The 72,089-nt window shown below is 41.6% G+C and overlaps 1 long non-coding RNA gene across 1 annotated transcript; it reads right to left on the bottom strand.

Moving 5' to 3' along the window:
• Positions 1 to 29,540: 29,540 nt before the first annotated feature.
• Positions 29,541 to 59,252, bottom strand: LOC148110294 (uncharacterized). Its single transcript, XR_015724266.1, has 4 exons — positions 55,307 to 59,252; positions 46,321 to 46,394; positions 45,502 to 45,690; positions 29,541 to 30,081 (listed from the first exon to the last, which is right to left on the bottom strand). It is a non-coding gene; the product is annotated as an uncharacterized LOC148110294 (long non-coding RNA).
• Between the last annotated feature and the right edge of the window lie 12,837 nt (positions 59,253 to 72,089).

The following is a 72,089-nucleotide window of genomic DNA, read 5'->3' as shown; positions in this document are numbered from 1 at the left end:
TGTATTTAAGTGATGAATCACTGAATTCTACTCCAGAAATCAATATTGCACTATATGTTAACTACCTAAAATTAAAAAAAAAAAAAAAAACCACAACAACAAACCAGCAACTATCAAATCAGTTATTTGGCACAATGTAAAAAGAAACAGCTGGTTGACCCCAATTTTCCATATCCAACCAGTTGTTTTTGTATGGTATTTATATAACTTCAGGATGCACATTTTTACTGTTGATTGTTTTTAAGGAGTAAAGTTTATTGAATAGTCCTATGCTCTCTGAGGTTTTCAAGTATTTATTCTTGGATGGAAATATTATGCAGCTCAGTGAATGGCATGAGTTAATTAAGATAATCCACAAACAATTGAGTTCTTATGTGATGAGCTTTGTGCTAGGCATGAGAGATATAAAGATGAATAGAACACTCAGCTTGGGGAAGGCAGACAAAGAGTTCAACCAATACCTAACAGGTGAAGGGTGCTCCTATAGAGGCATGCACAGGGAGCTCAAGGCCAGAGAGGGGGACCGAAATCAGCCTGAGGACATCAGGACACATTCCCAAAGGAAGAGGTTACTGAGCTGAGCAGAAGTTAGGCAGGCAGAGAAAATGGTGAATAGATGGGAAGAGAAGGATTCTCCGGCCAGAGAAGATAGCATATGTCAAGGCACAGCATAAAGCACATTTGGGCAGAGCTCTGTGTACCTGTTGGGGGCAGTGGGATAAAGGATGGCAGGATGAAGGAACCCAATTCATGAGGGATTTGGAATTTATCCTGATGTGCTCATACACCTTTGGAAAGTATTAATCAGAGAAGCAAAATCACTAGCTATCATTGACAGTCCATTCCCCTGGCAGTGCATGGAGGATGAATTGGAAGGAAATAAGACTGGAAACCGGGATATGAAGTAAAAACATGGTTAAGTGTATCAACCAAGACTGTGGCTATGGAAGGAGAGGAGGGTGAGATACTTAAGTGGAAGAGGCAGAACCTGGTGACTAGTGAGGAGAGGGAGAGTCTGGGATTATGTATCATTTCTGTCTTAGGCACTAAGTTACGTGACTTAGATTTAGATGTGTTGGACTCGAGGAGATTTTGGTTCCCCAGAAGGGAATCTAGCTATGATTCCGAAACTCAGACAGGAAGTTTTTGTCTCAAGATACAGTTTTGGGAGTCATAAGCATATCAGTGGTAGCTAAACTTACGTACATGAAAGGCTTGCCCGGGAAGAGCATGCAATAGAGTCAACCAGAGGACCAATGAGGCAACTCCCCACAAATTAAACACCGTGGACTGATGCCTAGTGAGACCTTCACCGAGAGACTTGCTTGGACCCAAAGTCTGCAAAAACACTCACCTCCTTTGTGAGGCCATCTTGCTCACAATCCCCAGGAAGAGTTCATCACGCCTTCCTTACTGTTTTGCTGGACTGGTATAACATACCTTGGTGAGTCATGCCTCATTGTCAAGTCAGATGGCTGTCACTTTACAGGCTAGGTGGTGAGTGTCTTAAAGACAGGAACTGTATTTTATTTACCCTGTATCCCCAACACAGTTCCCTGTATCAGGCCTCAGGGCATTTATGGTTTACTGAGTGAAGGAAGGATTCCATTCTCATTCGTTTGTTTATCAATATCAATATCAAGATCAATATCAATGCTGGCTATGCTGTTGAGCTGTTTTACTGTTCATTTCTTTGCAAAGTTTTTACATAAAGTTTGCCTTTTCTGAACTAAAAAGAAAACTCTGGAATTTGGGGGAATGTGTTTTTCCTGTTCCTACCCTTTCTGCCTGCCCTTCTCATTTCACATCATTCTGGGCTTGTTCTGAGACTTGCTGTCTCTTTCTGTTTTGTTTTGTTTTTTATAATAATTTTTTAATATGTTATGTTAGTCACCATACAGTATATCCTTAGTTTTTGATGTAAAGTTCGATGATTCATTAGTTGCATATAACACCCAGTGCTCCATGCAATACGTGCCCTCCTTAATACCCATCACTGGCCTATCCCATTCCCCCAACCCCCTCCCCTCTGAGGCCCTCAGTTTGTTTCCCAGAGTCCACAGTCTCTCATGGTTCATTCCCACTTCTGTTGTCTCTTTCTAAAGTCATTGCTAATCTCTCCTTATCAACTGGGGATCTTGGTTCCAGTAGAATTTGTGGCTTTGGAAGTTCTTTTTCTTTTACTTATGATTATTGATAATATTGCTTTTGAATCAATATCATGTGGAAGAGGAAAAATTAAATTTAATGAAAATACAGAATTTTTTTCTAGTTGTCATTTAAAAATGGTTAAAAAAAAAAAAAAGCACCCCCCCCCCGCCCAAATCCCAAGAATTGATTTGAGGGTAACAATGAAAAACCTCTGTTTTGTCTGTGGCTTAGTAGCTGATTTTATTTCTATCATGAAGTGTTGGCCATATCTCATTTTTGCTTTAGCATATTCTTACATTTAGGTATTTATGCATGCTACCTTAAAGAGAGATTTACCACTCAATATTTTAAAAAATTGAATGATAAATGAATAATCTTTTTTGTTAACCTGGCATTTGTTTTGAAATTACATATTAAAAGGTCCTTTCAAAGAGTTCAAATCTAAGGATGGTGAGCTTTCTTCTATTTTGAGAATAATTTGCCTTTTAGTGTCTCTTGAGGCAGCAGAAGGTATAATACGTGAATATTTGTGCATATTTTTGAGACATGCTGAAGTGAATGCAGCATATCAATTAAATTATGTTCTTAATTTGTCTGAATAAGAAAAGTCAGAGTCTTTAGTTCATTCATCTCTAGGTTACAGAGTTTCTCAAGGCAGTTCATATAACTGCTTTAGAACCACTCATGTGGGTTTTTCAAATATGGCATAGACCTTTCCCAGCATAGACCTACTGAACGAGAATTTCTGGGTGAAGCCAGGTGTCTGATTTTTAGTCCCCAAGTTATCTTTATACTCACCTGCAGGCTAAGAGCTTAGTAGAGTGGTTCCAGGGTATAGGCAAGGACTCCATGCTGAGGCAACAGGGCTGTGCATGGAACTGAGACAGGCATTTACAACACCACTCAATGTGAGGACAAGAGTCATAACCCTTTTCATTTCAACACTAGATCCTGCAACTGTAGATGAGAAGAGAAAGCACTGTATGGCAGCTGTGTAGGCATCAGTCTTAAACTTGCAACTATACTTGAGTCTAGTCATTATTTGTTTAATTTCTCTATGGCCATGTAGACTGTAAGCTCCTGGAGGGCAGGGACTGGTTCTTCATTGTTTGCATCCATGTCCTCATCTTGGAGCTTGATTCACAACAAATACTCAATGTGCCCTTATTTACTGACACACAGGAAAGCTATCTACTTAACCTGAGGCAAGAATTACACACACTTGTCCTCATTCACATGCAAGCATATATCCCTCACACATAGCTTGGAATGCTACAGGACTAGGTTCAAAAGACAATGATGACCATTCTTGCCTTGCTATGTCAGAATAATTCCAGTAGGATCACATGATGAACCTCAATCTGTTCAGAAGCAAGAGAAAAATGAACATGACATGAGTTCTCATGGACAAGGTTCTCATTTCAAGATAGAAAAATTTAGGGTATATCTATTCTATTTCAAGTATGACCCCAGAAGGGGTGAATTTATAATGAATGATATTGGCTTCCTTTGGGAAACTCCTTGAAGCTCACATTCAACTGAGTGTGAGCTCTCCTGTTCTTGACTCCCCCAGCACCTTGCACCTTTCTTTGGTGTTTTCCAGTCCACTGTATTTTGGTTTAACTGTCTTGATTATCTTATTAAATTATGAGTTCTTTGAGTGCAAGACCTTCTTTAGGTTAAATAACCATAGCCATGTCTTGAACTCTGGTTGTTTAATTCCAAGTCCTTCTTTGCACTAAAATCATAACCAGAGATGATTATGAACTAAAGTTTATTATTATTCAAAGGGAATGGTATCAGATTTAGGACAGATAGGTGGTTGATATCAGGTGTCTTGAGAATAAGAAGCAGTAAGGATATTTTTATTTGCAAAGACAGGGGAAGAGAGTTTTGGAAAGCAGGGCTTAGTTAGTGAGGATGGTCTTGGGAAGAGGCCACCTTGTAAGAGGGGCCCCATAGGCAGTAGAGGCCAACATGCAGACACAGAATATCTTGATGGGGAGTTATCACTGTGTAGTGTGGGCATCATGAAGTCATTGGAAATTCCGAGTAGGGGACGAGAAGGATGATTCCACTATTTCAGATTTTGACCTCTCTTAATATTCTTGTTGCAATGAAGGTATCTGGTCTGATTAAAGACTGTAGAGGTACTAGAGTAATTTTCTAAGACTGGACTTGGGAGGCAGAATTAACAGATGCTGCACAAAAATATCGACAAACTACTTTATTTTTTAATATTTTTTTTCATTTGTTTGTTTATCAGTCATAGAGAGAGTGAGAGAGAGAGAGAGAGAGAGAGCACAAGCAGGGGGAGCAGCAGGCAGAGGGAGAAGCAGGCTCCCCGCTGAGTAAGGAGCCCAATGTGGGACTTGATCCCAGGATTCTGGGATCATGACTTTAGCTGAAGGCAGATGCTTAACCAACTGAGCCACCCAGGTTCCCTAGACAAGCTACTTTAAAAAGTACTTCTCTGTGCTGGTGTTCATGGCCAACCTTGCTCATATGTGCTGAAAATGCTTTTTATTGAAAATATGAATAATCGGACAAGTGAGGATAACGTGAAATCTTTTGTGAGGGCCATCTATTTATGTCAAGATGGTGGAATGAAATGTAAAGCAAATTAATATTTTAATATTAAATGTAATTTAATATTTAAATTTAAAGGGTAATATTAAATTTTAATATTGTAGTATCTTGGTATTCTGGTATTCTATAGTACTGCTAACTTGCATTCATTTATAATCCTTCAAAATTTAGAGGAAATGAGCAAACACAGTTAAACACAAAATTCTTGATAGTTGAATTGGAGTGTGTGTGCCAATTGATTGCTAAATTAGGCTTTAAGTGGATGATAGTACTAAGTTTCTCTGGTTGAGGTTTAACCTGTGACATAGGTGATTTTGTGAACTGGAAAAAGTATTGTTTAATGTGGCGATTCTCATATGTTATCATGCTTAAAAATCACCTGGGTGTTATATATAAGTGAAAAATCACTAAATTCTACACCGGAAGCCAATTTTATCATATATGTTAACTAGAACTTAAATAAAACATTATATTAAGAAAAAGATGAAAAAGGAAAAAAGGATCACCTGGAGAGCTTCTTAAAATGCAAATCCCCAGGCCCCATCCCCACATATTCTGATTTAATAGTTCTGGGGTGGGAATCAGGACATACATTTTAACCAAATGTCCAAGGAATTCTAATCCTGCTGGTCTGTGGAACCCTCCTACAGAAGCAAGGATCTAAAATAATTGAAAAATGCAGTTTCTTAGTCACAATTCTCAGCACTAAACCAACCAGTATGGTGATCATTAAATTAATCCTACTCTTAATATAGTTTTCCTAACAAAGAGAAGAAAGAGCATGAAGCCCAATTAAATTTTTTTTTTTTACAGGACAACTTGGCATTGATTCTGACTTCCTCAAATTATAATTTTATTGATTCTTCTTTTTATTAAATAAATGTTCCTCAAGCTTGCTTTAGCTGAGTGGGGGGGGGTCAGTTTTCAATGCAGTTTTACTCCCATCTATTGTCTGCTTGTTGAAGTGCAAAAGAAATATTTTTTTATTTTTATTTTTTATTTATAATAATTTTTTATTATGTTATGTTAGTCACCATATAGTACATCCCTAATTTTTGATGTAATGTTCCATGATTCATTACTTGTGTATAACACCCAGTGCACCATACAATACGTGCCCTCCTTAAAACCCATCACCAGCCTAACTCAGTCCCTCACCCCTCTCCCCTCTGAAGCCCTCAGTTTGTTTCCCAGAGTCCATAGTCTCTCATGGTTCATTCCCCTTCTGTTTACCCCCCCCCTTCATTCTTCCCTTTATTCTCCTACCGATCTTCCTATTTCTTATGTACCATAAATGAGTGGAACCATATGATAATTGTCCTTGTCTACTTGACTTATTTCACTTAGCACAATCTCCTCCAGTCCCGTCCATGTTGCTGCAAATGTTGAGTAATCGTTCTTTCTGATAGCTGAGTAATATTCCATTGTATATATGGACCACATCTTCTTAATCCAGTCATCTGGTGAAGGGCATCTCAGCTCCTTCCACAATTTAGATATTGTGGACAATGCTGCTATGAACATTGGGGTGCATATGGCCCTTCTCTTCACTATGTCTGTATCTTTGGGGTAACTACCCAGTAGTGCAATTGCTGGATCATAGGGTAGCTCTATTTCTAACTTTTTAAGGGACCTCCACACTGTTTTCCAAAGTGCCTGTACCAACTTGCATTCCCACCAACAGTGTAAGAGGGATCCCCTTTCTCCACATCCTTTCCAACGTTTGTTGTTTCCTGCCTTGTCAATTTTTGCCATTCTAACTGGCATAAGGTGGTATCTCAATGTGGTTTTGATTTGAATTTCCCTGATGGCTAATGATTTTGAACATTTTTTCATGTGTCTGTTAGCCATTTGTATGACATCATTGGAAAAGTGTCTGTTCATATCTTCTGCCCATTTTTTGATTTGATTATTTGTTTCCTGTGTATTGAGTTTGAGAAGTTCTTTGTAGATCTTGGATACTAATCTTTATCTGTAGTGTCATTTGCAAATATCTTCTCCCATTCTGTGGGCTGCCTCTTAGTTTTCTTTGACTATTTCCTTGGCTGTGCAGAAGCTTTTTATCTTGATGAAGTCCCGCAAGACTGAAATTATTCCCTGCATATTCTCAGACCACAATTCTTTGAAATTGGAACTCAATCACAAGGAAAAATTAGGAAGAAACTCAAACACTTGGAAACTAAGAACCATCCTGCTCAAGAATGATTGGGTAAACCAGGAAATTAAAAATCAATTTAAACAACTTATGGAGACCAACGAGAATGAAAACACAATGGTCCAAAACCTATGGGACACTGCAAAGGCGCTCCTAAGGGGAAAATACATAGCCATCCAAGCCTCACTCAAAAGAATACAAAAATCTAAAATGCAGTTTTTATATTCTCACCTCAAGAAGCTGGAGCTGGAACAGAAGAACAGGCCTAACCCACGCACCAGAAAGCAGTTGATCAAGATAAGAGTAGAGATCAATGAATTAGAAACCAGGAGCACAGTAGAGCAGATCAACAGAACTAGAAGCTGGTTCTTTGAAAGAATAAATAAGATTGATAAGCCACTGGCCAGACTTATTCAAAAGAATAGAGAAAGGACCCAAATTAATAAAATTATGAATGAAAAGGGAGAGGTTACAACCAACACCAATGAAATAGGAAGGATCATTAGAAACTTTTATCAACAGCTTTATGCCAATAAATTAAACAACCTGGAAGAAATGGATGCCTTCCTGGAAACCTATAAACTACCAAGACTGAAACAGGAAGAAATTGATTATTTAAACAGACCAATTAATTATGAAGAGATTGAAGCAGTGATCAAAAACCTCCCCAAAAACAAGAGTCCAGGGCCTGACAAATTCCCTGGGGAATTCTACCAAACATTCAAAGAAGAAATAATACCCGTTCTCCTGAAGCTGTTTCAAAAAATAGAAACAGAAGGAAAACTACCAAACTCATTCTATGAGGCCAGTATTGCCTTGATCCCCAAACCAGGCAAAGACCTCATCAAAAAGGAGAATTACAGACTGATATCCCTGATGAATATGGATTCTCAACAAGATCCCTGCTAATAGGATCCAACAGTACATTAAAAGGATTATCCATCATGACCAAGTGAGATTCATCCCTGGGATGCAAGGGTGGTTCAACATTCGCAAATCGATCGGTGTGATAGATCATATCAACAATCAAAGAGTCAAGAACCATATGATCCTCTCAATTGATGCAGAAAAAGCATTTGACAAAATACAGCATCCTTTCCTGATTAAAACACTTCAGAGTGTAGGGATAGTGGGTACATTCCTCAATTTCATAAAAACCATCTATGAAAAGCCTACAGCAAATATCATTCTCAGTGGGGAAAACGTGAAAGCCTTTCCCTTAAGATCAGGAACACGACAAGGATACCCACTCTCGCCATTATTATGCCAAAGAAATATTTAAACAAAATGGACAAAAAGAATCATCACAAAAAAGGGATGAACAGAAAGTTACATTATCATTTGTATTAAGACAAACAGAAGAAAACGTGTATTTGCTTAATATTTGACAAAGTTACTATGACAGTTAATTTTATGTAAATTTGGGTCATGAGGTTCCCAGATATTTGGTCAAACATTATTCTGGGTGTTTCCCTGAAGGTGAAGTTAACACTTCAATTGGTAGACTAAGTAAAGCAGATTGCTGTCCCTAATGTGGGTGGACCTCATCCAATCAGTTGAAGGCTTTAATAGAACAAAAAGACTGGACCTCTCTGAGTAATAGAGAACTCCTCCTTCCTAAATGGCTTTGACCTGGGACACTGGATTTTTCCTGTCTTTAAAATTGAACTGAAACATTGGCTCTTCATGGACCTCAATATAAATAAATATATATATTTACATCTCCCATCAGTTCTGTTTCTCTGGTGAACCCTGGCTAATAGAGTTATACTTTTCTCTCTTATTTTGTCTTTTTATTAAAAAATGCTATAATTTTCATAGTATTAGGAAACACAGAATGTTCGAACCCCTGTTTACATCATATTGTGTGCCTCAGCACTTTTTGTCTTTGACGGACTACACACAGAGGATAGGAATGAGGTACGTCTCACATATATCACAGCAGCACAGCCCAGTGCAAACTGGAGCCTGGTGTGTAGCCTGGAGCATCATACTAGCTAGTCTGTCATCTCCCTTGAGAGCATGTCAACCCAGGATATCATATGATAGACCTTTCATCAAGGTGTAGACGAGACAGGGAAGGACAACGGAGGAATAAACACTTGACAGGTGCACCTGCCACAATGTTCATAGCTACATCATGGGCTGTCTGTCCATTGTGGTGTCTTATGACTCCACAGTCATCATTTGAGAACCCTTCATCAGAACAAAGATGGACAGTTTCTGCATCCCACTGCAATCTTGGAGAGCTATTCTGCTCCACTCTATGTATGTATGTATGTATGTATGTATGTATGTATGTATGTATGTATGTCTTTACTTACTTTATTGAAGTAGAATTAACATACAATATTATATTAGTTTCAGGTGTAGAATATATTAACAATTCCATACATTACTCAGTGCTCACCACGATAAAGTAATAGTGCCCTAGAGTGACTATAACTTCAGTCTTCTTAAAAAGAGAATTGCCTTTAAGGTTGTGGTCTCATTACCAACATGGCTTAAAAACATGTACACATACACTTACATAGAATCCTGTATGAAGGACTCATGGGAAAAATCATTTTCCTCCTTTTCTTAAAAATACTGACTTCATTAGTAAAATGGAGATGTTTACTTAGTTGCAAGAAAAAGATCTGTTCAGCTGAAAATGGGAAAGAATTTACTAAGATTGAAAAACTAAAAATAATTCCTGGCTGGTCTTATTCCTGTCCTCTGTATTTAGAGGAATTTACTCCTGATACTGTTATTACAGGAAATTCCAAAAGCATGAACATTTTCTGGTATTTTCATAAAAACAAGTGTTTATGTTTTGTTTAATTTAGGCATGGAGGAAAGCAGGTTTGCTTTGTGTGCATTGAAGTGTCTAGTGGACGCCGTGACAATGTGATTTTGTGTAAAATGTAGATAATGAAAGCATTTAAAAATTCATGGGAGGCTTGTAGAGTATCACACTTACATAAAATGTCTTTTAAACTCTATTGAAGTCCATTACAAACAATGGTTCTTAACACTAACACTGTCAACATTACTATTTTGGGCAAGTGATGTTGTTTTCTTTCTCCACGATCAGCTTTTAGGTTATTATGAAAATGATCAGTGCTTAATAATCATGAACAGATCTGATTACTGTGAGATGTCCAGTTATTGTTGGCAGCTAAGTAAGTATAGGGATTGAAGAGTGATAAAATATCAGATGTTTAAGAAAAAAAACCATGCGGGCCGGTCTTTGGTTAATAGCATCTCATGCTGGTCTCAGCTCCTCTTTCATCTTATCTATTAATTTTGGAGCATGGAAGCACCATCCTCAGGTGTGTCAATATTGTACATGTGTAGGACAAAGATAAAGATACCGAAATGTTGCCCTCCAGTTTAAAATGTCTTCAGACCACAACTCTGAATTTCCAAGTTCACTGTGCCCTTTCAAGGTCCTATAAAAATTCCATCTTGATTTATAGTTAGCATTTTTTTTATGCCTGTAAGTGGGTTTCAGGAAAGGAGAGCTACACAGTGAAGAAAACTCTTTACATGCCCATGAGTTCAGTTCTTGTGAGTTTTATACAATCACCACCATGGGTCATGTCAATAATTCACTGAAGAAAGCTGAAAGAAGTTCTGTTCATCGAATACACCGGTGACATTTGCCTGAATATGTTCCTTAACTCTTTTAGCAGTCAGCTGAACATGTGCTTTTATTAGAGTCATTGATGCCACAGGTAACTGTATAAAAATCTCATCTAAGAACTTTGACTTAAATGTGCGTCGGACAATACCTTTGTACCAGCAGGCCGCATTAATTTTTTTGCATCAAACAAAATCATTATTGAGAAATTTGGTATTGCTTTGCTAAAGTGGGTATCTACTGAATATCCCCAATCCAATTCTTTCCTCTAATATGGTAATCTGTTATCTGTATTCAATTATCTGGAAGGTGAAAGTTGCCGGGCTGCCCAATGGAAAATTTTAAGCCCTTTCACTCTGGGTCTGTTGTCTTTTCAGATCAATCTTTCTGCTAATGACAACCAATACTTTCATATGTGATTACAGGCCTGCTCCATCTTTTCATGAGCCGAGACTCTTTGGAATCATATGTATTGATCTTTTTAATAGAAGTCAGGAAAAATAAAATTACTCTGGCTTCTTGCGGCAAAACGATGATAAATGAGAACTTAGAAACTTATGGGAGAAATTTTTTCTGCCTTGGATTATTTTAATCACTAAAAATGATTGTCTTTTTAATAATATTTGCTTTCCATTATGCACATTTGCAGCAAAGCCAAAAATTGTTTCTGTATTGCTTTATGTAACCACATTGAGGCAGGGGACTGTTGGTATTCCCGTACCTGCTGGTGACTCAGGTACAGCGGCCCCTAACAGGAGGCAAAGAGCCAAGCTCCGGTTGAGTTTCTGCAGAGCACTTCTGATGAAAGAGAACTTGCTGAACTAGGCATTTTTAAAAAGGACTTTTGTTTAGAAGCTCATTGTTAATACTATTTTCTTAGAAGCAAGCTTATATATTTTTTTAGACTAAATATATTTATTTTTTATAATAATTTTTTATTATGTTATTTTTTTAAAAAGATTTTATTTATTTATTTGACAGGGATAGAGACAGCCAGCGAGAGAGGGAACACAAGCAGAGGGAGTGGGAGAGGAAGAAGCAGGCTCATAGCGGAGGAGCCTGATGTGGGGCTCGATCCCATAACGCCAGGATCACGCCCTGAGCCGAAGGCAGACGCTTAACGACTGCGCCACCCACGCGCGCCTATTATGTTATGTTAGTTACATCAAAAACTTGGGATGTACTGTATAGTGACTAAGCTTATATTTTATCACTCCTCCTTTTTGATTTCTCCTTGGCTAAGACTGATTATTTCCCAATCAGTCTTTGCTTTTTTTTAAAGAGGAAGTATATACAATTCCTCGCCTGTGGTTTTGGTTGCTTTCTCTGTGTGTCCAGTAGCTGCTGCTGGTGCCATTTGTGATAATTAGGAGTCAAACATGTGGGGTCACTGTTATATCACCTTTTCTCTGAAACCTAAAACTATAGGACTCACTTTGGCCCTCATTTTAGAATCTAAGCTCTATGTTTTGTATTTGAATCAAGTTCCCAGTTCTCAGCCGAAGACAGGATTGTTTTCCTGGCTTCAGGGGAACATGTGGCCAACATAGATGATCAAAGAGAGTCGATGCCACTACACACAGAGATCAGATCTCTGTTGGTATGAAGACATGGATGAGGATCAAAATTTTGCAGATGTCAGGCCAAACTACAGCCTTACTTTGCTTTGTTTGGCCCTTGGAGACCTATCTGTAAGAAGGAAAACTTGTCCCACTGGGACGCCACATAAATAGCTTCCATAGTTCAATGGGATTGTTTCACCATGATGCAGCGATGAATCCCACTCCACCCACCCACCCCCCTCAATTTCTGTTTCCCTACTACCTAAACATGACAAAAAGAAAGATCTCATTCAGATACAAATAATGTTCAATGAACTTGTCATTTAACTTGGTTTAATCCAGTCCCATGAAGACTTGTCTGGAGTATACTATGTATGTGGCAGGCATTGGGAATGTAGGACCGAACAGGGGAGGCAGGTTTCTGGATTGCGTGTATAGGATTGATGGTCATTCAAGGAAGATAGCCAGCAAACCTCATTATGAGCCTGAGGCATGTTGCCAAGCCTCAGGTGTCCAATGACACTGAGGATAGATAGAGTCTGATATGGGGGTACAGGGAAAGCTACATTTAAGTTGAGAACTGAACAATAGGAATAAGCCAGAGGAAAATTAGAGAAGATTAGTGGAGAAAGAATATTCTAGGCTGAGGAAACTGCCGTGTGGAAGTGGGAATTTGAGGGCAATGGTCTTTGTGAGAAACGGGTATTATTCCAGTATGGCTTCAATACAGAAAGTGCCCAGAGATTGGAGTAATTGTTTCTAATGTCATCTGGTAGTACAGGTGATCTCTGAGTCTAAATTTACTCACACATGGATGTAATGATGATTCTAAGGCAGCTGCTGAATGAGCTGTGTGTGTGGTGTTGCCTTTGTCTAGACTGTTCAACTTTGGCCCTTTGCTATCTTTGACTGAAAGGCAGTGTTTGTAAAATTGAATATTTCTAAAATTTTGGCCTTAATTTATAAAAATGAGTGGAAAATTTTAGAACCCAAATGCTGATATCTGTGATAAGAAACATAGGCTTTAAAAAATTTATAAAATTGGAAGAAAATTTGAAAGTTTTGTGGTATATTAACCTGAGGCATGCATTACTTTTAAGCCCATCAATCGTGTATTCAGATGTGAACCTTTAAGCCTGTCAGTTGTGTATGCACACGTAAAAAACAAACTAAATATTAAGAGGCGTGCTTGAAATACTAGAAATACACTAGTGAAGAGTACAAGTATGTCTAAAGATGAGGTATAATTAAGGACTTTTAATGTGTATCTCTAGTCCCCTCATCATGAAGAAAATATTATTTAAGTTGGATTCCACTTCCTTTCTGCAGTCCACTCCCCCACACAGATTTTTATTTTATTTGAAAATAGAGGACTGTCTTAATTTTTTTTTCTCTTGGTAGTTTGTTAAAGATGGTTAGAAATTACAGATTCAAAATTTAGTAGCTTACATGATATCAGTTCTTAGTTCTGTGCATTAAACAGTGGAATAATGTGAAATGAAAAGAAACCATAAACATCTGTTCGTACCTACTTTGCTGAGAACTTCTGCAGATGCCATTAACTCTTCAGATTTCCAAAATCTAGATCTTGCTATTAGAAAGTGACAACAGCTCTTGGTAATGGTCAATATTACAGAAATTGATAACAATTTGGATAAATGAAAATAGATAGCAATGTATGACTATAGAGACAAAAAGGAGAAAGAGAACTTGTAATTATACTGAATTAGGAATTCTCAAGTTTTATTGAGGTGAATTCTGTAAACAAATTTTGTCATGTAGTTACTTAAAGAGTACTAGAGGAATATTGTACTTTGGTTGCATGCTTGCCTCACCACGGGGGGTTTAAATACTTTTAAATACAAGAGCGCCCACTGACACCAAGAGATTTCAGCTACTGATAATTTTGAAAACCCACCTTACATCACACCTTCTCGAGGTTGTTTCAGTTCAAGCCAATCTCTGACTTGATCCTCTATAGGCTTTGGTGGTTGCATTAGGAAGAGTCTAGTATCTTGGATAATTTAAAAGTCTTTTTGTAGACTGAAGAATCAGCAGGTAGAATATAGACTCTAAGTTATCAAACTTTTAAGTTCGTAATTAACAAACTAAAATATGCAAGAGGAAAAGTACCTTCTCTCTTTGCCATCTAATATGCGTTAGAGAATCTTCTACTTCCCCACCCACTAGTAAGGTCTGCTGGTATTTTATTTACAGTTGGGGATTCTCTTCTCTTTATCTATTGAAAACATTGAGGCCTCTGTTGTCATTTTGGTTGCAATTCCATCAATACCCAGTGTACCTTAAAATGGCCTTTAATTTTTTATGACTCAAGCCTGCAGAAAAACATTGTGGGTCATTTTTCTAAGCTGGTTTTATCCATCACCTCTTTCTTGATACTCTGCCTCACAACCACCTGTCAGTCTTTTGATATCCCAGAGGGTTGGGGAGGTTAAGATATTGATCACAACCTTGTGGGTGATTACTCAAAGCTCTTTCTCAGGAAGATTCTAAAAGCTGGTATGTGCTGAGCCATCCATCTGGACAACTCTTTAAAGTCTGCAGGTGAGACATTGCCATCAGCATAAGCATATGATGTGGATATTGTATGGCCTGCTTGTGAGAATGTGTTGGCCCTTGACTATGCACCCGTCTTTGCATTTCTCTCCTGTTTGCTGTTTAGATGTTACACATACTTTAATTGGTAACTTTGCTCCTTCCTTCAGGTCCAGAGTTGTTCCTGCTCTGTAAACTACATAGTCCCTCTAGCAATACTTGTTAATTACCTGGGGATAGCACTTTAAAAAGTCTGTCAGTTGAGACATTGCAGCATGTCTTAGGCTCTAGTCCATTGCTGAGTCATCTGAGGTGAGCAGATGAGCACCTCAGGTCTAAGAGGTCTGTCAATGCTGACCTCCGAAATCAGAGAGTTCAGTTTATTTAGAGCAACCAAACTAAAATTACCCCATATTGACACTAGGAGATAAAGGGGACCTGATAACTGAAAGTGTTTCTGAATCATCCATAGGGGGCAATCTAGGCAGTATCTACAATAAGCTTTTAAGAATTCAAAATGCTGATTTATGTATTATTTAACTAAAATACAATATTAGTTTCAGGTGTACATCATAGTGATTTGATATTTTTACATATTACAAAATGGTCCCCACAATAAGTCTAGTTACCATTTTTCACCATACAAAGTTAGTACAATATTATTGATTATATTTCCTTTCAAAATCATTAATTCTTTCATTTGTTCACTCATTCATAAGTGCTTACTTAGTACCAATGAGATGCCAGGTACTGACAGAGGCACTGGACCTCCAAAGATTGATTAAGCACTCCCTCCTCAGGGAGCACAAGGTCCAGTGGAGGATCTAGACTCTCAAGAATGATGACAGTAATTGGTCCTGAGGCTATGAAGGAGGAACATTTAGGTGCCAGGAGAGGAAGGAAGTACCCTAATTCTGCCCCAGCGCTCATGGAATGGTGTGGACATTTTTTTCCCTTACGGATTACAGAGCAGGGAAAGCTAGGTATGCAGAGATGGTGGTATTTGGGTTAACATTTAGAATTGAGTAGGAGTTTTTCAGATAGATACAGTTTTTTTGTTTTGTTTTTGTTTTTGTTTGTTTTGGGGAGATTTTTTGGTTTTATTCGTTAGTTTTTGGTTTTGTTTTTTGCAAATTAAACAACAATTCTGAAGACCCAGGGAATGGTGGAGATTTGAACATCCACTCAAAACAGTTTATTTTCATATGTGTTATTTATAGTAAGAACACAACTTTCCCTTAAAGATCTATGTTTTTTCAATATTTTCTATTTGTATTCTTGGTTTCCACATTTTAAAACTGGGAGCCATATTTTATATGTCTTAAAATGTAGGTCAGTGGGAAAGAAGATTCAATGACCAGTTTTTATTTAACATCACTTCTTAGGGATCTATTTAATTTGTAAGTTTAGAATGGTTTTTGTCACATCTATTTAAGCATATAAAAATAGATTATTTTCTGTGTTTCATTCTGGCTATTCTTTTTTTTTTTTTTTAAGATTTTATTTATTTATGTGACAGAGAGACAGCCAGCGAGAGAGGGAACACAAGCAGGGGGAGTGGGAGAGGAAGAAGCAGGGTCCCAGCGGAGGAGCCCGATGTGGGACTTGATCCCGGAACGCCGGGATCACGCCCTGAGCCGAAGGCAGATGCTTAAGGACTGCGCTACCCAGGCGCCCCATTCTGGCTATTCTTAATATGAAAATATTTGAAGTTGATATGTTGATATGTTTTTTCTACCTCAGTGGCAGTTGGTCACCTGTACATGTTTGGATTTGCTATGGATGGACATGGATGTGCTAAGGAGTTACCAGTACTCTCATTCCTGAATCTAGTAAAACACACAGAATTTGAAAGTGCAAATTGGATGCTTGACAGCTGGCAAGAGAGAAACAGAGAGAATTTGTTTCCCTTTGGGATTTGATAACTGTTAATTCTTCATGAACTTGGCTTCTGCCAAACATATATTATCCTTTCCTCTGAATGGAAATTCATATTGTTAAACTCTATGTGAACTCAAGGTATTAATGTAGAGTGCTTACTAGCAAAAATGACTTGCAAATGTCAGATAAAATTAAATAACATGGCTTAATAAAATAAGCTTGTTTCCGAAAATCTGTTTTTCATATTTGTGAAAGAATTATCTGTCCTGTTATTTAAACCAAGATATTGCCAGGACAGGGAAAAGAGACACTCTCTTATCAATTATCAAGGGAACCATTGATTTCACAAAGCCAATTAAAGTATTTCTGGAGGAACAAGTAAATATTAGTTTTAGAAGCATTTCTTTTTAAAAGAGACCAGGTGACTAGGATAAAAGTACTAAATAAAAATAAGACATACTATTCATTACTTAAGGCACAGTGAGCAGCTGGGCATGCTTGGAGACCATTGGTTCTCCAATTTAATTGATTTAAACAATATGGATGGTTAGCTTTCACTAAGCCAAAGACATAAAATAGATAGACTTCATGGCCATTTGGAATGAATTTTGACTTGAGCAAATGTCCCATGGTTTGACTAGATATTTTGTGAACAATGAAGAGTTATCATTAAAAAGCAAGTCTGAATATAAGGTATTCTCTTGGGATGCTGGGGAGACCCATTTGTTCTTTGTGGTCCTTGTTGAAATTAGGTGTGAATCACCATTTGTCCAGCATAAGTGATGTGATACAGAACAGAAACAGGGGCTGCTTCCAGAGCATGTTGGCTCATGCTCGGAAGACACTTTAGGGAAATCATGTTAGATTGGTTTATGGTGGAAGTGAGTAGGGGTTGTTTCTTGGAATAATGTTCTTAGGTGATGCTCATTTGATCTGTAGTGCTTGAGAAATATTTCTTCTGGTAAAATTGATCTAAGATGACTTTTTAATTCTGGTGGATCTACATCAAGGAGTCCATCCAGAATCTACTGGATCTCTGTTTAGTACCAGCTCTTTTTGAATAAGATAGAATTATTGCTGTGGGTGAAGGTCAAAGTCTGTCTTCTTAGAGGATATGCTATCAATCTCAGGACAATTACTGTCTCTTTCAATAATCCTTTATGATTCTGTCAGTTGTGAATGGTCTCATACCTTTCATCCACCCTGGGAATAATCAATTCCCTGAACCTACTCACTACATGCACAAAATAGTCTGATTTTATTTATTTTAATTTTCAAATGGCCTATTTCATGTTTCTCTAATTTAAGGAGATAACTACCAAGTTAGAGTCCACTGGAATTTGGTAAAGAACCAATAATAGTTGGGAATCGAAGAGCAAATGTCTATGTAATTCAAGAATTTTCCAGTTATTTTCTCCTCTGTAGACATTAGCTATCCATTAATCTTTTCATACCGTAATAATAGAATCAAGAAAAATGTGAGCATCACCCATGAACATAGGAATTCTTTTCTCCTTTGACTTTTAATTGATATTTGGTTCTTGTCTTAGTCCATTTGAGTTGCTATAACAGATACAATAGACTGGATGGTTTATCGACAACAGAAATTTGTTTCCCATAGTTCTGGAGGCTGAAAGTCTAAGATCAAGGTGCCAGCAAATTCTGTCTGGTGAGGAGCAGCTTCATGGTTCATAGATGGCCATCTTCTCACTGTGTCCTCACATGCAGGAGAGGTGGGGTAGCCCAGTGGGGTCTCTTTTATAAGAGCACTAATTCTGTTCATGAGGGCCCCACCCTCATACCTAATTACCTCCCAAAGGCCCCACCTCCAAATACTATCACACTAGGCTTTGGGATTTAACATATGAATTTTGGGGGACCACAAACATTTAGCCTATAGCAGTCCTTTTTTTAAAATTTAAGTTTTTATTTTAATTCCAGTTAACATATAGCATTCTTTTAGTTTCAGGTATACAGAATAGTAATTCAGCAGTTCCACATATCACCCTGTGCTCATCACATGTGCAGTCCTTAATCCCTGTCACCTATTTCACCCATCTCCCCCCCCCCTCCGGTAACCATCAGATTGTTCTCTATAATTAAGAGTCTGTTCCTTGCTTTCTCTTTATTATTTTTTCCCTTTGCTTGTTTGTTTTATTACTTAAATTCCATATATGAATGAAATCATATGGTATTTGTCTTTCTCTGCCTGATTTATTTTGCTTATACTCTCTAGCTCCATCCATGTTGTTGCAAATGGCAAGATTTCATTATAGTATTCAATTGTGTATATATACCACGTTTTCTTTATCCTTTCATCAATCAATGGACACTTGGGCTGCTTCCATATCTTGGCTATTATGAATAATGCTGCTATGAACATAGTGGTGCATGTATCCTTTGAATTAGTGTTCTTGTATTCTATAGGTAGATTCCCAATAGTACAATTGCTGGATCATACGGTAGTTCTATTAAATTTTTGAGGAATTTCTATACTGTTTTCCACAGTGGCTGCCCCAGTTTGCATTTCCGCTAACAGTGTATGAGTGTTTCTTGTGTTGTTGATTTTAGCTATTCTGACAGGTGTGAGGTAATATCTCAGTGTGGTTTTGATTTGCATTTCCCTGATGCTAAGTGATGATGAGCATCTTTTCATGTGTTTGTTGGCCATTTGGTTGTCTTCTTTGGAGAAATGTCTGTTCATGTCGTTTGCCCATTTTTTATTTGGATTATTTGATTTTTGGATGTTGAGTTTTATAAGTTCTCTATGTATTTTGTATACTAGCCCTTTATTGGATTTGTCATTTGCAAATATCTTCTCCCATTCTGTAGGTTGCTTTTAGTTTTGTTGGTTGTTCCTTCACCATGCAGAAGCTTTTTATTTTGAAGTAGTCCCAAGAGTTTATTTTTGCTTTTGTTTCCCTTGCCTAAGGAGACATATCTTGAAAGAAGATATTGGCTATGGCCAATGTCAAAGAAATTACTACCTGTATTCTCTTCTAGGATTTTGACAGTTTCAGGCCTTACATTTAGGTCTTTAATCCATTTTGAGTTTATTTTTATGTATGGTGTAAGAAAGTTGTCCAGTTTCATTATTTTGCATGTTGCTGTCCAGTTTTCCCAACACCATTTGTTGAAGGAACTGTCTTCTTTCCATTGGATATTCTTTTCTGCTTTGTCAAAGATTAATTGACCATATAATTGTGGGTTTATTTCTGGGTTTTCTGTTCTATTGATCTATGTGTTTATTTTGTGCCAGTATCATACTGTTTTGCTTACTACAGCTTTCAATTAGAACTCGAAGTCGGAATTGTGATGCCTCCAGCTTTTCTTTTCTTTTTCAGGATTGCTTTGGCTATTTGGGGTTTTTTGTGGTTCCATACAAATTTTAGGATTTTTTATTCTAGTTCTATGAAAAAGTGCTGTTGGTTTTTTTTTTTTTTTAGATTTAAATTTAAGTTAGTTAACATATAGTATAGTATTGGTTTCAGAAGCAAAATTTAGTGATTCATCGCTTACATATAACACCCAGTGTTCATCCAATAAGTGCCTTCCTAATGCTCATCACCCGTTTACTGCAGCCCCCACACTGGACCCTTCCAGCAACCCTCAGTTTGTTCTCTGTAGTTAAACGTCTCTTACGGTTTGCCTCCCTCTCTGTTTTTATCTTACTGTATGTTTCCTTCCCTTCCCCTATGTTCATCTGTTTTGTTTCTTAAATTCCACATATGAGTGAAAGCATATGATATTTGTCTTTCTCTGACTTCTTTTGATTAGAATAATACACTCTAGTTCCATCAATGTTGTTGCAAATGACAAGATTTCATTCTTTTTGATGGCCGAGTAATATTCCATTGTGTGTGTGTGTGTGTGTGTGTGTGTGTGTGTGTGTGTGTGTGTATACATACATACTACATCTTCTTTATCCATTCATCAGTCAATGGACATTTGGGCTGTTTCCATAATTTGGCTATTGTTGATAGTGCTTCTATAAACATTGGGGTGCATATGCCCCTAAGAAACAGCATTTTTGTATCCTTTGGATAAATACCTAGTAGTGTAATTGTTGGGCTGTAGGGTTTCTATTTTTAACTTTTTGAGGAACCTCCATCTTGTTTCCCAGAGTGGCCGCACCATTTTGCATTCCCACCAAGAGTGCAAAGGGTTAACCTTTCTCTACATCCTCACCAATATCTGTTGTTTCCTGAGTTGTTAATTTTAGCCATTCTGACCAGTGTCAGGTGGTGTCTCATTGTGGTTTTGATTTGTATTTCCCTGATGATGAGTGATGTTGAGCACCTTTTCATGTGTCTGTAAGCCATTTGTATGTCTTTTTTGGAGGAATGTCAGTTCATGTCTTCTGCCCATTTCTTATTTAGTTTTGAGGCATTGATATTTTGATGAGTTCTTTATAGATTCTGGATACTAGCCCTTTATCTGATATGTCATTTCAAATATTTTCTCCCATTCCATTGGTTGCCTCTTAGTTTTGTTGATGATTTACTTCTTTGTGCAGAAGTTTCTTATCTTGGTGAGGTCCCGATAGTTCATTTTTGCTTTTGTTTCCCTTGCCTCCAGAGATGTAAGATGTTGCTTACTAGATGTAAGAAGTTGCTGTGGCTCAGGTCAAAGAGGTTGCTGCCTCTTTTCTCCTCTGTGATTTCGATGGTTTCCTATCTTACATTTAGGTCTTTCATCCATTTTGAATTTATTTTTGTGTATGGTGTAAGAAAACAGTTCAGTTCTGTTTTTCTGCATGTTGCTGTCCAGTTTTCCCAACACCATTTGTTGAAGAGATTATCTTTTTTTTTTTCTTAAAGATTTTACTTATTTGAGAAAAAGAGAGGAAGAGAGCACGAGTGGGGGGAAGGGCAGAGGGAGAGTGGGGAGCAGAATCCCCGTGGAGCAGGGAGACTGACATGGGGCTTGATCCCAGAACCCTAAGATCATGACCTGAGCTAAAGGTAGACATTTAATCAACTGAGACACCCAGGTCCCCTATCTTTTTTTGATAGGGATTGCATTAAATGCGTAGATTGCTTTAGTTAGTATAGACATTTTAACAATATTCTTTTAATCCATGAGCATGGGATGTCTTTCCATTTCTTCGTGTCTTCTTGAATTTCATTCATCCATGTTTTATAGTTTTCTGAATACAGGTCTTTCACTTTGTTGGTTATGTTTATTCCTAGGTATCTTTGTGTGTGTGTGTGTGTGTGTGTGTGTGTGTGTGTGTGTGTGTGTGTGCAGTTGTAAATGGGACTGTTTTCTTAATTTCTCTTTCTGCTGCTTCATTATTGGTTTAGAGAATTGGAACAAATCTCTGTATGTTGATTTTATATCCTGTGACTTTACTGAATTCGTTTATCAGTAATAGCAGTTTTTATTGTTGTTGCTTTTGGTGGAGTTCTTAAGGCTTTCTGTATTTAGTATCATGTAATCTGCAAATACTGAATATTACTTCTTTACTGATTCAGATTCCTTTTATGTTTGTTGTTGTTGTTGTTGTTGTTGTCTGATTGCTATAGCTTGGACTTACAGTACTATGTTGAATAAAAGTGGTGAGAGTGGACATCCTTGTGTTTTTCCTGATCTTAGGGGAAAAGCTCTCAGTTTTTCCACATTAAGGATAAGGTTACCTGTGGGTTTTTCATAAATGGCCTTTATTATGTTGAGGTATGTTCCCTCTAAATCTATTTTGTTGAGGGTTTTTAAAAAAAATCATGAATAGAAGTTGTACTTTGTTGAGTGCTTTTTCTGTGTCTATTGAAATGATTGTATAGTTCTTATCCCTTCTCTAATTGTGATATATCATATTGATTGATTTGTGTACATTGAACCACCCTGGCAACCTAAGAATAAATCCCACTTGATTGTGTTGAATGATTTTTTAAAATGTATTGTTGAATTTGGTTTGCTAGTATTTTATTGAGAATTTTTGCATCTGTATTCATTAGGGATATTGGCCTGTGGTTCTCTTTATAGTGGTGCCTTTATCTGGTTTCAGTATCAGGCTAATGCTGGCCTCATAGAATGAATTTGGAAGTTTTCCTCCCTTTTCTATATTTTGGAATGTTTTTTAAATGTTCTCCTATGAAGCTGTCTGGTCCTGGACTTTTGTCTGTTGGGAGTTTTTTGATTACTGACTGAATTTCTTTGCCGGTTATTGGTCTGTTCAAATTTTCTATTTCCTCCTGTTGCAGTTTTGGTAGGTTATATGTTTCTAGGAATTTATCCATTTCTTCTAAGTTGGCCAATTTTTTTGCATATACCTTTTCATAATATTCTCTAATGATTGTATTTCTGTGGTGTTGGTTGTTATTTCTCCTCTCTTATTTGTGATTTTATTTATTTGAGTCCTTTCTCTTTTTTCTTTATAAGTCTGGCTAGAGGTTTGTTAATTTAATGATTTTTTTTTTCAAAGAACCAGCTCTTGGTTTCATTGGCCTGTTTTATTGTTTTTTTTTGGGGGGGGGAGGGGTTGTTTTGTTTTTAGTTTCTGTATCATTTATTTCTGCTCTATCTTTATTATTTCCTTCCATCTGCTGATTTTAGGTTTTGATTGTTGTTCTTTTTCTAGGTCCTTTAGGTGCAAGGTTAGGTTGTTTATTTGAGATTTTTCTTGCTTCTTGAGATAGGCCTGTATTGCTATAAACTTTCCTCTTAGAACTGCATCCCAGAGATTTTGGACTGTTGTGTTTTGATTTTCATTTGTTTCCATGTACTTTTAAATTTTTTCTTTGATTTCCTTATTGACCTATTCATTATTTAGTAGCGTGTTATTTAACCTCCTCCATGTATTTGTGGTCTTTCCAGATTTTTTCTTCTGGTTGACTTCTAGTTTCCTAGTATTGTGGTCAGAAAACATACATGGTGTGATTTCAGTCTTCTTGAATTTGTTGAGGTTTGTTTTGTGTGTTAATATGTGATCTATTCTGGAGAATGTTTTATGTGCACTTGAGAAGAATGTGTATTCTACTCTTTTAGGATGGAATGTTCTGAATATATCTGTTAAATCCATCTGTTCCAGTGTGCCATTCAAAGCCATTTTTTAAAAATTATTCATTTATTTTAGGGGAGGGTAGAGAGAGAGAGAGAGACAGAGTGAGCAGAGGGAGGGACAGAGGGAGAGAGGGAATCTCAAGCAGACTTCCTGTTGAGCATGGAGCCCAATGCAGGGCTTGATCTCATGACTCAGAGGTCTGATCTGAGCTGAAATTAGAAGTTGGATGTGTAACCGACTGAGTCACCCAGGTGCCCCAAAGCCATTGTTTTTTTGTTGATGTTCTGTTTAGATGATCTGTCCATTGGTGTAAGCGGAGTGTTAAAGTCCCCTATTATTATTGTATTATTATCGATTCATTCCTTTATTTTTGTTATTAACTGTTTAATGTATTTAGGTGCTCCTATGTTGGGTGCACAAATATTTACACTTGTGATATCTTCTTGTTGGATTGTTCCCTTTATTATTATATAGTGTCCTTCTTTGTATCTTGTTACAGTCTTTGTTTTAAACCATTTTTCCCCCAATATAAGTATTGCTACTCAGCTTTCCTTTGACATCCCTTTGCATGATAAATATTTCTCCATGTTCTAACTTTCAAACTGCAGCTGTCTTTAGGTCTAAAATGGGTCTTTCATAGGCAGCATATAGATTGGTCTTGCTTTTTATACATTCTGTTACCCTATGTCTTTTGACTGGAGCATTGAGCTCATTTACATTCAAAGTAATTATTGATAGATATGTATCTATTGCCATTTTATTATCTGTTTTGTGGTTGTTTCTGAAGATTTTCTCTGATCTCTTCATGTTTTACTCTCTTTCATGTTTTACTGATTTCTTTAGTGATATATTTGAATTTCTTTCTCTTTTTTGTTTGCCTATTTATTAGTGATTTTTGATATAATGTTGCCCTAGGTTTGTATACAACCTCTTCTGCATATTGGTACTCTATATTAATTGATGGTTGTTGAAGTTTGAACCTATTCTTTTCTTCTCTCCTCCCCAAATTTTAGGTATATGTTATTATATTACATATCCTTTTTTTGTGATTTTTTTTTTAAAAGATTTTATTTATTTATTTGACAGAGAGGGAGACAGCCAGAGAAAGAAGGAACACAAGCAGGGGGAGAGAGAGGAAGAAGCAGGCTCCCAGCGGAGGAGCCCGATGTGAGGCTTGATCCCAAGACTCTGGGATCACGCCCTGAGCCAAAGGCAGACGCTTAAGGACTGAACCACCCAGGTGCCCCTTTTTGTGAGTTTCTTGACTGATTTTTTTTTAACAGAAATATCGTTTGTACTGCCTTTATGTCTCCTACTGTCATTTTTGGTCTCTCTTTCCACTCAGGGTATCACTTTTAATATTTCTTGGAGAGTTGGTTTAGTAGTCATGAACTCCTTTAGTTTGTGTTTGCCTGGGAAACTCTTTTATCTCTCCATGTATTCTGAATGATAGCCTTCCTAGATAGAGTATTCTTGGCTGTAGATTTTTCCCATTCAGCACTTTGAATATATCATGCCACTCTCTTCTAGCCTGCAAACTTTCTGTTGAAAAATCTCCTCCTAACCTTATGGGTTTTCCGTTGTAAGTTAATGACTTCTTTTGTCTTGCTGCCTTTTTTTTTTTTTTTAAAGATTTTATTTATTTATTTGACAGAGAAAGCATGTGAGCACAAGTAGGGGGAGCAGCAGGCAGAGGGAGAAGCAGGCTCCCCACTGAGCAAGGAGCCTGATGTGTGACTCAATCACAAGACCCTGGGGTCATGACCTAAGCTGAAGGCAGATGCTTAACTGACTGAGCCACCCAGGAGCCCCTGTCTTGCTGCTTTTAAAGTTTTTTCTTTATTACTATATTTTGCAAAATTAATAATAATATGTACTGGTGTTGGTCTGCTTTTTTTGGTTCTGTTGGGGGCTCTCTGTGCCCCCTGGAGCTGGATATCTGTTTCCCTTCCCAGATTAGGATGTTTTCAGCTACTATTTCTTCAAATAAATTTTCTGCCTCCCCCTTTCTCTCTCTTCTTCTGGGACTCCTATAATATGAATGTTATTACATTTGATGGAGTTACTGAGTTCTCTAAGTCTATTCTAATTTTAAATAATTCTTTTCTCTCTCTTTTGTTCAGCTTGATTTCTTTCTATTACTTTATCTTCTAGGTCACTAACTCATCCTCTACTTCTCTCATCCAGCTGTTCCTTCCATTAAGTGTGTTTCTCATTTCATTTGTTGAGCTCTTTATCTCTGCTATGTTATTTCTTATCTCTGTGTTAAGGGACTCACTCATGTCTTTCACTTTTTTCTCAAGTCCAGTGAGTATCCTTATGATCATTGCTTTAAATTCTCTATCAGGCAGGTTACTTATTTCTGTTTCACTTAGATCTCTGGTTGTGGCCTTGTCCTCTTCTTTCATTTGGGATAAATTTCTGTCTCCTCCTTTTGTCTGCCTCTCTGTGTCTGTTTCTCTGTGTTAAGAAAGTCAGCTGTGCCTTCTACTCTTGAAAGTAGTGACTTTATGAAGAAGAGTCCTGGAGTGCCCTGCAGTGCAGTGTCCCCTGTTCATTAGAACCCAGCCCTTCAGGAGAATATCCTATGTGTGTTGCTTATACCCTGCTGTTAGGTCTGAGTCAATTTTCCTTTCAGTGCAGTTGTCTGCACCGACTTTCTGCCTGTTTGGGCTGTACTTGCTCTCTGTGGTGCCCGTGGGACTGAGTCAGCCTGGCTGTGAGGGGGCATGCCTGCTGCGGAACTTGGGAGCAGGGTGGTAGTGTTAGCAAAATTTGCACAGGGCCACTAGTTCTATGGAGGATACCCTGAAGCTCTTCAGCTTCCGGGGCCTGTGTACCAGGGTAGCTGGGGGCATGAGGCTGGGTGCAATATGGGATGGTGGCTGAGAGTATGTGGCTGGGAGTGGTGTAGTGGATATATGGGTTTCAGTGGGAACTCTGCAATTAGAGGTTGGGTGGCGTACCTGCTTGGCTTTAACAAAATTTGCCCTGAGCCCAGGGCTGAGGCCAGCAAGTGTGGGGTGGGAGAGCCCTCAGGAGAACTCATAGGCATGGCACACTTCTAGTGGGTTAGGTAGCAAGTGTCAGTGCAGCCCTGCCTCCTGCAGGTATTTCTGTGTTTATGCTGGGAGGTGGGGGAAGAAAGAGGCTCCTGCCAGCTCCCTCATTTTCAGAGAAGTCCCCCAACATGCTCTGAAATCATTATGAACAGATCTGTCTCCTCTTTGCCCCCCCCAGCATTGTGATTGTCTCTCTGTGTAGGCTGCTGGCTCTTTAAGTGTGGCAATCCAGCCATCATTCACCCTCCCAGTTTGCCTAGTTCTTAGTCAGCTGGCTATTAAAGCTCCAGGTTCCAAGTCCTACTGGTTTTACACACTTACAGAATTCAGCGACTCTGGTTTTTAAAGCCAAATGCTATAGGCATTAGTCTTCCCTGTGTGAACTCCCTGGTGTGAGGGCCCATTTCTCTGCCTTCTCTGTGCACAGCTCCCTCCCTCCTGCAGGCAGCCTTCCTCTGCCTTTCTGACCTCCCTAACCTTTCCGATGCAGAGTCTTCTCTGTATTTAGTCCTGGAGTTTGTTCTGCCAGTCTTTGGATTTCTCTCTGGTTTGTTGACTCGGGTGTGGAGGATATCTAGTTGTAAACTTGGGATGGGGTGAATTCAGGGTCCTCCATCTTCCCAAGCTCCCAAGATCTTCATAGCAGTTCTTAATAGTTTTCTGGGGAGATTTAAAAAAGTTTGATTTTACTTTTTCTGTGATCCTTATTTATTAGATCTAGTTTTTAAAATTTCATTTGGAGATTTGAATGAAATTTTAAAAACCTAATGAAATATCACTATTTTGATGTATATGTTAATGAGAAGACTATATATATATTGTAATTCCTTAACAGAATATGTTAAAAGCAGAAAAATATTCCTAAAAGGGACAGCCTGCGTGGACTGTGACACCCCTACCCCACCCCTAGTCTTTGTCCGTGGCTCTCCTGTAGGAGATTCAGTAGCTGTGTTGACCTTTGTGTCTGGCTTTTGTACGACAGAGGAGCTTTGAAATGGGGGTTTCTGGGGCCTCTCTGCAAAAATGACCTTGGTGGTAGATCACACAGAACAATCAGTGAGGTGTGCTTGCATCCTGAAGTTCTCTTTAGTGGACAAACTCTATAGGTTTCCCTACTCAGAAGAGTAAGAGTAATTATTTTCTAGCTTGCTGAATGACTTTCTTTAGATGCCCCTTTTACTAGTATACAGATAATCTCTCCAGTATTTCTAGGCCCTGAGCTATTCTAGATTTAGGTTCTATCTATCTATCTATCTATCTATCTATCTATCTATCTATCTATCTATCTATCTATCTATCTATCGATAGTGTGTTTATTTTTTTAAGTAATCTCTACAGCCAATGTGGAGCTAAATATCATGGGCCAAAGGGAAAAATTAACCCAAGAGGGGCTTTGCATGCACTGATGCTCTTAATAAAGTTCTCGGAACTGAGAATCATGATTAACTTGATTTCTGTGTGTGGGACCCATAAAATCAAACCAACTAGCCCTAACTTCCTGAAGCATGTAGGCCGTGGGCAATTCAAGCTCAGAGGTGTGTCCTCTGGAAATGCAAAGACTGTAGATTCTGAATAAGGAAAACCACATTCAAAGTCATATTCAAAACACCTCCCTTTTTCCTTCTTATTCTGTCGTAAGGTCACTTCCTTGACTCAATGGCTGCTTCTTACTGACTCTGAGTTGGGAAAGGCCAGGGGGAACTGCATGGGTCCATGTGACGCAAAGGAAACCTTCAGTTAATATAGCAAGTTCTAATCCCCTGCATTTCTCTCCCTAGTGTAAACAAGATTTGCTTGTCATCCTGATGTCCTCCCCTTTCCTTTGGGAACAAGGCACTGTTTGCATGGTTTGGGTGGTTGGAATTCTGGATCTTCTACCATTTGGGTTATTAATTAATATAACCTCCTGCAACAGAAGGGATAAACTGTGTCCATCTACTCTTCCCTAAAAGATTCTGTAAGCAAAAGGGAAACACACTTATGGGACAAAGAGGTTAATTGCAGGTGTGACACATCAAGTCAACATTTTCCATGAATTCCCCTGATAAACAGTTCCATGGAATCTTATAAATGACATATTCCAACCCTTTTGTGAGCCCCCCTAAGTATATCTGCAATCCTGGAACATAACTCCATCCTCACAGAGTTAAGAGGTTTGGAAAACAGGAAGTTTCATGTGTTGTACATGTCAGTCATTAAACAGGGAGCCTACAACTGTGCACCCTCCTTCCTGCAAAAACCCTGGACTCCCTCCTTTCTGCAAAACCTCTGCACCCCAGGTCCAAATCATTGGTATTTTCATTCCTATCCAAGAATGAGTAAGAGTGCAATTGTGGGATTCTGGTTTCCATGTCCAGCCTCCCCATGCATGGTCCAAGATTCCACTCAATGGAGTGAAAGTTACCTTTTGGCTCCACAGAATTGCCACCGTTTCTTTCTGCTGGCATCTGCCCTACCTTTGTGGGCATCTGGACTAAAATGATGCTTTCACTTCTTGCCACCCAGAAAACCACAGGGCAGGCAGCTGCTACATCTGGCTTCTCTGATGTCTACCAGCCCTACTATTGTTACATCCCCCTCACCTTGTCTGAGGGGAGGGAGGTTAATTATATTTGCTGATGCTTACCATGTTTTTCCTTCTCTCTGGCTTTCCATATCTATTGGGCTCTAAAATAGTCTTTCTGTCCCTTTGATTTCTTTGGCTTTCCTTCTTGATTCCCTTCTAGATTACACTTTTTACTACCTAGGGTGGGAATCAGAACTTTCCAAGTGTAGGTGGAGAGACTCATGCAGAATTCTGAAGTTCTCCATGTCAGGACAAGGCTCAGGCTAGACACCCAGGAATCCCGGGGACCCTGCTGCCTCGTCTCCTTGTTGTCTCCACCTCCCGCCTCTGCCCAAAACTACACATTGTCTCATACACGCCCATCATGCAGTCCTGTCCATCCTGCTTCCTCCCCACTTTTACTGCTCCTATTGCCCCGCCCTGCCCTACCTCCTTCCTCTCTGGTAGTGAGCATCTCCCATGTCCTCCCTTTCTGTAGCCAGAGCCATCTTCAAAACCCCACCCTGGATGGATTCCTCTACTTAGAACCACTTAGCAGCTTCCTCCTGCCTTTAGAATAAACATCATGCAGGCCCTAACTACCTGGGCTGCCCTTGCTGACCTCTTCCATCTCTTCTTCCTTCATTCTTCAGAGCTCCCGGAAAATGTCACACTCCTTTCCTCTTGGCTCTGGTTGGTGGTGTTTGCTCTGTTCTCATCATTTGTTTTCTGTTCCCCTTGTGGACACCCACTCACACTTCCCATCTCAGCATGACTCCCTAGACCAGGTTGATCCCCCCATGATGCACTCCTACAGCACCCCTACTTTTCCGTTACGAGTCTTCTGTAATTTATAATCACTTTGCTTATGTCACCTTTCCCTTTAGGCCATCAGTTCCACAGGGGGAAGTGAGCAGGTTTATTTTGCTTCTCATTGTCCCTTCCATGGTACCTGGAAGACAGAGTGCCTCAATAAATATTTGTTGACTGGCTGATTTTCTGAAGTTGGTTAATTGCTTACCCAAAGTTCAGTGCTCTTGAACAATGCTAGGAAAATCTACCTTTGAAGCACAACTACTCTGTGCCCAAGTTAATCCTTCCTCCTTGCCCATGATTATAAATACTACATTCTGCGTGAACTAAGACATTTTCTAGCTCAGCACAACACTGTCTACTGTTTGTGTTCCAACGATTTCCTTATGTCTCGTGTGTTTCCTTTGGGCCATGTCTGAGCTGCAGTCCTGCAGGAATGATTTCTCATCTGTTTCTTGTGCTAGATAACACCATATTAGTCTTGAGTAAATGTGACAAAGTTCTAGCCAAATTCATCATCCCAGTGGAAACCAATGCCCAGGATTTCAATCAAATGGAAAAAAGGAGAGATAAATAGGCTGCCCTGAATTTATTTATGAATTGTGTGCACCCAAAATTATAGTCTATAAGGGCTAAAATAAAATAATGAGGCTACCATTTCTCTCTAGCTAGGAATATATCCAAGCCAGTTGTGTCTTCTTTAGACAGTACAGTCAGAGGAAACTCCATAGGCAAAAAAGTTCTTTTCCTCATGTAGATCAGGAGGCAGGAATGTTCTAGTAAATGGCACCATCATCCACTTTAGCTCAAGCCAAAAAGTAAGAGCTATCTTTTCTCTCAGAAGCTATGCTCCACCTGCTAGTGGTCTGTTGCCTCAACCTGCAAGAACTTGCTGATCTGTATGTACCTCTCTGTGTCTCCACGTCTCTGCCACCATCTCCTCACCCTTCCTTGTGGTTCTGGACTTCCACTTTGACCTCCTGAAAATTCGTTCTCTGCACAGCAACTGAAGTGATTCTTCAAATCTACAATCAGTGTATATCTTCCCATTGCTTAAAACCTTCCAATAATTTCTAACAACTTAAGGAAAAAAAAAAAAGTAATTTCTTAGCTTACAGGGTAAATGCCCCCTCCTTGGGGAGAGATTGATGAGATCCCCTTTTCTGAAGCAGCAACTCCCACCAGGACCTGTCTCCTTTCTGGCTTTGCTCTTTCTCAGAGCACCGATTGCTACATGACAATGATAGTAGGTACTTAGTGGATTATTTGTTTTTTCGTCTTGCCCACCAGAGTGTCATCTCCTTTTGGGCAGGGACTTGGAAGATCTTGTTCATTGTTGCATATGCAACATCTATGAGAGTGTCTGGTGCAAAATCAGTGCTCAATGAATGTTGAATGAATGAATGAATGAAACAAACAAATGGATGGACTCAGACTTCCTTGGTTCCCTTCCGTAGGAAAATTTCCCGTAAGTCAAAAGGGAAAGTGGCAGAAAGCAGTCACAATTGAGCAATTACTATGGTGAATATGTGGCTTTCTGGTTATGTGCCTTGATGTTTGGAGAACCCAGACCTATGAGGTTTAGCATGTCCTTCCACTGAGTCTGTGGCCTGATAATTACCCAGGCCTCCTTTTGGCTGTGCTACCTAGCAATCAATGCATGACTGTGCCTCCTGGCCGGTACCTGCTGGGCACAGAGCTCATTTCCCTCGGTGGAGCTGCTGACTGGAGCTGTTTGTCCCTCAAAGGGTGCTAAGCCCTCATTAGCAGCTTATAAACATTTTCCTGCTCTTCAAGCCCTGCTCTTTAGTAAACAGTGGGGGCATTTACTAAGTCCTGTGGAGAAATGAGCCAAATTTTTGGAAATGTGCATATTGAGAGGGTTTGGAATAAAAGTTCACTTATAATAATGCAAATAGTATGTTTCTTTGTAGACAGAATCAGCAGGCTTCAATTAGGAGTTTTGGAAACATTTTTCTTTCTTTCTTTTTCCCCATGAATTGTCTTGGTGACTCAATTTCAGAGTTGGTTTCCTCAAGGCCCTAAATGTACTTGCTCCTCTTTGCATAGGGAGTCAGGGAGGGCTCTTCCTTTCAGTAGTGGGGTCAGAAGATGCCTGATTAAGGGGTAGAACTCTTGTGCTTAAAAGTTAAAACTTTTATTTTTTTTATTATTTTTTTAAAAAGATTATTTATTTATTTATTTATTTGAGAGAGAGAGAGAGAGACAGAGCATGAGAACAGAGGGGTGGGGGCAGAGGGAGAAGCAGACTCCCCACTGAGCAGGGAGCCCCACATGGGTTCCACCCCAGGACCCTGGGATCATGACCTGAGCCAAAGGCAGACACTTAACTGACTGAGCCACTCAGGCACCCAAAAGTTAAAACTTTTAATTGAAGTGTACCATACATACAAAAACGCACGTATGCTAAAGAGGACAGCTTGATGAAATTTCAGGTTCAGTTGTTGATGGGCAATTGAGTAGTTTCAGTCTGGCAGACATGGGCAAAATTCTGCTTCTCTTGCTCACTCTCACTCAATCATACTCTCTCCCTCCTTCCTTGCCTTCCTTTCTTCCTTCCTTTTCCTGTCTCCTCCCCTTCCCTTGCCATCTCCCCCTCACTCCTCCTCCTCCTCCTCCTCCTCCTCCTCCTCCTCCTCCTCCTCCTCCTCCTCCTCCTCCTCCTCCTCCTCTCCTCCTCTGTTTCTTCTCCTTTTTTCAGAATGGAGACTATCTACCAGCACGAGCTCCACAGAGGTAGGCATTAGTGTGGGGGTCCCACTTTGAGGATAAATCTGGATCTTGTGCTCATGAAGGTCTTTACCCAGCATCTGTCCAAACTGCTCATTCTCCTCTGGAACAACATGATGCTTTCCTGGGGCTGAACCCAAGCATCTTCTGATACCCCCTCTCCCATCTACAAAGACTTGAAGGAGCCCTGCACCAGACCTGGAGTAAGGGATGGGACAGCGGGCAGCTACCCAGGCACTGAACTCTCTAATGGTGAATTCAAACATCTCTCTAAATGGTGAACCAGTTAACTCATTTCCCTATTCTGCGACTCCCACAACCAAGGAAGTTTAACTTGGGCCACCAAAGATAGTGCACTCCAGTGCAAAATTTAAAAATCCCAAACCGCTCCCTACTTGCCCAGACCTCTCTGTCTGGTTTATCTGCTGTAGAAACACTCAAGCTGAAATTCTGATCTCAAACAGTGCTTTCTATCAGGAACAACTGGTTTAATTTGTCTATAAGTTTTAAACCTTTTATATGCCTCCCAAAGACCTGCCTGGTTTGTAAGACAGAAAAATGAGAGGTGTTCTGTCATTATTTCTCATATAATGTTCATGCTGCTTTGGACCAGAAAAGTGAATGGGAAAGTCCATTGGTTTCTGTATCTAATTTTTATTAACCTAAACAAATCTTGTCCCTACCAAAAAACATAGAACAAATGCTTAAAGAATATTGTTGACAATTATTATAAAAAATAAATAAATAAAAAGACAGCATCAAAAGATAATACCCAAATTTCCCCCCCAAAAAAGAAGAATTAAACTTTCTGGCAGATTAAAAAAAAAAAAAAGAATATTGTTGAAAGAGCTCAGATTATTGGCTGGCCTGAAGCTCCTGAAGCACGTGTTTACTCTGGCCTTGTGTGTAATTCTGGCGCTTTCTGCTCCAGAAGCCAGCCAGCCTGAGGGAGTTGGAGTGGGATAGGGTTGGCCCGGCAGCCCAGGGGCTGGCGCTGAGTCCTGGGGCCTATGTGAACTGACTGTGTGGCCTTGGGTGAATCACATGATCGCCTTGGTCCTTAGTTTCCAAAAGATGACAGGGTTAGACGAGATAATTCTGAGATTCCTTCCAGTGTTGACAGCTGTGAAAGGATGTGAACTGTGCTGTGTGGGCAGTTGTATCTTGTCCTGAATGAATAAAAGGCTTTATAAAAGCACTGTGAATGCCCAGTGACTCAGCCTAATGAACGGACTGTTGCGACTCCATTTTTCTTCACTGGTTTTCCCCTGACCTGTGAAAATGCCTGACTGGGTGGAACAAGAAAGCTGGTGTCAACTGTAGAAATTTGATGCATAATTCTTAACAAAATAGTGATTATTATCAAAGTCCTCCTTGTTAACCAGCTGGCCTGCCCAGTGTTGCCAGAAGAATCAGTGATCAAAATGAGGAGATCCTGTGGCTCTGTCCTTGGCGCTGGTGGAATTCCCCTGGGAGAAGCACCCCACTGCGGGTGTGTGTCTGTCCTCGGCACTTCTGGCTTCAAGTCCAAAGTCCACATTTGACTCCAGCTTGTTTTTTGTTTTGTCTGTTTGTTTTGTTTCATCCTGTCTGTGAAATCTTAATACATGTGCCTCATCTCTCTTGACTGCCCGGCCTAGAAGCTTCTCAAGAGACACCAGAGAGTGACCTCTGTCTCTTTGACAGGCCCCATAGCCTGTTACCGTGAATTTTGCATTTGTCAGTTGTCTTGATTTGTGTTAGTTTTCCATGGCTGCCGTAAAAAATTATCACAAACCTAGTGGCTTAAAACCACATGAACTGGTTCTCTTACGATTGTGTAGGAAGTTTATTGGGGTCTCACTGGGCTAAGATCGAGGTATTGTCAGACCTGCAGTTCTTTCTGGAGAGCTTTGGGAAGAATCCGTTTCCTTGTCTCTTCCAGCTTCTATCATGCACCCTCCCTCCTCCCCCTATAGCCCCTTCTTTCCTCTTTAAGCCAGTGATGTCCCATCTCTCTGATCCTTCTTCCTTAGCCTTACCTCCCTCTGACCCTAACCAGGAGAGGTTCTCTGCTTTTAAGGTTCACATAATTAGTTGGGCCAATCCAGAAAATCCAAGGATAATAATCTTTCATCTCAAATTCCTTAACTTATTTGCACCTGCAAAGTTCCTTTTGCCATGTGTGGTTCACAGGTTCTGTGGGTTAGGGCGTAGGTGTCTTTTAGGGGAACATCATTCTGCGGAACATTGTATTTTGTGTCAGATAATTACAAACTTCTCCAAGTCTGGGGTTGCCATGGATTGGGTTCACTCAGAGGCTGGTGGAGCAGTCACTAGCTTGCAGAATGTTCACTAAGGAGTGTCCTTGGAAGCAACACCTATGGGTGGGTGGGGAGGCAGGAGTGAGCAGGGCAGAAGTTGAGCTCCAGCCTCAGTCAACCCTACAGGGGACTCTGGAGTTAAGAGCTGTCCTGCTCAAAGCTGAGTTGGTCTTCGAGTAGCTAAGAAATTGTTCACAGTGGCCCCATTAGTAAATGGTAGAGCCAGCATTGCACATCATATTATTTGAATATGAAACCTATATTCTAATCCATTGTACACAAGGTAGTCAACCTCCAGGAAAGGGATAAGCAAACTTTTTCCGTAAAGGGCTTGATAGTATAAATTTTTTTGTCTTTGTTTACCATGTGGTCTCCATCTCAATAACTCAATTCTGCCCTTGCGGTGCCAGAGACAATAGGTAAAAGAATGACAGTACTGTGTTTCAGTAGAAGTTTATTTACAAAAACAGGTGGCTGGCTGGACTTGGTTGCAGGTTACCAACTCTGGCTCTAAGAAGTCATTGGGTTGAACAGGTACCATGGAATAAGTTAGTGGTTCTCACATTGGTGCATGCATCACAATGACCCAGAGGACTTGTTAAAACACAGGAGGCTCATCCCAATCTCCAGAGTTTTAGTTCAACAGATTTGGGGTGGAACCCTACAAGTTGTGGTTTCAACATGTTTCCAGATGGAGCTGATGCTGCTGGTTGCAGGGACCACAGTTTGAGAACCATGGGCTTAGGTTAATACTCATGAATGACAGACAATGATATTTTCTCAAAGACAAGTTTTTAAGTCATCCTTCAATAAAATAGTAATGCACACTTGTCTTCTGAACGCGTAACTCAAGTGCACACTACCTGTGTGGATTCCTTTCTTCAGGTGTCTGGCAGAGGAAGAGCCAACACTTTCTTAAGTTGTGTCGTTTGAGGGATGTCAGAATGGCTTCCCCAAAATGTTTTCTATAATCTACTGAATGAATCAATGCTCAAATTTTCAGCAGGGCCAGTCCTCCAGGAATGCAAATTCCTTTTTTTTTTTTTTGAAATGCAAATACCCTGAATAAAGAGGAACAACTTGAAAGGGAGGAGAGGAGTGTAAGATCTGGGGGTGAGAAGCCACTTACTGGTTTAGTGGACATGGAAAGGAGAGTTTTTCCTTTCTGTGCTACAGTTTCCTAAACTGTAAAATGAGAATGATATTTAGTATGTCACAGATTATTATAGAAGTCAAATAAGATCTAATGAGCTAATACATCTAAAAGCTGTCTTCCTGTTCATATATTTATTTAAACTAGTTTTATTAATTTTTTTTCCCTTCGGGGCAGGAAGGCTGGGGATGGCAAGAGATAGTAGTATTTTAGGGAAAGAAGGTGTTGTGTTAGTGAGGGTGAGGGCAAAAGCAGGATAGACAGTGAGGTTGCTGAGGACAAACTACTTATTTTATAATATTACCTAAAACATAATACATAATAATGTCTAGGGTAAACTTTGTTTAAGATAAACCAGATGTATCAGTTGGGTTTTGTTGTATAACAAATTGCAAATCACCTGGATGAAAACAACCACCATTTATTTAACTCATGATTCTGCTAAGTGGCTCTTTTGGTCTTCTTTGAGCTTGGCTGATCTTGGCTGGGCTTGTGAGTCTGGTCTTTGGTGGGTCAACTAGGTGCTGGCTCATCCCAGATAGCCTCTTTCATATGATTGGTTGACTAGAGACTGAAATGATGGGGTGGTTACATCCAAAGTTTCTCAACTCCCAGTAGACTAGCAGGGTCTGTTCATGTGGTGGCAAGGTTCTTAAAACCAAGCCAGAGCAACAAGGCCTCTGGAGGATTAAGCAGAGAAGTGGCCCAGTATCACATCTGCTGCCTTCTATTTTTTAAAGGAAGTCATATGGCCAGATTAAAGGGGTGGGGAAATAGACTCTTAATGGGAGGGGCTATGAAGTTTTTGAACCATATTTGAAATCTACTGTACTAGGTATAAACTATTCCAACTACTTAGTTTGGTTTTGTAATTTACTGCTTCAGGTTTTTGTTATTCAAATTCCAAAATTCAAATGAGCTAGGAATTACCCAGCACATTCCAGGCATCCCAATATTCTTATTCTGATTTATAGAAGAACATATAGAAAAACCACTAAGAGTTTACACAATTCTAAATCAGAAATATGAATGACCCTTGTACCCCAGGTAGAAGAGAAAAGCATTTCAGGTGATTAGAATTTTGAAGAATATGAAAACTAAATTAATTTTATTTTAGTTTTTGGTATATGTAGGGAAAAGATAAAGAAATTTGTGCCTTAAGATGTGTGGGTGGAAGAAAGGACAAATAAAATGAAACATATATAAATGTTCCTTGAGCTAATTCTGAAGCCTGAAGAATAAAAATGAAACCTTAATATGAAAATAAACTAAAACCTTAGTATGGATATTTGACTTGAAACTGGTGGGCTAATCCAGAGATTTATCTCTAATGTAGATGGTATTTAGGGAACTTTCTAACTCTGTGACTCTTTTCTATGTGTTGGATCTTTACATGAAAAGATCTTTAGGAAATTGTGGCCCAGAAAGACTGAATTATCTTGGGGAACCAGCCAGTTAGTAGTAGAGTTAGGACTAGAGCCTACATCACCAAGTTGCAAATCCAAGATTTTCCCATTATTTCATACTGTTTCCATCATAGCTTCTGTGTTCAGAGGCTCCTACCTTTAGGGGTTATACTTACAGAGTTTAGAGAGGAAATCCGTTGGAAAACTGCAAAATATTAGTCATCCCCAACAGAATGGGAAGTTGGATGGGTGAGGGCATCCCCTGTTCTTCCTATTTGAAAAGGCAGCCGTGTCTTTCAAGGCATTTTGGGGGATGTGTTAATAGTGCCTCTTGCCTAGCTTTTGGTTAGGCATGTCTACATTACCTACTAAGTAGGTGACAACATTTTCCTTGGTGGAAAGTGCATTAGGTAATGATATTTTTCCTATGCACTCATCAACAACACTGTCCCTGTCCAAGACATGGCCATGAGTTAGCTCATGTTCTGTCTGGGGGGGTGCACAGTCACACCTCTCCCAGTCACCCCTTGTTGATTTTAAGCTACTGAAACTACTCTTTGTGTTGCTCAGTGACTATTAACTATATTTGACAAAAAGAATGTTTTCCATGTTCTGGTAAGGAAATCCTCTGTCAAGATAAACAGCCCTTCCCCTCCTGTCCTCCAACTTGGGTCTTGCCAGGAAGGTCTAAATAGGTTCTCTGTAGTCATTTTCTTTTCAGTATTTCACACTGGAGTTCAGTTATAAACTTGAAGCCAGAAAAATTAACTTTTGCTGAAAGACCACAGAACCCACAGAATAGAGAGCTATTTTAGGTTCAGGTAGCCAGCCCCAGACCTCTTTTAGACATTTTGTGTCTAGGGAAATGTCCTTTCTCTCTCTTCTTCTTTTCTGTCATTTTCCTATGCAATTAATTTAATAAATATGCCTCCCTCTTGAATTTTTGCGAATATAATTTTCTACCCAAACATGCAGCTCCTCCATTTTTCTGTTCCGAACTACTTTATGAAGGATCTGGTTTGCCAATGAGCTGAAATCTACACTTAATACTTTATGATGCTACTGAACGATATTTGGAGATGACTTTTGTCTTTTTGTTACAGCAAATAGATGCTCTTGCCGCTCTGGGGGGTGGGGGTGCCTCATGTTACTGCTGCAGATGGGCTGTAACTCCACACACAGGTGGTGTCTCAAGGAACATGAAAACTCGTTCGGGGCCCATTACATGAATAGGAGCTACCATCCTCATTCCAGCTTTCTCTCCCTTCACCCCTTGCACTCTTTGTGACTTCTTTTCTTCCCAGTGGCCATCGACGTGGATTCTTTCTTCAAGGCCCGCCACATAGAAATTGGGGCAGTGGTGAGAAGGGGGTGTGTGGCGGGGAAGGGGAGCAGACGGTCTTTTGCCTTTGGATTCACACATCAGAAGAGCCATCCTGCCCACAGATTCTTGCCTTTTGGAGAGGGCTGAATTCTCTGCTGCCGTTGCTAGGCCCACACAGTGACTTCTGCAGCTGGAATCTGACTTGGATGCTAAGGGTGCCTACAGAAAGTGATCTGAGCCCAAGCAGAAAGTGAGTTGGGAAAAAGAAGTGAGTCTGACTTCTGGGTGAGGGGTATCATGAAGCCTTGGGGCCCCATAATGCTTCCCCTTGTGACTCTGCACGTCTCAGGGATGGAGGCTTGAGATTGCGGCAGCCCGGGCCTCCTGTCCATCTGGCTATTTCCTCATTGCATCTGATTGAACTATTTTGTGCTTCTCTAAGACCCAGAAAAGTGTGAAATTCTGAATTATGGTCCTGGGCTGCCCGCATCACACCTGAATGTGCTTGGCAAGAAGAGGACACTCAGCCATTGAAAATCGCTTCAAGTTTTCCTTGGCAGTAAATGGTAAGGAAATGGAACTCATAACGTTAAGACTGGAAGAGGAGAAGTGGCTATTGTCTCTCACCCCATCACTTATTTATTCTTCCATTTAATGAATGTTCGCTGAGGACTTTCTCTGTTCCAAGGACTGTGCTGGGTGGCTGGGCTTCAAGCCTGAGGCACCTTTCTTCTACATTGTCTCCAATGTACATACACGCTCACACACATATGCACACCTAATTTATTATTATGGTTATAATTATTTGCATCTGCCCTCTACATCCCAACCTCTTACTTTTAGGCCATTGTCTCATTATTCTTAGTTCTAACTTAGAAAGTTTAAATAAGTCTCTACTGTCCACCCCTCCCCCCCTTCCCATCACTCTCCCTTTCCACAATGGCATCAATTTAATCTCTCATTAAGACAGTGATGTATGCTGAGAAGATCATGGGGATGGGAGCACTGAGAAGTGTTAGGACCCTGGGGTTATAATCGCTGTTCTGTCTCAGTTACTTTATCTATAGAATACAGGGTTAGCAGGGTGGGAGGATTAGGTGACTTTTCATTTCCCTTCCTGTATTGATTTTCAGTGATTCCATTTCCTGCCTCCCCAGCTAGGACCACCCCCCCTTCCCACACACACTTCCAGCTTCAACAGCCAACTATGGCCCAGAGGACATGATGCAAACTCATTTGTTGCCTATTCCTTTTTTTTTTTTTAAAGATTTTATTTATTTATTTGACAGAGAGAGAGACAGCCAGTGAGAGAGGGAACACAAGCAGGGGGAGTGGGAGAGGAAGAAGCAGGCTCCCAGCAGAGGGGAGCCTGATGCAGGGCTGGATTCCAGGACCCTGGGATCACACCCTGAGCCGAAGGCAGACGCTTAACGACTGAGCCACCCAGGCACCCCACCTATTCCTGACCCTACCAGTGAGGTCCTTTGCAGAGCCCTACCTGCGTCCTGCACATGGAGCCTCCAGGACAGCACACTCCTGGTCTGTTGGCTTTTCCCACTTTCCCTCCTGTCTATTTGCTCATAAGGTTCTCCCTATTTACAAAGCCACATCTGTGTCCAGATCTTCCTCATCTTTCCAAGGCAATGTCCTCCAGGAAGACTTCCCTCTTTTTACTCAATTGACACTACTACCCTTTCTCAGTGTCACAGAGATTGAGCCTTTCATGTGGCACACATACATACAAACACACATGCACACATAACTAGGCATCATGTACATGTATGATGTATAGGTATGTATGTACATATCCATCTATCTGTTTATATCTTTATTATAAATTCTGTTCCCATGTCATTTTGTATCTAGGATGTATGACATGAAAAATACTCAAGAATGGGCATTCACAACTCTTCCTCACTTAGAAGAATTCGCAGCATTTTTTTCCACCTTGAGGACTTCTGTATACGCTAGGTCAGCACACAAACTTTTATTTGACAGAATCTGAGTGATGGGAGAGGGGAAATATCTGTATTGATTTATTTCAGAAAGTTATGGGTAGAAGAGAATGTAGTTAATCAAGAAGATTAGAAGGTTCATTGCCCTGCTGTAAAATTTAAGCTCCATGAGAGCAGGGATTTTGTGTGACATGTTCTCCAGTTTATCCCTGTTCTTGAAATGCTTGGCACACAGTAGGTGTTGTTTCAAATGTGTTGAAAGAATGAGTGACATTGGCCCATACCAGGTGGGCTGTGGGTGATGGAAGGGAGAGATCTTGGAAGTTGAGGGAGGCAGGTGGTGCTGACATGTGGCTGCTGTGTATGTGAGCTTTTGAGAAAGATGGGAAAAGGTTTTAGATTTTGCTGTGAGTTATGAACAAATCCTTCCTTGGCTTTTTTTTTTTTTTTTTCAGATGCTAGTAAAGATTCAAAAGATTGACAATGATTTCTTGGATGTTGGACCGATGTTTCACTGAATGAGGTAGCATCCCATAATCCCTTGCAAGGGAGGGGAGTCCCTGGAAATGAGGCACAGGCCCCCACAGGAGGGGGTGCTACACTGAGTGGGGAACAGGAGAGGTCCCCTTCCTCATGTGCATTTTTGCCACCACAGGCGAGACCTTGGAGCATGCAAGTTCAGCCATGGGAAGGCGGGTCACCTTCCTGGAGGAAAGACCTAATTCCCAGGTGCTGTGGCTCACTGGCTATTTTGGATACCTCTGGTCACTGATTCTGTTGTGGTTCAGTGATGTTCTGCTTGGAATGAATAAGCAGAGTGCCGGGAGGTGCATCCACACTCTGTAGGGGACCCTAGGAAGGAAGAGAATCTCAGCAGATAAAACTTAATGGTTTGCAATTTGAAAAAATAAGATGTATCATGGTGGAGGTGGCTCTTTTCTTGTGTTTGGGTCAAGGAATCAGAATTTAAGATGTCAAAAATTTTTCTACGACAAAGCAGTGGTTTGAGTGTAGAAAATGGCCAGATATATACAGGAGGGGCTGCTCTCTAGATGAAAGAAATATATCTGTTGTCCCTTATTTATTCATGCATTCATTCATTTTGCAAATTTGTACCGAGTACCCACACAGCGGGTGTTGGGGGTACACTGGTGAATAAGAGCATCCTAGACTCTGTCTCCTACCCAGGAGTTTATAGTCTTGTGGGGAATAGACATTAAGGCCAGCAGAGCCTCGTGTGATGCATAATTTTGAACAGGAAAGTAGAGGGAACATGGGAGCTTCTAACATTACAGAGCCCCTTACAGACTGAGGGGTTCTGTAAGACATGTTTGAGAAAGTGACTTTTAATTTGAAGGTTGAATTTGGGAATTGGAGTTCATCAAATAAAACAGAGGAGGGTTCCAGGAAGTGGCAGTAGTGTGTTTTAGCCTCAGAGGGGAGGACTGTAGTCCCTTTGAGAGTGGAAAGATGTTCAGTTGGTGGCAGTGGGGATAGGAAGGGAGGGTGGCTGGAAGCAAGGCTATGTGTAAGGATTCTGGACTCTATCCCAAAGGCACTGGGAAGTTATTGAAGGATATTGCATTGTTTAGGTGCTATGAATTCTATGACACCATGATACTACTTTTCTAGGGCTGCTGTGATTGATGACCACACACTTGGTGGTTTAAAATAACACAGTTCTAGAGGTCCAAACTGGGCCCTCTGTCAAGGTGTTGACAGAGCTGTGTTCCTTCTGAAATGGGAGAATCCTTTATCATGCCTTTTCCAGTTTCTAGAGGCTGCCTACATTCCTTAGCTAGGGTCTTCCTCCTATTAGGATATGGACATGTTTGGGGCTGTGACTCTGCCGACCACAGATATTAGGCCTGGAAGTGACACTATCTGATTAGTATGTATTCCACGAGGATGGGAGCCATGGCTCTTTGCTCACCACTGTATACCTTGTGCTTGGCACTGTGCCTGGCACGTGATAGGTGCATCTTAAATATTTGCCGGAAGAGTGAGGAGAAAGATATTTAAGACGTTCTGGCTACAGAAGGAAGAATGGGTTGAATTAGGGCAAGAGTGGTTGTGGATAGGCCAGTTAGAAAGTTATTTTTGTTCAGGAGATGGATCAGAGTTGCCTGGGAAAGGTGGCATCTATGGTTGGACTTGGAGGTTGATTAGATGTGAGGGTGGGTGACACGTAGATGTGTCACTTGGGCACAAAGGAAGGTGGTAGTGCCTCTAATGTCATCTGGAAGAGTAGCAGGTTCAGATGAGATGATGAGCACAGACTGGGATGGGCTGAGCTTGAGTTGCGTGAGGCTGGGATACCTAAGAGTCAACTCCTAACAGGCAGTGATCTATATTGAGTCTGAATCTTAGGAATGAAGTGGAGGCTGGAATTTAAGATTTGGAAGTCAAATCAGCACTTCGTGGTGGTTCATAGAGGTCACGGACTCTGACGTGGTCACATAGAGGAGAAGTGTAGATGGGGAAGGAGAGAGAGCCTAGACCAAGCCCTGGAGCACAGTTCACAAAATCTGTTTCTCATTCCCATATCACTGCTCTGCATGTTGAAACTCAGCTTGGAAAGAGTCATCGTTTGTGTCGAGTGTTTTTGCCGTTGTGTTGCTTTTATGAACATTTCTTATTAGGATGAACCCTGGGGGGTTGTCATGGAATATGGAAATCACATATTTTTAGAAAACCCACTTGCAGATTGCTTGTACTGACGTTTTTTGTGTGAGATTTGGAATTTGGGTCTAGTTAGGTGCATATTTATCAAGTTTGAGTGGAGAGTGTGGTAGGAGCCTCAAAAATCGGTGATGACCAAACAGGCACTCCCAGGGGATGGAGGGAGCTGGGACTGGGTCCATCCTCTCTTTCTTTCCTTGTTTGCCTTTTTACCATGAACGCTTAGACTGAAGTGGGAGCCAGGGTCCCAGGCTGGGTATCCTGAGGGCTCAAGCCCAGTGAGAGTTTGGGGACCTTGGAGTAATTGTTATGAAGGACGGAAAGAGCCAGGACACTACCAGAACCCAGTGACTTCACCCTGGGAAACTGCATAAAGCCGCGTTGCCGAATCTAAATAGGACAAAAGAAGAGAGGGTGTTTGGGGCCCTTGTACTTAAGAATATTCATTGGGAGTGGACAACCTTAGTAGATCCTTTCCAGGACTTTAAAAAGCTTGAGGCAGGCCCAGGATACTTCAAGGTTTTTGAGATCCTAAGTATAAAAAACCCAAACCAACAACAGCAGCAACGAGAAAGGGAAGAAATGATGACACAATGTTGCAAATATTCTGGAATATCTAAGTTTACATTTAACAAACAAATTCTTTTAAACTCCAAAATGGACCCCACAATGAAGTTTAATTATGTGAGGCACGAGACAGTTATTTATTTATTTATTTATTTATTTATTTATTTATTTATGAGCAAGCATGCAAGCAGGGGGAAGGGGCAGAGGGAGAGAGAAACTTATGCAAGCTCCATGCCCAGCATTGACCCCGATGCAGGGCTTGGTCTCATGACCCTGAGATCATGAACTGAGCCAAAATCAAGAGTTGGCTGCTTAACCGACTGAGCCACCCTGGCGCCCCGGGCATGACATATTTAAAGGGTTTATAAGAGTTAATTCACTGTGTATCTTGTGGTATGGCCTCGTGATGCAACATGCGATTAGAGTGGATTGATGAATGTCATCATCTTTCAACTGTGTGTCATCTCTGTGTCCTATATCTATTATGAAAGTCAAAAATTGAGACCCTGTGATTGTGAGGCCAAGGTCAAATGACCCTTCAGTGATGGTTCTTAGTACGTTTTATCCGTTGTTTAAAACCCAAATAAAGTGTTCTTCCCCTGTCTTCAACATTAATCAAGAGCCAGTACATGCCAGGAAGTGGGCTGTACCAGGTACGGGCAGCACAAAGATGAGTAACATGCAGCTGAGGAAACAGCCGCAGCTCGCTCTAATTCTGGGGGATTTTTCTTGCTCTTGCTATCTTCTCTTGAGTTCTGAAGATTTAAAGGTTGTCCCATTTCCTTTTGCTTCTCTTGCACTTGAATTCTCTACTACTTTTTGAACAAATCTTAAGCACGTTATGTCGCTATTTATTTTAATGTGAAAATAAATCTTATTGTTATATTTATGTCTTATAAATAGTTAATTGTAAGTTACAGGCAGTTTTGTTGCAAAATGTAATAATCAAGCGTCATACCCTTCGGGGTAGACTCGGCAGCATGCAGCCCTATTCCTTGCATATGCAACAAAAGCTGTTTTGCTGGTTGATGCTTTTGATGTTATGGCCCCTTTTGGACTCCCATATAACAATGGTTTAAAATGACAGGAAAAGAAACTGCTAACTGTGGTCCAGTAGTCAATTCTCTCTTTCTTTTGGTAATGGGAACTCCACCACTTTAGGGAGTAATGGCTACTCAGCGAGAGACTACATTTCCCAGCCCCCTTTGCAGTTGGGTGTGGCGATCAGAGTCAGTTCAGACCAATGGCAGAGGAGAAAGAGCCACTCCTGTAACTTCTGGGTTTTGCCCTTAAACAGAAGCTTCTAGTTAGCTCCGATAGCTGTTATTATCTCTACTGCTGGCACTCCGGGAGAAAAGCTTTTACCTCTCCCTGACTGCCAGACCATGTGCACAGGTACATATTATCATATCACTTACCTTTCTCAGTTGTAAGAACCTTCTTTATCTGCCAGGCTCACTGTGGAGCTCACTGAACTCTTAGACGTGTTTGCGTTTCCAGCACTGGGCAGCAGACAATGTTCCTATTACGTTAGAGGGCCCCCATCAGTGTTTGCTAAACAGGCAGGGAACACCTGCATTGGGTTTCCAAGGTCAGTTCGGGTCAATCTACAAAATGATGCAGGGAGCACAGAAAGCATGTCATTCGAGTGTGCTAGTCACTAAATCGCTGATAGTAACAATATTTCAACAACTAACCCCTCCCCTGCTCCCACCCTGTACATCTTACAGAATGCATCCATACCTTCATGCTTCTACCATCCATAAAATGCCACGTATCTAGCCAACAATGACAACCTTTAATTTTCAGTAAATGTCTTTTAGGGTGTTAGCACATGATTTGGCCAAATGGTTAAATGCAGCTTTCAGAGAATTTGCTAACTACCTTACAGAAAATTCAGCTTGGAAAAGAGGCTGATCAGTTGTGTTCCTTTAAACAAAGTTGGTTGGTTTGTAACTGGAGGAGTGCCCTAGCCTCGTGGAATTCTGACAATAATGTTACATTTTGGAGCATCTCTGGGTAACGTGACATCACTGAGCCACGCTAGACACGGCTCGTGGCCATCAATGCCATCATCCACTGCCTAAGCTATTCTGATTTCCTCTGATTTGGGAATCCCAGGCTAGTTTTGCCTGGGCTCTGAAGATGATCTTGGAATACCCTCCATCAGTTGCCATTTGTAGGGCAGGCAGGTAAACAGCAAGGCAGGGGGGAAGAAAGAAACCAGTTTATTGTACCTCAGTGATACCAGCAACAGCCATCGCCAATCACAGTGGAAATAGATTTTATTTTCCTTCCCTTGTGTGCTTTTCTGTAAACAGCGAAACACATTGAATCAGTTTTTCAAACAAACTTGTAAAATCAGAAAATACAAGGACCTTTAACAGTTGGTAGCATGAATTATCAGGGGCCACAAAGAGGTTTTTAACTATTGAAACATGTTGGCAATGAGACAAGTGAGGATTTTTCCCCTTCCAAACCGTTAAAAATAGCTTTTATAAACTTTTAACTCCCTCTGATGGTGAGCTCAGCATTAATCACCTTTATGACATCTTATATTTAGGCCACGGATAAATCCGTGGGTCCTAATCAACCACTTTCCTGAGGAAATTGGCCAAATCCCGACTTGGGGGAGATGAATCACAACAGCCCTGCTATTCAGACAAATCTCTTTTCAAGTGCCCTTAAAGCTTTTTTTCATACACCAGCGAAGACAGCCACACAGGAAACAATCATAGTTTAATCTCTTGAAAAATTTCCTTCCTGCATCGCAGTGCTTTCAGACAGGTAGTCAGAGCCAGCCAAAGAAAATTAGCAGCGGCCCCTGCCAAGAGCAGGCTGCTACTTGAGCCTCTGAGCTCCCCGCCCCTTCCTCCCCTTCCGGTCCCCAGCGTGGGGGCCTGAAATGGGGTGCTCTTCTGCCTGATGGCGGCCCTTACTGCCATTGGGAAGGAAAGAACAAGGCGCAGAAGGGCCATTGGTGACTCATCGTATGACGAGGCATTTTTCAAGCCTCTCCTCCCTCTCCTCCTGGAATTCTCTCAAGCTCCTGGCTGGGAGGATGCACGTTGTCTGCAGGAGCACATTTGGTTCTCAGGAAGGGCAGTTTCTCTGAGATGGAATCATGACAAATGGGTGTCTGCCCTTTGCTGGTGGAGCCTCACTCTTCCTGGGGAGCAACGTGGGCTGGTTCTGAGCCCCCTGGGGAGTGCTGTTGTTTTCACAAGGCTCCCAGGAATCTGAGCTAGTCCTCAGATTGGTGGAAGGGACAGGCCCTAGTTTCCATAACTCTGCTTGCTTCACCTTCTGCCACCAGCAACGTCCAGAGTTTTACTGCAAATTTCGTTTGGGGCTCTCTGGATGCTTTCCCTTAGGGATTCAGTCACGGGTCTCAGGAAGGTCTAAGGCTGGACCTTGCCTCGAAGGAGCTTCTTCCAACGAGCAAGTTCACGGAAACTGGACAAAAAGTGATCCCCTTCCCCACTGAGCCTTATAAGCCATTGACCTCTGGCTCAAGTCCCTGGATGGCCTGTCCTCATCTGTTCTCTTGACCCCCTGGGAACACCCCCCCAACTGCAGGCATGCCTCTGCCCACCGCACCATCTCACTCTCTTGCCTCTTGGTGCTGCCTACTCACCCAACAGTGTTTTCATCCCCCCCCCCCCCGCCTTGGCTTGGCAATTTCATGAACAACCTGGACAAAATTAGTTGTATTTCCATCTCTTGTGCACTTCCCATGTTTGTGACTTGTATAAAAAAAAAAATCTGTGTATACACCAGAACATTGCCCAATCTTTCAGATTAGGAGAGAGGGGGCAAAAGGATTTATTGGCCAAACTTCTGATTGGCACAAAAGAAAGTGAACAGAATGAATGATCGTAAGAATAGTCCCTCCAGGCCACCCACGGTGTCTAGGAATTCCCTGGATCTGTTCTCGCACATTTTCAGGCCAAGCAAAAAGTCCTTGAAATAGGGCCTAATGGTTTTCATCTCATTCTTCCTCCATGTTCAAGGATAACTGAAAGAGAGCTTTGTAATGTTTCCCTGAGACAGATGCGTCGGCCAGCTGGGAACGTTGTCTCAGCAGCCCTTGTCAGAAACCCGGCAGTCCAGGTCCCCAGTGTGGCTGAGGAGGGGCCTTGCTCACACTGCTGTGAAGGAATGTCAGTAACTCAGTGGCACCTTAAGATGTTCATCGTAGAGTTATTTATAATGTAAATTATTAATGACTTGAATTTCCAGCAATAAGGGGATGCTTAAATCACTGTTAGTACTGTCCATTCAATAGATACTTGTCTCAGGGATGAAAAGCCATGTTTTCAAAGAAAACTAAACTAATGGGAATATGCTTACGGTATGTTCAATGAAAAAATGTAGCATGCACTGTTTATACTAATTCCACTTTAAGTATATTTATTATAGAAAAAAAGGACTATTTTTGGTAAATGGAATTAGGAGTGGTTTTAATTTCACTCTCGCAAATTTCATTATATCTAAAATGTTTTTAACGAAAGCAACGTTGTTTTATAACCCCAGATACCATTGTCATTATTTCTGATTGTATCACTGCACTCCATTTTACTTTTTTAGAACCTTGAAACTCTCTTGAATTGTCTTCTCCCCCCCCCCACAAAGTCTTTGCCCATAGAATTCTATGTAATTGTTTTCTGATTAAAAAAATTTTTTTTTTGGGGGGGAGAGTATTTTTTATATGTATTCTACTTGGCTACAAAACCCCAAGGACATGCAATAACTTTCTTTATGTTCCTGTTCCTTCTCCTCTGCCAGACAGTTTATTTTGGTTAATTAGAACTTGGGCTTGGGTGGGACTTACTATTTTCCCTACCTCCTGATAGATGAAGTTACCACTGAGGTGAGTGAAGAGTGTATTAGGTATGCTGCTATCTAGAAGCTTTTGCAGGTAAGGTCCCTATTCCTCTCGTCTTGCTCTGCCTCTGAGCTGAATCAGGCCAGATTCTTCAAGACTTTCCTCTGGTCTTTGATCTATTGACATACTCTCACCATGACATCCCTTCTGCTCATCTTTTTTTTTTTTTTTCTTGTCCACATTCAAATGCCTTTAACTCTTGGTTTAGTAGTTTCCTCCCACATGCCCAGATCCTGCCTCTCTGTCTCTGTCCCTGAGACACGATTGGAGGTCCAGTCTCCCTCTGTGCTTCCCTCAACCCTGACCATCCCCTGCGTTGCATTTACCACCTTGAAGGGAAATTACCTGTCTGTCTCCCTCTGCAGGGGCAGGGATCACTTCCTCCTTATCTGTCCAACCCCAGTGTATAACACAACACCCCATTTTCCTAGGCACTCAGAGCAATAATGTGAACTGAGTTATGCTGGTTGTAATTTCCGTCTCCTCAACTGCAGGATCAGTTTATTTTCGACATTGCTATGTTCCTTTTGTGATTCCTAGCCCATCAGGTTCTCATGGTCTTTTTAAGTCCTTGCACTAAAGCTTCAACTTTTCTTTATGGGCTCATCCAGCTACATTGGTTTCTAGCTGGTCCTTTCCAGTTGTTTTCTATGACTCTGGCAGTTCACACATACGTAATGATATTCATACAGAATTGCACAGATATTATGTCTGATGAATTTGCCTGTTTTATGTATTTTTTTTTAATTTTTTAAAATTTGTGTTAGAGATAGATAGAGAGTTTGGGGAAGAACAGAGGGAGAAGGAGAGGGGAAGCAGACTCTCCGCTGAGTGCAGAGCCCAACATGGGGCTTGATCCCATGACCCTGAGATTACAACCTGAGCTGAATCAAGAGTCTGATGCTCAACCAAATGCACCACCCAGGCCCCCTACCTGTTTAGTTTTATCTGAGAACTTTCCTCCTTTCTCAGTCTGTCTTTGAAAGTCTTGGAAGGAGGAAGTGTAGAGGGGAGGAAGGGAGAAAAAGAGAAAGGGGACCAAATGATTATTTATGTATTTCATCTTTAAAATGTTTGTGCTCTACTTTGGTGAACACTCGGTGGCTCTTAATTAGACATTGTATTTTTTCTGGAATTTTGATACTAGGCGGAGTCTAAAGACATTGAGATACCAACTGGGCAGAGAAAAATTATGTTGACTCATACGTTCTAAGGAAATGTTGGGTCAGTAATGCTATATTACGATGTCTTTGGGTAGTGGCATTACTGTATAAACAACCTCTGAAACACTAACATTTGGCAAAATCAAGATCTTTGACAGATATTTTTAAGGCAACGTTAAGTTTTATCTTCTGGGCCAATGAAAGACTGAATGTCCAGAATTTGATGTTTGACAGGAAATTTCCCTACTATACATAACTGAAAAGGAATGCCTTCAAAGGCTGGCTGATGAACCAAAATAAAACTAAGAATAAATAGGACATAACCGAATGACAAGGAGGGAGGTCGTCAATCCTTGACAGGCATCTCTGCCTTATTACAACGGCTCTTCCTGGATCCCTGTAACTATAGCCGGCTAAGCCCTGATTTATTTGACTTCACTTCATGAAACTCTTATGACCTAATAATCACATAAGGTGTGGTGGGAACCAGAGTGAGATCCAGCCTGCCTGAGCCCAGACTAAGCACTCAGCAACAGGCTTATCCAAAGCAATGCCTTGCCCAGGTCAAGGCCATGTCAATGTATGAACACTTTGCTTACTTCAGGCCCAAGTTCAGATGAGTCAGAGAACATCCGTGTGCCTCTGGCCTCCACCCCATGATGCTTCTTTTGTTTAGTTGTTGATAGAGACCCTGCCCCAGAAGATTCCAAGGATTGATTGCTCTTGAAGGCACAAGAAATCACAATGCGATTTCCTGGCACCAGAAGACATGTGTGGATGTTGGCTTTCTGTGTGGGGCAAGGTGAGGAAGGGAGTGTGGCATGCCACACTGGATAGGTCGCCAGGGACCAAAATTTGTCTCTTGCTCTCTCTCCTTTGCCCTCACCTACCCTACGCTTCTGTCATCTTTCCAATCATGAGCTAAGTGTGCACCAAGCCGCTTATTTTCCTCCTGCTCACACAGGAGACCACATTCTAGGCCTCTCTATTCTCCACCAGCTGGACATGGTCCAAGGAGAACTCCAAGGGCCAGAGGATAGTGAAATCACCAGAAGGAATGAGCCAGGGTCCCTGAATCCCCTTGTGGTAGGCTGCTGCTGAATGTTTGATCAGACTGTGATATGAGTGGTACATAAACTTGGATTAGGGTACACTGCTGAGATTTAGGGTTGTTTGTTACAGTAGTTAGACCGACCAATACCAGGTGGTTGCAAAATCCAACTTTCCAGTGGCCAGGATACCTTCCTTGTTCTCTGCCTCCACTGCCTCATCTGTAAAATGGGACACTGATTATACTTAAATCAAAAGGATGTGGGGAGATAGAATCACAGAACAGTGCCTGGTACTCAATGAGATGTTAGCCTACTACTACCGTTAGGTACCATGATTACTACCACTAGTATCTCTGCTGGAATACCACCCCAGTTATTGCTGTGGAGCTTTCTTTTGGAAGGAGGAAGCCCATGAAGTAAGTGCTTGCTCATTCTAAGAAAGCCTATCAGAGCCCTCAACATTCCTGAGAGGAGGAGAATAGGTTTCTTGATGCGAACTCATGTGAAGTACTTGCTAAACGAACAAAACAAGTCTTAGATCATGTTACTTGCGGATTATGTGCAAGGAACTGATACATTTCCTGTTGTTACTGAGGCTGAATACCATCTAATGGCTCACAATGGATTTAGAAAGGAGCAATCATTTTGGATTATGAGAAAAATCACTGAAGAGTTCATGGCAAGGCAGTTAATGATTTAATCTTCTCGGCTTATTTAGCAGTGGTGATCTCACTTACTGAAAAGAACATACAGTGAAATTGGCCTTAGACATTTAATAGTGGCCATAGAGCATATTTGACTTTTCAATGGGAGATTTGCTTTATGAAACTTAAGTAATGGGATTTAAACAAAAACAAGTGGCATTTATAGTGATGTCCCAATCAGTCAATTAGAATAATTAAAACTGTTCAGCTAGCTAGCAGGTAGAGATCTGAGTCTAAAGAGGGTAGAGTTGAGACGTCTAGTGTGGTCATTAAAAATGTGAGCTTTGGAGTCAGACTGACTGGGTTTAGATTTGTTGACTTACCAGCTGTGTGACTTTAGGCAACTAACTTAGTCTCTCTGAGCTTTGGTTTCTTCATTTGTAAAGTGGAAATAATCATAATACTTCTCTTGTAAGGTTATGATGATTAGATGAGTTAATACATATAAGGCTTAGAACAGAATGATAGTAATTCTTATTATTTATCATAATTATCATCATTATTAAGAGAAAATATTATTTAGTAACTTGGCCTGGAACACAGCCATCAATTTCAAAGGTGTTTTGAGTTTTAGAACATTGAACGTCCATCTTACGGAGCTCCCCCTAGGGGTATAGCATAGAATTGCACTTGCCTGATTTAATGGACAAGACCGCAGCAGCAGGAAGGAGAGGGTTCAGAGCCAAGATGGTGATACACATTGTTTGCACCAAGAGGCTCATTTTCATACTTTTTGTTTGATGATATTTTTAGCTAACCTGAATGCTTTTGAATGCTGTTAGCTGATGAGAAGGACTAGAGAGATAAGAATGAGCCTGGTGGACAGCAGTACAAAGAACATTTATGGCTTCAACCCATCTCTGAACATGAAAATGGCATCTTCCCATTTTGCAGAGAACTGTTTTCCAGGAAATTAATTTTTCGTCTTCCCTTTTGTCTCTAGACGTTTCAACTCTTCTTTTTTAAACCACATGACATCTGTTTTTAAAACTTTTTGCTTGGAAATAATTTCAGACTTACAGGAAAATTGCAATAAGAATATTTACAAAGAACAACAAATACCTTTACCCAGATTCACCTGTTGTGAACATTTTATTGGGTTTGCTTTATCGTTTGTTCCCTCTCTTTCTATACATATACGCATGTAATATTTTTTTCTGAACACTTGTAAGTAAGTTGCATGCATCATGGCCTGTAATCCTTGAATACTTAGTGTTTATTTCCTAAGAACAAAGATAATTATTCTCTTATATAACCACAACACACTTACCAGTTTTAGTAAATTTAGCATCAGTATAATATTTTTATCAAATCTGCTGTCCATAATAGCTCCTATAACATTTTTTCCTTCAATACAGGATCCAGCCTAAGATTGCATTAGTTGTATGTCTTTTAGTTTCCAGAAGGCTTATTTTTAAAAAGACAGAACACTTTTAAGCACTAAAAGGTTAATCTCACTTTATTGCTCTTAATAACAGAGGCAAACCAACTTGATCTATTTATGATACTTGATACTGTAATAAAAATGAAATAAAATGTTCATCTCTTAGAATGGTTTACTTTTTTGCATGCCATTTAGAGGTAAGTGGTTAATTTTTCTAAGTTATCTCATGGTTCCATTCTGGGGCTTCTGTTCCCATAAACTTCTCAAGGATAAGCACTCTCTGCCTTCCTCAAGTTTAATTTGATAAATGTATGGACATCAACAAAATGGAATTCCAGGGAAATCTCTCAGTAAATAGCTGGGAAATACATCTTTTTGGAATTCAAATTGAATGTACTTTTTCAGGTTCAAGTTTGCTCAGACAAATGCCACATATTTTTATAGAAGAAAAGTTCTATTAATATTTTTAAGTGCCTCTCAAGTTTCTGGGACAGTGAACACATTACTGGGGGGAATGAACCAACCCATAAAACCTCTTCCAATGACTTGAACACAGAAATGAGAAATAGCCTTCAAATTTGAAGTCCAACTTGTAATTAGTTTGGGTGATTACCTCTTTGGCCATTTCTTCTGCTCTTATAATGGACCTCTGTAGGCGGGACCAGTGGCTTTTAGAGTCAGCTTCCTGCATGTCTTTATGGGTTCCATGAAAAGAAAGGGGTGTGTGTGTGTGTGTGTGTGTGTGTGTGTGTGTGTGTGTGGTGGGGAGGGTAGAGGGTAGAGCTGCAGTTATTTGCTGTCCCATTCTTCAGAAGCTAGTAGGTGGTGAATTGGCCTAGTCAAATCCAGGGGTAGGAGAGAAGTAGTTGAGGAAGCAAGGGAGGTGCTGGGCTTTGGAAAGGAGGGTTAATGGATAGACGGGAGATGGCGGAGGGCAAAGAGGGGGTTTCCTTTGCAATCTTTCAAAGCGAAATGTTCCTGGAAGTCATTATCAGGTAATTATTTATACAAGAGTAGCACTACCAGAGGACCAAAACAAACAGAAGGCCATGTGGAGAGCGAGCTGCTTGGCTCCCTTTTCAGATCGAGTGGAGTGGATGGTTGGTTGAGTACTCTGGCAGAAACTGTGTTTCTGAAAATAATGAAAAAGAAAAACACCAGGGAAACTGGTATTTGAATTTTGGATCAAGATGAGAATAATATGAGAAAGAAGGAAAGTTCTGGAACCTCAAGTCTAAGGGAGCAGAGAGTGAAAATGAAATTCTAGTCTAAGTGAGGAAGGAGTCACTATTGACCAGTGGCTAGTGGGTGGGGAGGAGGCAAGGATGGAACAGAGGGAGCTAAAGCATGGCATTTTTTGATTCACTGAAAAACGCTGAGGTGTTCTAATTCTCTAGCTACAGGATTTAGTCCTCCGGGGTTGAATGTGGATGAATTCCTGTCTTTTAGTGCATAAACTCACTTCTATTAGGAAGGATTGGAAGCTCATAATTACTCCTTAAGAGCAGCCATTTTGTGTGCATAGAAGGGCCCAACTCATGGACAATGGGGACCTTAAATATTTGCCTCAGATAATGGCCACAAAGGAAGGCAGGCTATCATAAGGCGTCTCACCTCCATCTCGTGGGCTTGCGGGGTGTTCGGTGTGGGAATACCCGAAGTATGCTCTTTCTGCAGCTTCTCAACCAACAGCTCGTGGCAGCTATTACTTGCCATGGAAGTTAAGCATGACACGGAATAAATTAGGCAAGTGAGGCGTAACTATAGTGGTTCAATTGTCTTTTCTGTGCGACTTGTACAAATTAGTCTGATTATTTTATAGACTGACTCTATAAGGAATAAGGATCTGGAATACAGTCCAAGTTTTTCTTAATAGGTAATATAAGTGGGATTAAAGATTAAACTTTAAATGGTTTTGGTCAACAGTGAAGACTTAGATACCACACAACCAGTGATGTTTAGTGATCCCTGGCATTTTTTCGGTGTGTATGTGGGAGGAACGATGAATAAGATAAAGTTAAATAAAATCTACCTGTCATATGATAGTTGGCAGTATCCATCCGTTTCCAGAGCAGCAACTTTGATGTCTTGATTTAAGTAACCCATGAAAGAGAAGAGGGTGTAGTTCCTTCAAGGGCAGGTGCAGTGGGCCTCTCTCTGTCCAGCAAGTCCTTTTCCTGTTGTGACTCACAAATTGATGACAATGGTGAAACTTCCTTAGTTTCATAAAATATAGTTTGATGTTTAGATAATCATGCTTATTGTTTTTGACCTTTCTCTTTAGAATTTTTCTATAGTAAGTAGTGCACATAACAAAAGTTAAATTATATTAGCTGTGTGGTCGATCAATACACAAGAATAGATCACACATGCATGCATATATTTAGCTCTATAAAACTGACATTCTTTAGGTAAAAGTGCACAAATATTTCTAGTTTCATGAGAGTCAAATTAAAATATATACAGGCATATTGCATTTCTACTTATCAAACGATAATGTAACATCACAATTCCAGTAAAATAATGTGCGAACAATAACCGCTATATTAAAACACTCAGCAGACTAATTTGTAGAGTAGTTGTCAATGGAAGTCATTATACTATTGTGTGCAGGTGGTGTGCTTCATTCTATGAGGGAATTTGGGGTTCAGGTTCAGGATGAAGCAGTCAGAAAGATCTCACAGGGTGTAGTAGCCAAGCAAGCCTGTAAATAGGTTTTCCTCCCATGAATAATGGGGGAGGGGTGTTGTATAGGGGTGTGAGAATGTCTGGGGGAAGATCTTCCTGCTGGGAGCACATGTACAAAGGCTGGTGGGTATGGAAAACTATGAGCCGTCCACTATTGCTGTAATTAGCATTCTGCAGAGGCCAAACCTTGGAAAGCCCTCTATGCCACCCTAAGAGATGCAAAACAGCTTCTGCTGTTATTCTAATACCTTCCATTTATGGAGTTGAGCAGAAAGCTGGGTCTCTCATGTGGATGGTGAGCTAGAGAGCCCACTGAGAGGCGACACTGAAAGCTTGGGTCCAGTGGCCCCCCGAGCCATCTTTCTAGCCCAGATGTCTTCACAAGTTCATGGTGTAGACAACAGAGAGATGGGGAAGGGTTTCAAACAATTCCTGGGTACAGGTTAAAAGGTGGTCTGGGCACTGTGATACCATTTCTAGTTGTGCACTGGAGACGGAATGATGGGGTTGGAGAGGAGAGGACAGATTCAGGGAGACTTTAGGCCAGCTCTTCAGCAGGATTTGGATCTGACTTGGAGATGGCAGGGGATGGTGGAAAAGGAGAAGTCCAGGATAACCCCCAAATCCCTGCCTGATTTCACCTGCAGAAGGGGCAAGGAAGTTGGCCTTGGTGGTGACTTTTGCCTCTTGGACACCTAAGTGCCTCTGAGACACCTCAAAGTCAATTCAATCTGGAATTTGTGGAGTGGTCCGAGCTACACAGATGGACTTGGGAGCAGCTCGTCCTCCAGTTCTTAGTGCTTCCTTTTAGCTTGCTTTCTAGCTCAGGATTCCGTGAGTGGAAGATATTAGGGTAACAACAGAAGCTCACTCTCTATATTATCTACTGGGGTCACAGGAAGCCTCATGATCTTTTCCATAAGGCAGAACCAAAGGTGTAAGGTGTGAAAGGGGTTTGGGGTGGGAGAAGGGATCATTTACTCACTTAGGGGCACATCAACCAAAAGTTGTACCCTAGGGGTGGGAATTGAGATTGTGCTTGTCAAGCTGGGCTGAGGGTTCTGTATAAACGTGGAGGGCTGTTGGCCTCAAAATCACATGTTTTGTAGGCAAGGAGCGTTTGTGAGCTTGGAAGGAATGATTTTGATTTAATATACACATAGAGAATTAGGATTTAATGCATACTTGTAGCATTATAATTTATTATACTCACAGTGCCACTGGGACTAACAGGTACTCCTGTTCTTAGCATGCAGCGTGAAACTATATATCCCAAATCAGAGCTGGCCTGTGGAGGCTGGCCACCAAAAGTCGTTATTGCTGCAGCCTATTGCAATGCAGGTAGGTCGGGGAGGTTCCTAAATTGGACGAGGAGCACCATGAACGTGGACTGGCAATACACCGGAGGCCCGAAGATGTTGTTAGGTGGAGTAGGACAGAGCTGGCTCTGTGGGGTGATTGCAGAGGGTCTCTGGAAAGGTCAGGAAAAGGAGGTAGCTGATGGTTTTGGAGCAGAGCTATGGTTTGGGGGAGGTCAGGGGAGCAGGGAGATGGATAACATTCATGTTCAGAGGAAAGTGTCAGGGAGTCCTGGGCCCTGAAGAGGGGGAGGGAATCAGGTCAATGCTGGTTGCATAGAGGGAGGCACAGAGCAGGAAAAGAGACCCAACCACTCCCTGTAAGTAGGGTTGGACATTCCTGAGACGTGAGAGGTGAGAAACCTGGTGGGCCATCCTCTGAATATCTGATGGATGGGCCAAGTTAGAAATACATGAGGTGGGGTTTTTTGTTTATTTTGTTTGTTTGTTTTGTTTTGTTTTAGGATACAGTGGAAACTTGGTGAGATTGTAGATCAGGGACAGAAAATGCAAAATGTGTTTACTTTCTCCTTGGGCAGGAAAAGAAGGAAAAAACTCCATCGGCCTTAGAATTTGCATATGTTTGTTAAATGAAGTGACAAAGTGGCCTCTGGAAAGAAATCCCGGAGACGCAGCAATTGAAAGCGGGGCGTTGGTGAAGTGCTATGAGTATTTAAGGGCACCAGGAACGTGTGAGAGAGAAGATTAGGTTTGCCCCAGTATGTGGGACAGCAAGTTAAAGGTCTGGGGACAAGTAAGTTAAATCCAGCCATTTTTATGGAAGAGGAAGAAATAGAGAAAGTGGGGTCCTCAAAATAATAAAAAAGCAGGAGCCCAGAGAGTGAGAAAAAGGGCCATGATTCAGTGTAAAATGAGCCAAGAAGCCTGGATTTGGAATCTGGATTTGGCTGTTTCCATCTGTGTCTGCTGGGCAAGTACCAGTGTCTCCAAGCCCGAGTTCTCATGTCTCTCCTTTTGAAAACAGGGCCTAACTCACCTTCTCTGAAGGGTTATGGAGCAAGTTAAACAACCCAATTTCTCCTTTCTATTTTTATTTTTTTATCCTCTATGGAACCTGTCCGGAGGTTCATGGAGACAATATGATGGCGGCAGGAAGGATGCGGGGCTCCAGGTGGGATGTACGTGGCGGAGGACCTCCAAGCTCTTCTGGTTCAATAGGTTAAGTTAGAGAGCTCTCCTGGACCAGTTACAGGGCTTGGACTTAGGAACACACACGGCCCCGGAGGAAACACTTTGCTTACCGCCCGCCTCCGCTGGAGTTCTGGCCGTTCAGTTGGTCAAAAGGCAGCAAAGATCCACGAAGCCTGTTCTGAATCCACCCAAAGTTTCTGTGCAAAGGGCGTCCTTCTCCCTTCTTCCCGTGCGAGGTGCGGCTATTAATTACACTAAGTGACAAAGATTCTCCTTGTTGCTTGGTGGACACAAGGATGAATCTTTGTTACTGACTGCAAGTAATAGAAGTCTGGTGCTGATAAAGAGCCGGGCCAGGAAAACACACGCGGTGACACGCAGGGGGCATATGGCACCTTCTTCTGAATCAACCCAAGAGGCTGTGGGGAAACAGAGTAGGTATTATTTAGTCAAGTTCCTCCTATGAAAATATAGCCCGTGTCCTTTTCTGCTTGTTCAGTTTTGGCACTAGAACAACCTGTCTCTTTACATTAGTTCAGTTCTGTAGAGAAACGGTCATTTAGAAGGAAATACTTGGAAAATTCAGGCACCCGTCCATTTTTAAAGTCACAACTGAATGATTGCTTTCTTATTGTGCTACACGGAGCTGGAAAAATCATTCCTTTCTGTACATATTTTTCTTTTTTGCTTTGTGTTTTCATTCTGCTTAAAACACACATATGTGCCAGAAATGAAAACATTTTCAAAGGGCAAGTTTCAAGGACAACTAAAAATAGGACCTATTGCCAAATATACGTTTCCCCCGTATGTAAATGACTGGAAAGGAGCACAATGAAAAGCATATGCTATTGAAATTCTCTTTAGGAAAAAAAAAAAAGAGCTGGAGGATTTGACTTCTGGCCCTGAAACTCTTTAAACTAGTAGTTTGCACTTAAATTTTATCCTCAGTCTTTAGACATAATCCTTCGCATAGTTTATGTCTATCTTCTCATGAACATTGAAAAAAAAAAACCACTACTAAGAACAATTTTATTCTCCAAATGGGAAAATTTTATGTCATTGCATCAGTCTGTGGCCTGACGTGAAACATTCAAGTCATTATCGAGGCTGAAAAATGTATAAAACCAGAACATATAGGCCGCTAGTGGCCGCATCCTAGACCCAAGGATGAACCAATGAGTTGAGAAGTAAATGCAGATTTTTTAAGAGAAAGCCTTTGGTTTCTTGTCTTCCGTGGTCTGCAACCAAGAATTACCTCAAATTCTTTCTGGGGGATAGAAAAAGGAATAGAACAAAGTATGTTAATTAAAATCAAAGATGTCAACGGTGACAGGGATTTGCTTGGGGTTCGGGGGAGTCACCCCATGTGAACGAATTGCCCTCTGTGCTTAAATCTGTCCCTTGTAACTTAGCAGAATCAACATTCTTCACGAAAAATCCCACTGGGGAGCCACTCGAATGCCTTGTTTTATCGTCTGAAAAAAAAAAAAAGAGTTTGAGCAACGAGTCACAGTCACAGCTGTTCTCCATCGCGGTACAGTACAGTCACAAACCTGAGTCACGGTCTTCCTCGTGGGGGGCTCCCGCGGGGCCGGGGTCCGCTGAGCTCCCTGGAGCCCTCGTCTTCCTCTGACAGGGCTGTGGAGGCAGTGCTGTCCCACACACTGTGACCGCAGGTCTCGGCCTCTACCCTTGGAATTATCTCGCTTTCCCAGCCCTGGTTAAATTTTGCCTTCCGTATCTTAATATTTCCATGATAGAACATGGAAAGAGAAACTTAGAAAAGGTTTCACCTTTGCGATGAAGAAGTTATGACCTTTGCTCGCATTTGCCAGAGAAAGTGGCTTACAGCACCAATTAACATGAATTATTAACTCCCAGATTAATAATTTATTAGAAGCCTAACGGCCCGAGGCACTGCCAGATCACACTATTGAAAGAAAAACGAAGAAAACAGCATAGCTCTAATTATAACAATTCGTCGACGGTGCTTGGAATAAGTAACAGCATTTACACTTTCTAGAGGATTTTTAAAATTTCCCCTTAATACCTCACTGGCTGCAAAGCCAGATGAATTAACTCATAATTCCTACAATGACTTGTGTGATGTTGATTTAAAAAAAATTAACAAGTGCTCACATACCCCTTCCTTTGTGTCCACTTGTCTTTGAAACCCCTGTGCGTGTTAATCCGAACACGCACCTCAGCGGGACACCTGCTGTATTATCCACGTGGGCCTGAGGCTGCGCCCGGAGCCACACGGAGACATGGGGACCGGGCGTACCCGTTGCCACGGCTGTCCTGACAAAGTACCGCCCAGTGGAGGGTTTAAGTCCCCAGTGTGTCTGTGTCCACATTTCCCCTTGTCGCAAGGACGGCAGTCACGTTGGGTTAGGGTCTCACCCTGATGACCTTGTTTTGACTTGATGACCTGTGTAAAGACCTGAGCTCTGAATAAGGTCACGTGCCGAGGTGTTGGGGGATTAGGCCCCTAACTTAGGAATTTTGGGGGAGAAGCGGGGGAGAGGACACAATTCACCGAACTGGGGAAGTCTGGCCTGGGTCTGTGCTCTTCGCCATCAGGCTAGGCCACCTCCCATTTGTTGCTCTTTTTGAGTACGAAAAGCTCATTAAGGGAAACTTGACTTAGAGCATCTGACCGAGTCCTACCCAAGAACTGTCCTCAGCACGGTGGCTCCTGGGGACAGTGTCTCTGGGAGGAGCTCAAGCAGGGATCTGGCTAATTTAGGGGGTCAGACTGGTTTACAGCTGGAGACTCTCTAAATTCCCTTTGAGGTCCAAGCCCACTGTGTTTTGAAATCTAAAAGATCTTCCAGCTCTTTCTGTTTGACTCTGGAGTACATGTTTTCTTAAATCCACATTTTAAAGGCATTTTAGGAGGGAGAGACCTAATTACTTCCTTTTCTCCCTTCCAAATTTCTGTTCTTGGAGCCACAATTACGTTATACAGCACCACCCTACCTTGCAAACCAACATGACCTCATCATCTCTTGAAATGGAAAGAGAGAAACCAAAAGGCCCCCCAGTTCTTATTCTTTGGCCTTCTGACTTGACAAAGAAGCAAAGCTTGAAAATCCCTGTTCTCTAATGGAGGAGGGAAAAGGAAAAAAAAAAAAGAGAGAGAGAGAGCAAGGAAAAGGAAAATCAAGAAAAGGAAAGGAGCAGAGAAAGGAATTTTGCAAATCAAAGTAAAAATTGGGCATGGAATTTAGAAAATTAGGGGCGCCTGGGTGGCGCAGTCGTTAAGCATCTGCCTTCGGCTCAGGGCGTGATCCCGGCGTTATGGGATCGAGCCCCACATCAGGCTCCTCTGCTATGAGCCTGCTTCTTCCTCTCCCACTCCCCCTGCTTGTGTTCCCTCTCTCACTGGCTGTCTCTCTCTCTAATAAATAAATATAATCTTAAAAAAAAAAAGAAAATTATGCTTTGCTTCATCCAATGCCAAATGTCAAAGGAAAAAGTGAGAGCTCACCCGTGGTTATTCCACTGGTGAGACCCAGGGTCGGGATTCGCACGGACTGCTTCTTATCACCTGGTCCCGCTCCCCGCCGAGCTCACCCCAGGGCCATCTGGCAAAGTCATTGCAATGATCAGATTCCCAAGAACATATGCTACATTTGGCACCCAGCCTCAATATTTTTAGGATTTTCTCCTTTCCTTCTTTGTGTTTCTCTGTGAGTAATAGCATTTTAGTGGCATTTACGTGTCAGACCACTTCCTTGTTTTGCTTCTCTTTTGAAGCAAAGAAAGTGATAAAATCATGCACGAGGATGCCAGGTAGATTATAGAAATTCACTTCTATTTTGCTTGAATGAATTGTCCACCCCTTTTGGTATGTTTACAGATGTGCTCCCTTCTGAAGACAGAAGCCATGGAGCCATTTCTAAGTTGACTCTAAGTGAGGCACAGAGAGGTCATCGGAGGGCAGAGTGAGTCCAGGAAGTTAGGGCTTCGTGTCTTTGCATTTCTACTAGAGGGACATCAGATCTGCTTAGGAATTTCTGATTCTTGCCTTGAATCGACTGTCCTAGGAGTCTGATCAGGTGCCTATATCCCTCCCTCTCTTGGGGGCCACTCTTCTTTGGGACCCCCTACAACTGGTCATTGATACACCATCTAGCAGACTGATAGATTGCAAAAATGGCCACACTCCTTGACTTTGCCCTGTATCCGTGTTCACTGTAATATGGTTTTGCAACTGTCTCATCAGAGGGTAGAGTCAGTCTGTTTCCCCGACCTTTGAAGCTGGGCCGCCCTGGGACTTGAACCTCACTGTCCCTGTCCCCATGCTTGAAGGCGCCATCCTAACAGCCGTCGTGCATAATCTCCCGGGGTCCTTGCTGAAGAAGTTTAAATAAACTCTAAGCTAGGCCAGTCTGCTCCGCTAAGGTCAGGGCCCCGGCTGGGAAAGAATGGGACCCTGGCACCTGGATGCAGGGCAGTGATTAGGAAGAGGTGAAGGAGGCGGCCAGGGTGTGGTTTAAGGAAGGACTCACTCTGAGGTCCATACAAGGACAGGGCGGAGTGACTTCTGAAATTCTGTACCTTTCTGATGTTCCTGAAAGTCTTGAATCTCCAGATTCCCCGGGACCTGCTGAACCTACAGAAGAAGCCACACCTCCTCTGAAGACCTTCTGCTTCCTTCACTCAGAGACCTCTCCCCTCTGGGCCCTGAGGCCTGTAACTAGGGTTTCATCGTGGCATGCCCCAGCCAAGGATGGGACAGCCCCAACAACTGAAGGAACGAGCTGCAAGAAACCAGCAGGACCCGGGAGCATCTGTGGGCCTGGTTCTGAGGGCTCTGGGGTCATGGAGCTTGGGATGCAAGGTTGGATAAGGGAGAGGTTATTGATTTGGGAGCACTTTTCCAAAATCGAGGGCCCCAGGGTGCTGTGCAGGCTTGCCATGGGGGACACCAGGCAGCACATCCCTACCCCAGCACTTCCTTGTGCCAGTCCCTCCGGAGAGCTGACTGGTGACTGGACTGGGATGGGGATCCGTGGAACAAGGAATTTTGATTCCTTGCACTTGGAGAGCAGGAAGTCTATGATGAAGACTTTAAATCTGATACACCCACCCCTGGTGCTCGCTCTACTCACTAATATCAATAACTCGTTTCCCGGCCTTATAAGCAGATTGTATTCTTACAAGTGCTGTCTGTACTTCTTTTCTTGTTCCCTGACTCCTCCTTCAAGTTTTAGGCCAGTAAACTCGACCCTGCCCTCACCCAGGTCCTCTTTCTGTTCAAAAACCCAGTGGACACTTTTCAGTCCTTATGTAATGAGATAAAAGCCTTATTTGCATAATACCTGTCACCGGAATTCTCCATAGAAAGGAATTTGCCTTTGCTTGGTATACTTGGCAGAATAATGCGATCCCCTCCCCCAAAGATATCCACGTCTGATCCCAGAACCTGTGAATATATTATATGACACGGCAAGGGGGAATGGAGGTTGCAAATGGAATCGAGTTTGCTAATCAGCTGACCTTGAGGTGGGGAGATTTTCCTGGATTATGTGAGTGGGCCTAATATCATCACGTAGGTCCTTATACGTGGAAGAAGGAAGTCAGAAACAGAGATTTGAACATGTTGTACTGCTGTCTTTGAAGATGGAATAAGAGGCCACAAGCCAAAGAATGCGGGCAGTCACTAGAAGCTGGAAAAAGCAAGGAAACAGGTTCTTTCCTAGAGCTTCCAGAAGGAATACCGCATTGCCCACATTTTAGCCTAGGGAGACCCATTTCAGGCTTCTGGCCTCCAAAGTGATAAGATAATAAATTTACATTGTTTTAAGCCACTGGGTTTGTAAAAAGCAGCCACAGGAAGTGACTATGCTGGGGGCAACACTTTGAGACACAGTTTAGAGCATCAGGTAAGGCCGCATGGTAAATATGCACAGGCCAGAAGGAGAAGACTTTGGGGAGAAGGGAAGAAGATGAAGGGGAGGAAGTCAGCGCCTGGTTCTGTGGTGGGGAGAGAGAAGGCTGGGGCTGCTGGACACTTCAGTCCTGATGCCGTCCACTCTCCCTCAGCACCCTCCTTCTCTCTTTGGCTTCATGTCACACCCCACCTGCAGGAGGACACATCATCTCTGAACTTGGCCAGGCAAAGCTGTCAGAGCTGCCTGGTAGATCCAGGGGTCTTCTTGAGCCTTCCGCAGTTTCACCAGAATGACCCACCTCTGAGGGCCCAAGGAGCCCCCCATCACTGCATCTGTGTTGGATTCCTGCTGTCCCTGACTTCCACGCTGTGCTATGAGCTCCTGGAGATGGTCGTCATCAGTTGGGCTTCCAGATGGCAGCACCGTGCCTACGCACGGCAGATGCTCAGGAATTCTTTGTCAGATGAATGAATGAATGAAATCTGAGTTTAACTTTGAAACATTCCCATTCCCATGATCAAGGCTGTTATGGGAGAGCCTCTTCTGAAGCCCAGCACCTGTTGCACAGGCTTGCCCCTGATGGTCCTGAGGGGGCCACCCTGGAGCATAGCTTCTGCTGAAGTGAGGCCATATCTGCTGGCAGCTCTGCAGATCTTCCGTGGTATAGGGCTGGGGCCAGGGTGGGAAAGCCTGTGCTGCACACGACATGGGCAGGAAATCTAGTGCTGCTGCTGCTGCTCGTCACTTCTTACCAAAACCCAACCTCTAGAACTTGGGACAACTTATTCGAGCTGTGTTTGGGGTTGAATTGAGTACCCTAAAATTCATACATTACATCTTAACCCTTAGGACCTCAGAACGTGACCTTATTTGGAGAGCGAGCCCGTACAGAGGAGATCAAGTTCAAGTGACATCATTAGGGTGGCCCTGATCCAGTGGTGGCCAGGCCCTTATTGAAAGGGGGAAATTTGGACATAGAGACAGACGGGCATAGAAGGAAGGTACATAGATACACAGGGAGAAGAAGACCATCCACAAGCCAAGGATAGAGGCCTGGAACGGATCCTTCTCTTGAGGCCCTCAGAAGGAGCCGGCTCTGCTGACACCTTGATTTTGGACTTCTGGCCTCCAGAAGGGTGAGACAATACATCTGTGTTGTTTCAGCCACCCAGGCCTTGGAACTATGTTATGGCCGCTGTAGGGACCTGAATGTATGTTTTCGCTTCCAGGAACTTGTGCTGATTCCTACGGAAATGCTGAGGGCTCTCAATCACAAACCCTAAATGAGAAGCCCTGTCATCCCCTTCCTGTTCATCATTAAGGTTTAGAATCAAAGATCCCACCTTTGGCGGTTGTGTTTACAGTGCCCAGGCCAAGAAGAACATGTGAAAATATAGCAGCCCCAACCCAGGGCCTGGGGACGTGGAAAGAGGTCAGCGAAGAGCAACCTATTACGTTGTCGACCTTCTGGAAGAAGAATTAAAGGCATGTAATCTCGTTTGCTCCGAAGACAAGTAATGATTATAGGGCCCCAACTTCTGGAAAGTAAGATGCTTCTGCGGATATCTACAAGGATAAACAAAGTTAAGGAACAGGTTATAAATGGGGCCTGTGCTTGGGGACCGTGACTCAGTGACACGGGTTGCGTCTCTAACTAGATTCCCCGGCTCTGCCCTCCCCCTTTGTATGACTTCGCTTCTTCCCAGCATTGCTCTGCCTCAACGTCTCCGAAAAGCAGATCCTAGGAAAGGAAGTGAAGAGATTTTCTCTTCTTTGTTTCTGGTACGTTTTGGAGAGACATTTCTTAATGAAAGAAAGTATACAAAATGCGTGCTACAGTGTTTGCAAATAATGATTTCTCCCCTCTGGGGAATGTTTTCATTTATTTATGAGAGTCCTTTACTGATGCCTGATGCCGCCCTGACCTAGGGAGCTTGACCTTCGGGTGACTTTCAGAGCTGCCATCTGACCGTGACCCTTGTTTAGGGAGAGTCATTCAGTTCTGAGTGTCACAGGGAAGTCCGTGTCCACTCACGAAAGCCTGCTGTTCCTTTCCTCAGGCCACTCCCTGGTGGTCGAACAACACCGTCTTTGTTAAGGCTGTAAATAGTGATGTTACTGGGACGTACTGCATCATAAATGCTGAAATTAGGAGGTTAGCTGTGCCTTCACTGAAGATGTCTTAGGCCTCCTGGGTATGACTGTGGGGACCACGGGCTGGGGCAGAAAGAAAGATGGAAATGAGGTCCAAGTGTATGTATTGGGCAGGCGTGGATGGCACGTGCTCTGGTCACTTTGTGGGGAACGTGGATTATGGGCAGGTGTCCCAGGGTTCCAGAAAAGAGAAATCACTGCAGAGCAATGGCCTGAAGGGAAGTAAGTTAAAATGAATAGTAGGGTGCCCCGAGGGGAACGAGCCAGTGCTAGAAGCCCTCTGTTTCCAAAGCCCCGCTGAGTTCTGGCTCACTTGTGCAGGTGATAATGTCATGAGGTCTGATCAAGGAGGAGCTTCGATTCCTTGTCCCTAAGACCAGAGAAGCCGTTTACTCTTACATATTCGGAATGAAAGAATACACAGTTCTGAGTGCTGTGATGTTTGGGAAGGGACTCAAGCAGGGAGGGTGAACATAGATTTTTGCCCCACACTCCCAGATGGGCGGCTGCTTGCAGGAGTCAGTCTGTGCTTGTAGGGTTATGGGATGGAGACACTGATGCTGGGCTGTCAGGAGGCAGGGCTGACTCTTCGCAGAGGGAGGGCTCATCTGGAACTCAAGACTCCACCTGTTTCCCTGGCTTGTTCATTCATTCACTCTAGAGTGTTGGAAAAGTCATCAAACCTCTGTTTCCACTCTACTGGTCCATAATAAGGAAATAATGTTTTTTTTTTAAAGATTTTATTTATTTATTTGACAGAGATAGAGACAGCCAGTGAGAGAGGGAACACAAGCAGGGGGAGTGGGAGAGGAAGAAGCAGGCTCATAGCGAAAGAGCCTGATGTGGGGCTCGATCCCACAATGCCGGGATCACACCCTGAGCCGAAGGCAGGCGCTTAACCGCTGTGCCACCCAGGCATCCCAAGGAAATAATGTTAACTCCACTTGTCTCCCGGCAGAAATACGAACATCAAACTTGGAAGTGGTTTAAAGGTGGTTTTTAAAAAAATGTTTTGGAGTTACAGAAGAAAGGAAGGAGGAAAGAAAGGGGGGTAGGGAAGGGACAAATGGAAGGAAGGAAGGAAGGGGGAAGGGTGTCTTAGTCTGGACTGCTTTAACAAAGATGCTTATGAACTAGTTGCTTGTAATCAAGAGTCTCTCACCGTTCTGGAGGCTAGGAAGTCCATAGTTGCAGTGCCAGCAGATTCATGGCCTGGCAAGGGACTGCTTTCTAGATGGCTGTCTTTTCTCTATAACTTCACATGGTGGAAGGAGGTACCCTGCTCTCTGGGTTCTCTTTTATAGGGGCAAGAATCCCATTCACGTGGGCCCCACCCGCATGACTTGATCGCATCCCAAAGACCCACCTCCTAACACTGTCATGTTGGGGGTTAGGATTTCAGCTTATGAATTTGGAGGGGCTGGAAGGGACACATAAACTTTCAGACCACAGCAAAGGGGGGGGGGAGGGAAGGAGAGAAAGAATGTGGGAAGGAGGAAGGAAATGAAGGGAAGGAAGAAGGAAGGGTAGGTGAGGGGAAGGAGGAAAAGAAAGTAGTTACTTAAATCTCATCTCTGCTTTGTGTTGGAATTTCTGAATTATTTCAGTGAAAGTTGGGTGTTTTTGGGGAATAGATATGGACGCTCTCAAAACCTGTGTCTTGACTACTTAAGTTAGAAAAATGTTGAGAAGTGCCGTCACAAAACTTATATCCTATGTGAAAAACCTGAACTCCCGGTCTCTGGAAACTTAATTGCTTTACACGAGTTCACTTGTGTTGTTGTTGTTGGCCACAGCTGCCCTTAAACTATCAGGATTCTCTTTAAAACTGCAGAACTGTGCAATATACTTTACGCATCCAGTCTAACCACAAAACCCATCACAAAGCATGGCAGAGCAGATCAGCGGTAAGAGGATATCTCTGAAAGACTAAGATGAACATTAAATTAATCAACCAATGCTCTGGGGGGAAATGGCCACTAATTTCAAATTTTTCATCTCTGGAAAATCAATTATTATTATGTTTATTGATGTTGTATTTGTCACTATTTTCAGCCGTTTCCCCTGATGGCACGGGTTAAAATAAGAACATTGTTATAAAAGAGATTAGACATGTTCGATTCGGTTTCTGGACTTTCCACCTTTTAGCTACCTGGTGTTTGGGGGAGAAATCAACTGCCACTCGGCAGAAGCTGAGCTTGCTTTTCTTCATTCCTTTCCATGGTGATCCCTTTTGCCTCTGTAAGATTTTATAAACATTAGCTAAGGCTCTGTACTCATGAGGCAGAATTTTGAAGACATGAGTGTATCCAGTGAACACTCCCTTTCCAGCTAGCATGGTTGGGGTTTGGAATTTGTTCCCTGACTCCCCGAAGGCTCTCAGTGTCTCCAGCTCAGGATGGGGTGGAGCTCCCCATTGTCAGTTGCTCAGAAAGAGGCTTCCATGCTGATATGCTTGATCCCCAAATGGCCCAGACTCACATGTGAGCCAGTTAAGGCCAGCTCGGTGGTTCTCATCGCAAGTTGCAGACCCGATGAACCGTTCTCTGCTGAATGGCTCTTGTCCTTTGTGGAGCACGTGGTGATTTGGAGTTCTCACAGCAGTGAGCAAGGTGGGATCGTCAGTGATGGGGCGCCTGGGTGGCTCAGTCGGTTAAGCATCTACCTTTAGCTCAGGTCATGATCCTGGGGTCTTGGGATCCAGCCCGAGTGGGGCTCCCTGCTGAGCAGGAAGCCTGTTTCTCCCTCTCCTCCCTGCTCATGCTCTCTGTTGCTATCTCTGTCTCTCTCAAATAAATAAATAAAGTCTTACCAAAAAAAAAAAAAAAAAAGAGGGGTTTGTCAGTGAAACAACAAAATGCAGATCATTCTCTCATTCGGGGTGGGGGGGATATATATTTGCATATGCAAATATGCAAAACCAGTGAAATATATGACCTATGTAGAGCATTAAAAGAATGATTCTAAAAAAATAAATAAAAGAATGATTCTAGAACGACAGTTCAAGTTCCAACATGTTCCATTGGTAGAGAAATTGGTAGCAAAATATATATCCTCCTAATAAAAGCCAGGCCTTATCCAAAGCAGTCTGGGGAAATACAAAGATGAGTTGGACCAGACTTTGCCTTCAATGAGCACACAGTCTAGTGAGTACATTACATTGTTGAATTTTAGGTTTATACATATACATATGTTAATGTACCCCAAATCAGAATACAATGGGAACAATTTCTATATGAAACCTTCAGACAACAGATGCATTTATAAACCCTATATTGGCTTCAGGTATTTACATAAATATATGTAAACATTTAAATAACATGGGAGTCTATAAAATAATAAGATAAGAAGAAAAGCTCACTTTCTCCCCTGATCTCTCTCTCCAGTGGCACCTGTAAGTTAACTGGTATGTGTTCTCCATTTTTTTTTTTTTTGCCTGTAAATCATAAAACTAAGGCATATATATGGTGGATATCTTTGTGTGCTACCATCACTTTTTTTCCAAAGTACTGCTTAATATTCCATATCTTGGATGTACTAGAATTTCTTTAACATTCCCTCGTTGGTGGATACTGAGGTTATTACCAGTTTTTTTTCTTACTGTATATGGATTATGAATAAGCAAGAACTTGTTACACCAGGACTATTAGCATTACAAGTGGTATCTAAAGAATGTTGGTAATTGACCACTGAAGCTTTCAATAGAGTAAGAATATGATCAGGGTGTATATTAGAAGAATTCAAAGTGGGGGCTGAATTGGATTAGAGAGACTCCAAGCAAGGAAGACAGTAGGCTGTTTATACAATAATCTAGAGGAGAGGTGCTGAAGACTTGAATTAGGGTTATAGTGATAAAGGAGGAGGCTGATTCTAGAATTACAGTTCATATTTCATTAACTGGGAGAAATTGGTAGTGAAGAAGAAGAAATTAGTTCCTAATTACAATGAAATAAAAACTACTGTCAACTTTTGATTTTCTAGGTGTGGGACAAGTATGGCTAAGACATAGAAGACAGCTGGAACATGATTACAAGTCAGCTGATGGATGTTGAGTGTCCATGCTTGGGGACTGGTCTTGGAGTAAATGCCACATGAGGTAGAGGCAGGAGGCTGAGGTAGGAAGGCCAGATAGAGTTTTGGTCTTTCTTCCCCACTGACATCAAAGGCAGCTCCTCTGCATTTTGGGTTCTTTCTTCCGAGCTTGGCAGTTGGCCAACAAAGAGGGTTCTCATTCAGCTGGAGTGGTAAAGAGGTCCCAGCCTACTGTTCAGCCTTAACCATGGTTAATTCAACCTCCATCATCAAAATATGACCCCTTTTTTGGCCACAGAATTGGTAGGAGCTGATAACTGATAAGATACAGGAATAAAAGAAAATCTGAGTGTTTCTGAGATCCAAACCCGAAGGAATGCATTTATTATAGTGATAGCAACTGAGAGAGCTTGGAAAAGGTATCAGATTTTTTTTTTTTTTTGGTGGAATCAGTGGGGAAGGGATGTATTTAAGTTTTTAGAATGCAAGATGGAGAATGTACCATTGGCAACTGAAAATTTTGTGTTGGAACTCTGTAGAGAGTTCTATGAGAGTCATCATGACCTGGGTGATGGTTGGTCTTATGAAGGATGAACTTGCCCTGGAAAAGCTGTGAAGAAAATACCACCCCTTGTTGAAAAGCAACATTTGGTTATGAGTAGAAGAAAGAGTGGTCAGAAAGACGTCTCCCAAAAGCCAGAAGAGGATGCAATTCCAGAAGGAAGATGTGTTTTACAGCATTCAGTACTGCACAGGTATGGATGGGACAACACTGGGAAGGAGCCATCAGACCTACTGGCTGAAGGTAATGGGTGCCATTTGGAGTGCAGTTCAGGGCAGGCTAGGGCAGCAGCCTGGTATGGGTCTCTCCAATTTCTTCATTCTGGTCATAGAACCAAATTTTGTTACACGTGCTGATGGAAATAAAATAATAAAATACTCATTCCCTTCCATTCAAAGAACTTTCCTTGTGATTCTGTTTGAGTTGGGCTTTTGCTTCTATCATTCTTGGGTGGTTCATTGTAAGAGAAAGCTGGAATGGCCTAAGTGCCCAAGAGCTAATAGTTGGCTTAATTAGATGTGGCCAGTATTATACTCTTATATGGCCAGTGTTATCATATTTTCTTTTTTTTTTCTTTTTTGTAGAAAAGCAATAATATACGGATACAAAAGGAATGGCCAATCACTAGTTCAAATGTACCTGGGACACCAACCATGTCCGTAACTGGGAGCCTTGCAGGGTGGAAAAAGCCACATCCATTTTTTTCTACAAACTGTAGGGTTAGAAAAAGAAAAGATTGGCTGTCTTGACTTTCCCCAGTCAGAGATGGAAAATTTAGTCATGAGCGTGGGATTTTTCCAGATGGGTCTGACTAATGATTAGAAAGGCCCAGGGAGGCTGCACGTAATTCGCAAGATACAGAAGGAGTGCGATTTCTTATACAGGCCTGACGAAGAGCTGTGTGCGCACTGGAGGGAAGGTTAGCCCACAGACGTGCTCCCGCCTTTAGAGTGCAGGTATTTGGGC

This window comes from Ursus americanus, chromosome 4 (genome assembly GCF_024610735.1).
Source record: "Ursus americanus isolate L20-20 chromosome 4, mUrsAme1.1.p, whole genome shotgun sequence".
Taxonomy (NCBI): domain Eukaryota; kingdom Metazoa; phylum Chordata; class Mammalia; order Carnivora; family Ursidae; genus Ursus; species Ursus americanus.
Note: the sequence above shows the minus strand (reverse complement) of the source record. Positions and strands in the feature narration are given on the sequence as shown.